We start from the raw sequence: 72,089 nt of genomic DNA, 5'->3' as shown, positions 1-72,089 counted from the left end.
TTGTACAAGTCTGAATGCTTAATGAAATTAATTGCACATGTGAATGAATGGTTACAGTATGTCTTTGCATTCAAGATTGTTTTTGTTTTTTGTTTTTCTCACCGAAATATGAGTGAACCTGTGAGATTGTACTTAGACAATGGCTCATTATCATTCATAGTAGAGAGAACAACTTCATCTGCAAATCTAAACGGTGATCAACCTGTCAATTACTGCACACCTCTCAGACTGTGTGCATATGTTTTAGGAGAGACAAACAGGAGTGTTTAAAACAGACGGAGCAGAAACATATGGAGGGAGAGCTACCATTAGTCATTATATGAACGTAAGAATGAGCTGGATGTGCTTTTATTTTTTACAAATAAGTACAATCTGAGCTTTAGAAGCATATTGAAGGTGTGCAGCTGTTTCTGTCATATGGCCATTCCAAATTTAATATATATAAACCAAAAGTAGTATTAGAATGTTGATATATGAGACATATGGTGTATGTCTCTTTATTGACAAAACACCAAGAAGACGTCTGTCTTATTGGGTGAGGAAGAGAAAATTGTCACCATCACAAATATCAGTTTTATTGTGTATCTTGAATCTTTTGGGCTCATTTTATAGCATTATGCATTTTTGAAAAACTTTTTTGGATTTCCTTTCTACTTCTACTTTTCTTCTAAGTAAAAATTGTTTCAACAACACATTATATTATATTATATTATATTATATTATATTATATTATATTATATTATATTATATTATTAGTTTCAGAAATATTTTCTTATAAATGTACAGCAACTAATGCCTTTCTTAGTGTAATTTCTAAAGTTTGATTGGATTGCATTAAAACCCACTCCCATCATTTGAAAACTAAATTTGACGTAGTTTTGTATATTTAAGAGAACATGTAGATTTGAGCCTCTGCTGTGTTGTTGTAAATGGTAGACTGTTCCCCATGAGCATTTCACATGGAAGAAATGGGAGCTAACAGAGACACCTCTCCATTCCCAGAGTCCCTTGATCCCCCTGTCCCAGTCCTGTTTAGTGTTCAGACAGAGGCCTGCAGGGTATTATGTCAGGATTACGCATTTCTGCTGTTAATCAGAGAGCTGCAGGAGGGATTCCCAATACACATATGTGCATAGGCACACACAATGTTGTTTGCATATAAAAAAAAAAAAAAACAATATGCATGACCATATGCTAACCAGATGCAGTATGCACATAGAACCAAATAATCTAAAACTTCTTTTAAACATACAGTATATAGTTCTAGAATTATATTTACTTGTTTGGAATCCTAATGTAAGACTAACAGTATTCAATATAATGTTTTGAATTAGCATATACGGTAATGTAGTATGTATCTGTCAACATCTATGTAACTTTTTTTTTCTTTTTCTTTTTCTTTTGTATTTTCACTATAGTGTAATAGTCAATGGACATAATTGCATGTAAATAGCTCATTTACATGTACATGCATGACTTCACTTCTGTTGATTAAATGAACAACAAAAAAGAGTGAACTACCACAAACACCCTAAACCCTAAACTTAATTTGATGTTCATTGTGCTATAAGGCTCAGACATTTTCTCAATTTTGTTGCTATACGTGAAGATTATATAAGATCTTTAGGTGCTAAAGAGAGTGAGGACATCATCCACAAAAACATTCTCATATCGAATGGCAAATTCCATCAACAGTAATGTTAATGATACAGCCCCCCCCCCCCCCCCCCCGTAATCTCTTATTATTCAGAATGAGAAATCGGACTTATGTTTTATTCCACTGGGATCATTAAATGCAATAAATAATTCAGGGAGTCTGCTGAGAAGTCCTTTAATTCTCTTTAATTGATTCAAATGGATCTGAAATGAGTTCAGAGACTTTTAAGAGCATGTTCCGCGTTTCAGAGAGACAGAGGTGTTTATTGTTATTATCGCCAATATATTATTTACTTTATTTTGCTAATTACTGTCATTTTGCATGATCAGGTGTGTGTGGTTTCAACGAGCTCATTGCAGTTAAATAAGTTGAGATTTTTTTTTTCTTTCTCATTGACCTGACTGCTTATTTCTACTGATAAATTTTGACAGTGTGCGATCAGTACTAGTGATGTTTTATTTGTTATAAAAACCGCACCATGTATAAAACCATAAAACCGCACAGTCACCTCACATTTTTGAAATGCAACAATCAGCGACGTATCATTTAAATGTTTAACAAATTTGTAAAAATCTGGAATTTTATGTGCTTGTGTGTGTAGAAATCTTATTGACATCACGTAATAGCTTGATTTGCCTTTTGATAAAAATATTTGTCATTCCACTCAGTTCTTTCTATGGCTTAGAGGAATAAGAAGGAATTTGAGGCACACTTAAAAGAGAGGGTGAGATTGAAAAAAAAAAGAAAAAAGAAAGTTTTAATTGAGGAATCTTGAATGCAAGAGGAATCAGAAGAGTAGGAGCCTGGAATCAAGGGCAACTCAAAGCTTTTGATCGCCGGCATCTTTTAGAGCATACGTGTTGCCAACTATGGAGGACACAAGTAGAAGAAACAGGAAGCTATTACCCAGCTTTCTATGTACTGACCTGGTGACCATGATAAAAAAAATAAATAAAATAAAATAAAAAAAAAAAATATTGTATATGCTTCAAGTTGGAGAACACACGTGTGCACGCCGCAGTTGTGCATCAGTGCCTACAGTTTTATTTTCTATTATTTATTTATATATATATATATATATATATATATATATATTTTTTTTTTTTTTTTTTTTTTTTTTTACTTCATTTTGCTTTCATCTGACAATGATTTGCTTTTAAACTACTTCATTAGGTATGCTCTGGTGTTCACTGACATACTAAAGCTTATCGTATTAAGATTAGATAAATAACTGAATAAGTAAAGCTGACTTGAATACAAAACATTTCAGAGTTCAGCTGAGCAGCTGAGCTTGTTGGCCTCAAACAGCATTCGATTATACCCTAAAATTGTTAAATACAGTTAATTTCATAGATCCGGAACGCACTGAATATGAATTTATTCCGAGCTGACATAAAATATAGACTAAAGAATTATGCAGATTTCCAAATTGCATCCCTTCCCATGCATTTTCATGAATTATGAATGATATGAAATATTTCGGCTAATTTGATAATGCCCTCAGCTCTCTTTGACGTTTTACCAAACTCACTCTGGAAAATTCCACAGATTTCAACCCAAAATCTCTATTGAAAGCACTACGGATTCCATCAGAGATTCTCGTGCAGGAAACCATGAGCTGAATGGTTGATTAGAAACAAGGTGGGGCTTGAATTAACATTTGTAGAAGGTGAACAACACTTAACTAACATTTTGTATCACCCCTTTGTACCTGAACGCGTTCATGAATATGCATCCTCATGAGCTAATTAAGATGCCTGTCTAGGATGCATTATGGGAGGGTCAGAATCTGTGATGGCAGGTGTTGATGATGACTTCCTGTTTGGACCGCTGGGACTTCCCATTGCCACATTCACTGTGGCATCAAAGCTGATTGCAAAGCAAGTCCCAGAGGAGTTAAATCTGCAGACAAGACAAATGTGACTTTATTAACAAGAAAGTTCTGCTCTTGTTTTCTGCCACGTTAGAGAGCATATGGTGGAGGCCATAGGCCAATCTTCCGTACTGAATCCATACGTGTATAGATTATATTAATTTTGTGTGATTTATTTTTATATAACAACAAAAACACATATAATGAGAAATGATGAGTAATAGTCATAAAAAAAAAAAAAAATTAAAAAAAAAAAAAACCTTCTTTGTTCATTTAATCATAATGGCAGACTTCATAAATCTTTTTTTTTTTCTCCCTCTCTCTTGAGCTGATGTTTTTAATGCCTTTGATCTACTTAAATGCTGTATTTGCTATTTTAATCATCTTTATCCCTTGTATGATGTGGCAATTAGAGTTCTCTGAAACAAAGAAAATTCACTGTAACACATAAAGGAGCAGGTGCTAAGCAGACCCAATGAAGATATTACCATGGAAATATAATTTCTGCTAATACAGTCCTTCCAGCCATACTATAACGACATAATATTTGCATAAAAGGCATTTGCATTAAAAAAATATAATAATAATCCCTTTATTATTGGTACTAAGATGATGCAATTAGAGTCTTGTTCATTCAAATACTTGCCATTCTAAAAACCTGTGTGCCGCTTTTCAATCCATGTCCATTTTTAACATCAAGCCTGTATTTAACATCTCTGGTATTCATTAAGGTAGATGTTTCAGTAATGGTCATTGAACAAATCTCCTTGATGTGCTCAAGGCATAATGTAAAATTAATTAGGAAAAAGTGTGATTATGTTTCCTGATTACTTTTTTATTATTTATTTTTATATCCTTTATTTCCATTGCATACTCTTGATTTAGATCTTGCCATAGTTTTAATTTTTCACCAGTGTCAGTTAAATTTCATCTTTCATTTCTGCTGATTGGTTAACCTGTTGACAAGGTCAGATTCCTGAGATGTAAAAAAAGGGCTGTTAATCCAATTAGCAGATATCTGGAATACAGCAGGTGTCCCAGTCCAGCATGTATTCATTCACTACCATAGACTTTATAAAAACATGGACTCAGTGTCCGTGACGTCACCCGTAGACTCCTGAAGAGGGTTTTTGAAGCTCAAAGTGTGCATAGCGGGCAGTCGCCATCTTGGCAGCGCATCACCACGCGACTCTCCCGGACAATCGAAAATGGGCAAAAAGGCGGGAGCTGGTTGCTGAAGCCACGCCCACCTAGCTCGACGGCAGTGCCAGCAGTGGCAATCCACCTGTCACTCAAGTGGCCACGCCCTTAATCATGCAGAAATGTAAGGCTTAATATAATTTAAACGGATGAGTTATAAAAAAAATCACCCCCCTCACAGTTGTTATGAAGGGCAAAATTAGCTATAAAGACCAAAATCATTTTTTGAAGCAGGCTGTAAAAGTTTTTTTTTTTTTTTTTTTCTGCTGTAAAGTTGAGTATTTTAACATGGGTCTATGGGGTTGACTCCCTTTTGCAGTCAACCTCAAGCAGCCAGTTGATGAATTATAGTTTTAGTCACTTCCTTGTTGGCTTCATGAGAGAGAGCGGGAGGTTGCCACTTGTTCACTACAAATCCTCCTTCTGTGTTGTGATTCTAAAATGAAAAAGAACAATTTTGAAGAGTAGAATCTCACACACACATAAGCGTCAGTGATTTTTTTCAGTGACTGTAACCGCATGAAGCTTCCGAGGTCAGTTTGTACTAATGAATGTGGCACCAGGGCAACACTTTGCTTGTCTGTAATCACTGAACATTTTCAAGCCTGACCTGTCGTTCTATCCTTTTAACCAACAAATAAAGAATCAAACTGATGCCTTTGTTCACATTGATTGCATTAACCCATTATCAGAATTAAGGAACACACACATGCACACACAAGTGTGGTTCAAAGAGAGATTTCTCCCCTTGAATGCGGGCCACAATTGAAGTGTTCGTTTGAGCGCCTTCTGCAAACTCATTTCGCTTGATGGATGTCGGCAGAGTTGATTCTGCCCACTTATTCATTTGAGTTAGGAGGGATGGTGGAAGGGAGGGTGCGAGGAAGTGTAGCTATAACGCAGTGGCTTGTTTCGCTAATAGCCTCCTGTAATTTAAACCCTGAACCTGACAACAGTCTTTGTTATGGATTGGACCTCAATCACTCCTGCGTACTCTCACTCCAAAGAGCTTCAGGTCCATTCATCATATTGCTTTGAGCGAGCTAGATCAGATTGTATATTCCATTAGGGTAATTTGCCAGGCGTGTACTGTTGCGTGTGTATGTATGTGTCTACGTGCTAACCTGGATTGATTCCCATCCACAGAAACCCTCTGTAACACTTCTACCAATCAGAAAACTAGTGCTCTTCATCAGCGGTCAAACTCAAGCTAAAAGGTATGTCGCCTCTCTGGCTTTGTGTGTGTGCATATATATATATATATATATATATATATATATATATATATATATATATATATATAGAGGCCGTTGGAGGCCACTGAAAGGTTTAGCAGTGTAATATACTGTATGGATTTAGAGAGGTTAAAAATTGCAGTTTTGGAGATGTGGGTTAATTTCAAATGTAATAAAAAGAATACAACTTCTGGCTGGAGGGTCTGTGTAGGATGAACTTTAGCGGAAACTGATCTGCCAGTCCAATGCACCAGGGGATAAATTAAAGTCTTCACTACCAGCCCATACTAATGCTGGAGCTCTGTCTGGAGAAGAGCCTAGTCTCATAATTAACACTGTGATTCAGAGAGCTCCAGGAACACACAGTCTTGACATATCCACCCTGAATAAATACATATATCAAATCAACCCATTTAAAAAACGACAGTCCGATGATGTTTAGGTGAGAGACGCAATGAATGAAGCTACTGGCTGAAATGGTTGTGAAACACGATAAAAGGGGGTTTTAAATTACAGATATGTGCTTTCGGTGAGGATTTTTGGCTGATGTAATTGTACGAGCTGTAGTCCATATCCTGATTTGTGAATTTACTTGAAACCGTAATAAGATATTCCACTGAGACCCAATCTCCTGCTACATTAAAAGTACAATTTTAGGTTTATTTTGGGAGATTCTCTAACACTTTTTATAGTAAAGAGCTAAAAAAAAAAAAAAAAAAATAGATATGAGAAAAATGTAGAAATAGGATCAAGATACAACACAGGGCAAATTCAAACCTGGATTTCCCAAGTGTTTACCATGCTAAAGGTCACAGTTCTGGCATGTACGTATTATGATAAAAATGACAAAGAAAAAAAGAATGACATTTACGATAATTAATAAATAAATTATATAAATGAATAATGACTCTGAAGACGGGATTATTGGATGCTGATTATTCTGATTATATCTAAATATTTTCATACATTATATGCAATTGTATTTTTGTACATTAATTTATTAATTCCTGGTGCCACAGTTCTTATGTAAACATGCTTATTCTTAACTGTATCTGTGTGGTAACCGACTCAGTCAGTCTTCATCTCTGAACAACTTTGGCGAGTCACACCAGCCCTTCTCCTCCAATTTCACAGCAGTTTTACCCCAGGATAAATAATGCCCCGTTTTCAGAGAAAAAAAGGGGTAAAACATCACATTATGATTCATCAGTCCAACGTTTTTTGATTAAAACTCCCTCAAAAAAAAAAAAAAAAAAAAAAAAAAAAACATCAAAATAACATTCCTATTTGTCTCGTTCCCTCGCCAACCCCCTGCCTCTCTTATTTATTCCATAGCTGGTGAGTGCTAACTTTTTTCTTTTCTCCCTCACTGCTTTTTCTTGGCATAATTTGATTGTGTGAAATGACCATGAAAAAACTATTACAACAGGTCCTTAGCTGTGACGAACACAAACAGGCGGCGGGGCTTGTTTACAGAAGGCCTGACGGTAATGGCTTTTTCCTGAGGTGTTGAAAAGAGACTTCGCGCAGCCAGTGGTTGGACGCAAATTTCAAAGAACACCACGGAAGCTTTCAGAGAGCTTCCCTGCCAACACACACAGAGAAGTGGCAGAAGAAGATAAGGTCGCAGATGTCTGTATCATCATTTGATTTGTGAGTGTTGAGACTTCTGAACATGAACGTTTTGCAGAGAAAAACTCTTATGTCTTATAAAGGCTCTTATGTTCACCAAGACAGAAATTGTTTATTTAAAAGTATTCGTTAAATTGCCATTGAAACACATCAACTCTTTATAATGATTTCTGAAGGATCCTGTGACATTGAAGACTAAAGTTGGCTGTTTAAAAGTAAGCTTTGCCTTCACATGAATAAATTATACACATAAATACATTCAGCTAGTATTTTGTCTTGTGGACTGTAGGCAAATATATTTTAAGGATCTTAAGTAAATGTCTTATTCAAGACAGTACAAAATAAAAAAAATAAAAATAGCATGCACTTTGTATGATCCCTCACTCTTTTTTTAATAGAATTAATAATATTTTGCAGATTCTACAAGGTGTATGTGAAGGTATACATACACAACCAGTCAAAATGTTTCTTTTTTTTTTCTTTAAAGAAGTCTCTTCTGCTCACAAAGCCTGCATTTGTTTGATCCAATGTAAATTTGATTTATTCCTGTGATTTCAAAGCTGAACTTTTAGCATCATTACTCCAGTCACGTTCTTTCATAAATCATTCTAATATTCTGTTTTGCTGCTGAGAAAACATGAATTATTATGATGATTACTATTATTATTATGGTGAAAACAGCGGAGTTGAATTATTTCAGGTTTCTTTGATGAACAGTAAGTTCAAAAGAACAGAATTTATCTGAAATAGAAATATTTTGTAATGATGTCTTTTTCATCATTTACTTGCTAAATAGTATTACATATAAATACAATGCATGCTTTTTCCTTTGGGAATGTAAAGTCCAGACTCCACAAAAGGATGTACCATTACTTATACATACTTACAGCACTGTAAACTGGCTACTCTAGAAAGTGTTCATGAAATACAAATCTGTCAAGTTCTGTAAATGTGTTCGGTTTCATTTACCTGAAAAAGTTGGCCTTGATTGGAACATGTAAAGCAAAATGCCCTGTCTGGTGTCCTTTGCCTCTACCTTTCTCCAACCCCCCCCCCCCCCCCCCCAACTCCTCCATTCCCTTTAAACAGCCAGGGTCAAGGCTTTCCTCACCCACGACATTTCTCTCCACATCTCGTGGTTTTGAACTACATCCAGCACCAGGCAAGACAACTTCATCAAAGTATCGCGGGTCCTAACGTGTCATCACGCTGATCAAAAACATACAGTTCCATTTTCACCCCTCGCAACTGAGGAGGAGAAAAAAAAAAATCTTCAAAGGACAGTCAGCTTCTTTCTAGTGTGCACGTAAGATGGTTTGTGATGCTGCCAATTTCTCTAATAATTCTCCTCTGGGGATGGAGCGAAGAAGAGAGGATGGGAAAAAACGAACGGGAGGGGGGACTAAAAGGAGAGATGTGCAGATGAATGCAACATTTCGGTGACAGTGAAAAAACAGTCCTTAATGACACCTGTTTTAATTGGTCTTGGCACTTAATAACGATCCATTTAATTTGTTGCATAGCTATCTGCTCCTCTCCCCTCGGGGTACACTAACCTCAGAATGAGAGATCAAGAGAAAGAGGAAGATACAAAGAAAGGAAGTTCTGCATTTCAGGGAGTAATTTAAAGATCCCTTAAGAAGGGGCATCATTCAGTTCAATTTAACAACATTAATTGTACGGTATCAAAGCCATTATTTCCAAATGTCATTCTTTTTCTCTTTTTTTCCCTGGCTTTCTCATTCTTCTAAATCGTATTCTATCGGGGAATGTTAATCAGACTCATGGGTATGAAGAAGGGAGTTGATCACTATGTGCAGTCAGTATTTTAGATGCTTGTCGCGGGAACATCCGCTCAGGAATCGTCCTGACATTTTCATCTGCCCTGCGGAGTAGGAAACAAACAAAAAAATAAAAAGAAGGAAGGAAGGGGGAAAAAAAGAAGAAAGAGCCTGACTGTACAGAACATTTTCTGACGAATGAATCCAGTCCATCCTCAAAGTTTAATCTTTAATGTTTTCTGTAACACTCACACTAAAATTTTGACCAGCAGAATTTTAAGATCATGAAGTGTCATATATGATATCTTTTTCCTATCGGTAAGAATCAGTTTCTCTGTCTAAGTGACAACGGTACAAAGAGCCAATCAGTGTAAGTTATATACTGTATAATTTCTGCTGTGACATTTTAGGTGTATGCCGCACATCATGCATGGCTGCTCTTCAGAGAGAAAATGATTATGGCCACCCTGAGGTCAGGAACAAAAGGAAATTGCGGTAGTGATGGACAAGCTCGGCAACATTGCATGTTATACAAATTCCCCTTTAAATAAAAGATTACCCACAGTGCTCTTCTGATTGGAAACAGGGGCATGCCGAGCTGTCAGACAACTAATGACTCAAGCCCGCAAACAATTTTCTGTACAGTCGCTGAAGCAAAAAAAAGTTTTGATAGTTTTGAATACCTTTATTTGACTTGACTTTGACTTGAAACACTTCATCCCTGTGAGGAAAATAAATTAACCACATGTTTTCCTGTGGCCTCAAACACGGCAAACATTCATTTTGGGATTTTTGGAAATCTGTCGAATGTCTGAGACATCTGGGAAGTTAGAGGCTTTAAAAAGCGAGCACAATTTGAAAGATTAGAGATTTATCAGCAAGTAGAGATCAATTTTAAAGTGTTAATATTGCCCATTTCTGCTGGTGAAATGAAACAAAGTCATCAATTCTCTGTAAATCCCTGATATCAAAGACTGATGCTGTTTGCATTGATTTGTATTTATTGTGTGCTGTTTAAGTAGCCTAGCAGTACTCCGTATCACTTGGACTAATGTAAATTACTTATGAAATGTAGTCAAAATGACATATTGCTGTGTAGCTCATTATACCCACATCAGCTTCTAATATAAGGAAGGAAAGATAACAGTGAATTTAAGCAAGCTTATGGGACAGTGTGTGCTTTTAGAGAAAATATTACTTTTTATATGTGGGCATTCTTGAGTCAATGTGAGAACACAGAGCTTATTTTATTCTTATCTTTATTCTGTCTGCCTCTCTGAATGACTGATCCCTCCTTCCTGTATATTCTATGTGTTTTTACCTTTAAATGTTTGGGTCAGGGGTTGCCAGTTGTGGCATTTATGCACACAGCAATTATGTAGTTTGCTCTGATTTTGTGTTCTATGCAGTAAAAACAGTAATATTGAGAAATATTATTATAATTTTAAACAACTGTTTTCTATTTTAATATATTTAAAAGTTAAATTGATTTGTTTGAAGGCAAAGCTGAATTTTCAGGAGCCGTTACGCCAGTCTTCAGTGTCACCTGATCCTTCAGGAATTGTTCTTTGATGAATAGAATATTCAAAAGAACAGCATTCATATGAAATTTAAATTATATGTAACTATATAATCAATTTAATATAATTTATAAAACATACTGGCCCCAAACTTCAGAACGGTGGTCTTAATGTGAATTGTGTGCAGAGACCATAACAAATATGTGTACTAACAATAACCAGATATATACAGCATGGAACTTTTATTTATTTATTTTATTTTTACATTTCTAGGTCAAAATGGATACAAAACTTGTATACTCTATAACTTTTGGTGGTGATAAATTAATAAACATGTGGTGTCAACTTTGGCCACTGGGGACATATTTTTCTTATGCTCATAAGAAGCCCTGCAAACTCAGTGTAAACAAACTTCTGCACTAAGCTAACTGTCAAATACTTAGCATGATGCATTTAATTATTTAGGGGTTATTTGACTATTACTGTCTATCATGATGTGGATATAGATGCTACAACAATAATTATATTCCAATAATTCTGCAGCATGAAAAGCCACTCAAAACCTCATCAAACACCCAGAAGTCAAAAAGCAAAGAAGAAATTTTTTGTAATGCTGTGTAAATAACGTAAGCACACTACCTCCAAAATTTTCATCCATCATAAAAAAAAAAAAAAAAAAATAATAATAAATAAAAAAATAGATCAGGTAAAATTTTCTGCGATTTCGCATCTGTAGCATGCATTTTGACAGGAAAGGATGACAAATGCAAAAAAAAAAAAAAAAAAAAAAATCATGCAAAAATGTCCGACTCAGTGTGCAAGGACCTTAAGTGATAAAAATACATTTTACTATTACCAGAATAATATTATGTCTGTTCAATCACTGTTTAATAAGAGTTGCTAATAAATACTAAAACTAAAAGCATGCTGGAGTTTACTCTATATGCTTGACAAAAGTGCTTTGTATTAACTTATCAGCTTATGTTATGTGGATAGGTTATGGTTGGAAAATTTGCATTTTAGATATGAGTAATTTATGCTGTAAAACAAAACATGAATGTCTCTTGAAGTAATGTCATCCACATACCTTATTTTACTTATAAATTCCTTTTACTATTTTTAAAAACCATTCCAAATTCATGAGCGAGATCATGGCTAATTGTCTTCCGGGTTTCAAAATTAACAGCTTTGTAGCCTCAGAAAAGCACTTCAGAAATACGTTTTCACCTTGCCCTTCAGGGCTTTATATTGTGTATGAGTTTTGACTCTGACTTAGAGAATATTTCTATATCTTGATTTAGTGTAATATATAGTTTAACATGAATACGAAGACAATTATAACGGAATCACAGGATGCATTTAAGTCGGAAAGTTTGTGTAATTGTTTTCTCCTTTCTCCTTATACTTTGCCTAGTCTTTGCTTACCGCATGTCTGCTTCTCTGAGAAAGACTTTTTTTTTTTTTTTTTAAATTTGAAACTCTAAGGAGACTTTCTGTAATGTCCCAGCATATGAAACAATCAAACAGATGATAATAGCCTTAATAAGGGGTTGAGAGAGCAGGAGATGCATAGGCCGGCCTCTTTCTTCCGGGCTCCATGGCGTAAGATTGTTCTCGTCCCTTTGGGATGGGGTTTAATTGTTTACGATCTACGTTCTACACTCATAACATCTCATTTGGGACGTTTCTCATGACTGGTGAAATTAAAACATAATAAACCCTTTAAGAGCATCCGTATATTTTATTTACACTTAATGAATTGCTTTGATTTGGTGTTTTCAGAGGAGAGAGTCTCTGATTAAATTTTGCATTAATGAATAAAGTTTGCTATTGACTTTGCCTGGTCTCCAAGGCTTGAGACAGCAGCCGCAGCTGAAATATAATTGATTTCCTCTGTGTTTTTGTTTTATTCTTTTGTTTAGTTACCTTTCCCTTCAATGAGGAGAATTGCTGATAGTCTTTAATATTACCCCACCCACTTTGATGTGGAAAGCACAGAAAAAAAAGACATGCAGAGAGAGAGAGAGAGAGAGAGAGAGAGAGAGAGAGAGAGAGAGAGAGAGAGAGAGGGTAAAACCCACAAGTGCTTAATGTGACAATACATTGAAGGAACATTTCCTCTTTCAAAGTCTGTTTTCAGGCGAAGAGGAGGATGCCCCCAGGTGTAATGCTATATAAGTCCCATGCTTCCAGAAAACAGATTTTTACTGTCAAACTGTCATGGGTATTGCGAGATGGTATGACCTACTTGCACCCCACTAATACAGGGATCAAAACAGTCTTCAGGGTAGAGACCCATATTTCTGATCTCAAAGCTGCTACCATCCATTGTAAACTGCGAATACATGTGTGTGTGTGTGTGTGTGTGTTTGCAAGTGCGCGTGTCTTCACATGAGAAATGAATCAAAGACGGCATCCTTAATGTCCTCACGAGCTGTCATGATTTATGTCATAACTTCACTGTCTGATGAACTAGTGTAATTAGAGCGATGACTGATGAGGGAGTTTGACGATGGTGGCTCAGTGGCTACATATCTGGCCTATTAGCTAAAAGGTTGCGGGTTCAATTTCAAGTAGGAGTGATTTAGAAACTGGAAAGTTATATGCTTAAAGGGACAATAAGTAACTTTTTAGGTATTTTATTATCTAAAATCAATATTTTTATTCATAAATATGCCCTCAATGGAGTGCAAATACCTATGCCAATGTTTAAACTAATCCTCGTAAATGAAGAATTTATTATCTTTATATACATGGGACGGGTAGGTCGACGGAGGCTTCCATGTAGTTCCGCCATCTTGCAAAACTATAATAGCAGAGAGGGACAAAAAGTACTAAGCCAACGCGTTTCCACAACGCGTTTTCGGTCAGAGCCAGAAACGCAGGTGCAGAGCAGTGAGAGGCGCTTGAAACTGCACTGGCAAGTTTAAAAGTCTGGATTGCATTCTTATTATGGACCATACATATGCCGCGCCACAGGAGAAGAAAACATCATCGCCAAAACAGTCAAAAATAGAACGTAAAAGGAAACGTGACCGTAGATTACAGAAAACAAGAGTTAATGTCGGGGAAGCTTTTTCTAGGTGGAAAGAGCTAATGCTGGATAAAGATTTCAAAAGAGACGCTGAAGTGGCCTGTTTTCTTCTCGACAGGTAAGTCAGTGTTTGATGATGACATCTAACAATGCACATAATTCAGAAAATATAACGAATAAAGAAGACATAACTACTAATTACAATATTTCATGTTTTCCACAGTCAGTAATTCATACTGTAACATTCGTTTGTTAGTTGTCATGTTGCAGTTTGTTTGAAATAACACACCTGTTCACCTGAAGGAAAACTCGACGAAGTGCTATTAGAAGACATCCCGTCAAAGCTTTTTGGTACATATCGCCTACCGTAGATGCAACGCGCATTTGAAAAAGCGAGGCGCTGGAGAGCAAAATTAGTTTGAATGCAAAATACAATTTCACCACTAGATGGGAGTAATTCCTACTTACAGTCCCTTTAAAATATCTTCCTATCAACTTTGTGCCTTTGGGCAAGGTACTTAATCTCAGTTTGCACCTGTGGGTCTGTGCCTGAGAATTTTGCAACATACTTACCTTTGGATCTCCAAAAAGGGGATTACAGAAATTAAAATGTACCTAGATAGACTTAACTAAAATTCTTGTCTCAGAACATTGTAGAAACGTACTGTACCATATTCAGTACTGAAAACAAAATCAGACAGGTTTGTAGCTGATACTAGGGAACTTTTTTAGTATTGTGAGCACTTCTCCTGTCTATATTGTTGCCAATATCTTTATAAGCACTTAATATTTCAATTGTTATTGTCCAAAAAAAAAGTTTAAATTACAATATGTAATGTATAATATTTACTTTAATATAATATACATACACACATACATGTATATATGACAGTTTGTCCCAATGTACATCCTGTTCCAGTTCCATAGTTCATCCTTCCAGTTTAAAGGTCCCATGACATGAAGATGTCACTTTATGAGGTTTATTGACATTAATATGAGTTCCCCTAGCTTGTCTATGGTCCCCCAGTGGCTAGACATTCCAAAAGGTGTAAACCAAGCCCTGGGTGTTCCTGCTCTGCCTTTGAGAAAATGAGAGCTCAAACGGACCGATCTGGAATCTTCCCCTTAAGTCGTCATATGGGGAAAGGTTACCGCCCCATTCTCTGCTTTGCCCACCCAGAGAATTTGGAGAAAATGCACTCAGTTTATTTTTTACATTTAATTCAGTCGCAATGTCAGAACAGGCATTACAAACAAACTTTTACAATTTGGATTCGACAGCACCGCCACAAACAGTGAGTAACAGTGTTCATTAATGCCTGATCTGTGATGAGTGATTTCTGATGTGTAGCTATTCAAGTTCACACATACTTTCTTTCTAAATCGTTTAATACTGTTTATGCATCAGCGAATCAAGCCAGTGACTAAACTATCAACTTCACATTGTTTCTCTTCGTAGCATAGTATGAAACAAATCTGCTATTTAAACTGTGATTTAACTACAGAGAGCGATTCGGAGCTGTTAATCACACATCACGAGTATATCTGCACACTTGGCCAAGCTTCCGTTATAATGAATGACGCTGTTATGCTGCACAACCAAGCTCTTACCGTACTCATGTCGATATTGTGTTTGCTGTTAGTTGTGGTGAAAACATTTTTTTAGAGAAAACGCATTGCAATGACGAGATCACTGTATTCACACGATAAACAGACTCTTGTCTGCTCAATGCTCATCAAGGCAGCCTTTCATGTGATAGAAAAGTTTAAAAAAATAATGCTATAATCAACACTTCCACAATTTGTTAATCTCGACAGCAGTAATAGTAAAAAAAAAAAAAATGTAATTAGTTCAGCATGTAATTAGCATTTCAAATGCAAAGATGCCAGCCAATCACAGTCTCACAGCAGACATGCCCCTTTAAACCTGGCATACACTGTGCGATTTCTGTGCGATTTCGGCAATGTACCACCTCATACTGCACGAGTAGATCGCATGCCATGTAAAGCCAAAGATCAAGATTTTTATGCGCTCACTGTACGGTCCGATCGACGAGTTGCGATTTGACTGCTCACACATGGGGAATCTACCAGGGGGGCAGGGTTTCATATTTTATTGAAGCAGCCCTGGGCGCAGCCGTTGGCTAGCGGACCCTCACCTGCTGTTAGCATTCTATTGACTCCCACTCATTTTGGCGTCGTTTTGACAGCGAATAACTTTACTTCTGAGGTGTTTAAAGACTCCATTTGTCCATTAATTATTTCTAAAGAAACACAAAAATGTATAAAAGGCTCCATTACCTTTTATCTTACGTTATGGTCCCGTAGAAGGAGTTTTTGTAAAAAATAGGCTAACAATTGCGTCATATCCAGCGACTGTCTGTCGCACAGTAGATAAATTACCGTATGGACAGGAGGAGAAGCTCGCAGGCAATCTTTAACTGTCTATGAGGCTATAGGGGGGGCGTGGAGGAATAGAGTCAAGGGAGATAATTAATCAGCATACTTCCAAAATTTGCTCCTGTTCGCCTTCTCTGCAAGATTCGGTGGGTAATTCAGATTTCTCTTGGCACAGAGATTAGAAGACTTACAGGTTGCTCACGTGACATCTACGTCATCAAGCTCAGTTTGAGTCTGCGCAGTACGCCCGACCCCAGGAAGTGCGTGCTTCTAATTGACTTAATTTTTCTCCATTGAATCCAATGGGGTCACTGTGTCCATTTCTTTTACTATCTATGGATTCTATAGAACCCCCCCCAAAAAGACGTGTCCAATATGGTTTATCCATTTTGCAACGCAGACTGGAGGTAACCAGGCGTTTTCTTCCCTCTTTTATTTTTCTTTTCTTTGCCATATGCCCACAAGTTTTCCCTCCCTCACTTCAGTCCCCACTACACGCTGTGTCACCATGGTTTCATTTATGGTTTCGCGCATGCGCAGTGAGGGATGCGCGGAAAATCGGTTCATAGCCTTCTCCCGATTGGGAGAGGTTAATCGCCTCTCGTTTCCCCTTGTACACTGCACAAACACTGCATGACAAACAACGCACGAAAATGCTGAAAATCGGCCCGGCCCGAAAAAGAGTTGAACGAGTCAGAATTCGGCTCAAAATTGGATGAAAATCACACAGTGTATGTCTGGCCTTAAACAGAGCATTCAAGCCAGAGGGCTAAAATCATACTAACAATATACCGTAAGTACACCTCAGGAAACATTACATTTTTTTTTTTTTTTTATTAATAAATATCCACATCATGGGACCTTTAAATGTTTCTTCATGCATGTAGCATATGCATATGCCATTTCGAGTGTGTGCGATTAGACATCTAACTTGGTTACTGAGAAACAACCCATGTGACAACTTGACCCTCTCTGTGCTATATAGCGATGTAAGCTTTATGTTGTTTTCTCTTATGTAGGTTTTCTATCTAGAGTTTGAACTCTTGAAATTGAAGGTTTGCCTTTGTCCTGTCTCAGTTGGTGTGCTTTTACACATGGTACACTAGGAAACTGCTTTTGTCATCTTTTCATACAGACTCAAGTGTGGTTATTTTATGAGTTCAGAAAATGTTTTTCACACTAATCTAACAAACCCAACCTCAGGGTCAGTGAAGTCCAGGTTTGTGGCTGGTTGAGCGGCAGGGGCCTTATGCGTACTATGACTCTTGACAAAAGTCTTTATTATCTTCCCTGTGCTCACAATTCCCTTAGAGAAGTGGACAAGGCGCCCTTGAGCGTTTGCGCTAACGCCTCCGCCAATTCCCCGCCCCTTCCTGAGGGAGAAATCCATAGACGATTAACGGGAATCTGTTTGCAAACACAGAATGCTCTGAAGATGGAGTTGCCACTAAGAACCACAACTGTGGCCTGGCTTAATCTGAATTCCAGGAAAGCTTCAAGGAGGAATATATCACAGACACAAAAAGAAGAAGAAGAAAAAGAATAAGAAGAAGAGAGAGAGAGAAAAAAAAGAAACGTAAACTCAGCTAGGTTCTAAACTCTCTTTCATACACAATAAATTATTCATGAATCTATGAACTGGAGTCAAAGTCAATGATAAATGTGTTGGAGTCGATCATCCACACTTCATTAAGTTCCCACCTTCCCTATAAGACTGCTAGAGTGGAGGAGAGGGAAAGAGAGAGAAAGATACACATAGATAGATTAAACTCAAGAGTCTTTACAGAGAAGTGCTTCAGATAATTTTTCAATGAAGCAGTGACATACAACAAAAAAAAAAAATAAATAAATAAATAAATAAATAAATATATATATATATATATATATATATATATATATATATATATATATATATATATATATATATATATATATATATATATATATATATATATACATCATGTTTGTATCATGTGGCCTTGCTGTGAGAAATGTAGGAGCTGATAAAGCTATTATTAGATATAAGTCCCATGAGACTTCAAAGACTCTTGAAGTGACCTGTAATCAAGGTCCACTCAAAACAAACATAAGCTGTTTTTGTGCATTTGTTTGTTTTTCTTTGGTTATTTCAGCCGGTGCTTTGAAGATGGAGTGTTTACTGTGGCTTGACCCTCTTTCCTAGTTCATCCAAAGCAGATTAAAGAAAAGGAAGAAGAAGACTTTGATGTTTCTCCTAAAACATTATTATTATTATTATTATTATTATTATTATTATTATTATTATTATTATTATTGGGCAAGGTAGCACTGAGCAACATATAGGTGGTGTGCAAGCTGCAGTGCTGGTCCATCCACACAGTCATGACTTAACCTGTTGCAGCTTGTAAAGCACAAGTGACTTTGAGGGAAACACCATGGGTCAATGACAGGATAACGTTTTGTTGTTGTTGTTGTTTTATTTGTGAATGCACCTTTTTTTTTATCATGAGCATGTTTTTATTTTCTGTATTACCATTTGTTTTTGATGGATGTCATGAAGTAAAAAAAAAAAAAAAAAGTGTCATTTTTTTATTTATTTTTTTAATAATGTGTGACTCCCCCAAGAGGATTAATATTATTAATTGTATTTAATAATAATAATAATAATAATAATAATAATAATAATAATAATAATAATAATAATAATAATAATATCTATAATTATACAGTCAAACCAAAAATTATAAAGACACAATTTTTTGTTTATTTCTTATGTATGTATTTTTTTTATTTTTATTTTTTTATTTTTTTTTACTTATTGGTGTATGATACTATAGTTAATGTAAGTGAGGATAGCAAAATATAATATACAGTGACCTGTTATTTAAAAAAAGTGGACTACCAGTAAAATTTATAAACAAATTAGGACCAAAAAGACACTTTAAACTGACCATGTGTTGCTGAATTGTATTATTATTATTATTATTATTATTTTTTTTTTTTTCGTAATTGCTAATGCAAACTTTTTACACCTTAGGCCCTGTCCACACGAACACGTTTTTTACAGTCCGATTGTACTGTTGGTTTTATTTTTTTTATTTATTTAATTATTATTTTTTAGCTTGTGCCTGCCATCTCTGCCTACTGAAAACTTTTTCAGGCTTCTGATTGGCCAACATGGCTTTAAGGTTGAGATTACATTGCCCCCTCTTGGTTTGCCATGTTCTTAACAGTGCTTCATAGCATGCCTTTGTGTTTTCACATGGACACATTTTTTTTTTTTTTTTTTTTTTAATGGAAGGAAAAACTCGTGTACATGTGAAAATGGCCACAGACTGAACAAAATTAAGCATTTCTTGGTAATTGGTTGACCAAAATCGGTATTATCTAATTGTGTACTTAAATTTAACAGATGACAGCTGGCAGCTATTCAACCTAATTCATTTGTGAGACAGTCTAACAGAAGGATGGCATTATCAAGATAAATTTGTTCTGACACAGTTTATCTCTTGCTATATTTTATTAACACTTTTTAAACCACAGCGAATAAACTGTGATAATTTGAGAAATTAAGTTGTTAAAATAATTTGAGGTTTGACTGTATATGTAGCTTTTACTTGATAGTTATCTTTCATTTCACTAAATAGAATCTTTTTATGAAAAGGCTTTTTTTTTTAATTGTATTTTTTTAAACCACATAAAACAATATGTCTGTGAAGGTAAACAGCTGGTGTGTTAGATCTGTGTATTAAGTTACAGCAGCGTATTATACAGTACCCACTGTTGTCAACGCTATTAATATGACCCAAACAAAAGAAAAACAGAAAATCACTCATTGCTCTTAATTGAATAATTTCTGTAGCTCTAACAAAAATATTTTTCTCTTTTTAATGTTGTTTTAAATGCTGTAGAGTAACGATAAACATGGCTGATTGTGTGTGACTGGGTGTCTTTTAATACTGTACTGTCCGTCAACAGGCATGGAGTGGGCTTGTAAAATGTGACATCACATTGTATCGATTGTGCAAATGGCTTGTTCTAAGACACTGCTTATGATTTATGGGGATAAAAAAAAAAAAAAAAAAATGTGGATGTATTTTATTATTATGGGGTGGTAGTCTACACATAATTCCAACATATTTATGTTCAAACAACATGTAAAAGTGAATTTTGCATAGTAGAATATTTGCCCTTTAAAAAGTTTTTACTTTACTATAGATATTTTCATGTCCCTAAACAGATCCTTTATTATTATTATTATTATTATTATTATTATTATTATTATTATTATTATTATTTTATTATTCAGCATTAATACAAATAGTATGCAGTAAATAGTATGAACTTGGGACCTGAAAAAAAAAAAAAAAAAAAAAAAAACTTTATTGTGGTCTCTCATTGACCTATATATTGATTTCTTTTCTTTCTTTTTTTTTTTTTTTTTTTTGTATAAAATAAGCTTCACTGTACGTTTGAAGATGTGAGGACATAAAGAACATTATGAACAAAATAACACGGGTGAATTTATAAATATGGAGGAAAGACAGTCATGGATAATTCATGTGCTGGAGTGAGTGGTGGAACTCATATCCGGACTTGTTGCGATTGTGAAGTTTATTTCCTTTCACGCACGGGGATGTTTTAATAATGGGCTCGGTGAGAGCCTCGTTGCCTGGCAACCGCCTGCTGTCAACATGCAGGCCGTGTTACCGTGGGAACAAGATGACTGGTGGGAAGAGTGGGACATAAAGGTGCGTTCCAGCAAACAGTGATCAGCTGACATCTGGGGTCAACATCATGAGATCCAACAGGTTAGAAACTTCTGCACTTGCACACAAACACTCTTTTAGAATGTCTCTGCTGTGCTAATGACTTGTGTGTGTGTGTTTCAGATTATCCATGCATGCGTGTATGTGTGTGTGTTCGCACATGTAGGCCTCTTACCTTGCCTTTTTCATACCCACATGCTTCCATTGTCTGGGTCGTGGTTGGCTGGAGTATTTTTAAGTGCTGTTGTGAACTGAATGGGAGAGGTGAGGGAAGCTGGGGTTAATTATTTGCTGCATATTAATGGACAGCAGTGGCGTTCAGTATGGAGAGCCAGCCTCCTTCACACCGCCTCCAAAAATGTGACATTTCCAAAGAGCACAGAGTGAGAAATGTTTTTATTTTATTATTTTTATTTCCGCAGTTTTTTTTTTTTTTTTTCATGCAGAGCCAATACGCTACATCAAACGCTACTGAGTACCCGGTTTATGGCCAGTTTTTTTCTGCAAATGTCGGCTTTCTACATTTTTCACTTGCAAATTGGATAACTTGAGGTCTGATTAACAAACTGTTCCTGTTAAAGACTTCTGGACTTCACTGCTGTTAGGAATAAATCAACTACTCATCACTGCAGGGCTAAAGACATTTCCAATCACATTAGGGCGCATTATTTTCTTCGTTCTCTAATGTGTATTACCATTTTTTTGTTGTTGTTATTGTAATAGTTTACTCCTGCAGGAGTGTATTATTTTTAATCTCAATTTAGCAAATTCTTATAAATGCATTTACTTGCTGCACTCATTGTTATTAAAGCCAACAGTTCAGCCAATTGTTATTCAGCCAAAAAATACAATTCTGTTATTACTTACTCACTCTCATATCTTTCTGAATGTGTATGACCTTTCTTTCTCCCGTGGAACACAAAATGATGTGTTGTCCATGCAAATACAATGAATGGGGACTGAAGCTTTCAAGTTTCTTTATAAAAGGACCTCATAAAAACTGCTCTAAGTGACTTTTCAATAGCTTTGTGTAAGAAGCAGTTCATGTAAGAAAAGTTTATTCACTCAAAATCTAGACTTTTGTCCTTACTCCCCTTCATCCGTTCATGCACTCAGAAGATGTCCGATTTGTGAATAAATCATTATTTTAAATTTGGTTGAACTGGGTCACAAAATCAGTTTGAATGGTTATCTCATGAGTTCAGATTCGGATCTTTGGTTTAACTCACTCATGACTTAGTCTGAATAGTAAAAGATTCAAACTTCTTTAGTATCCCACTTCAAAAAAAAAAAAAAAAAAAAAAAAAAATAATAACATGACATGATGATGAATAAATAATGGTAGCTTTTTGGGGGAAATTATGTTATTTCTTAAAATATATAATTTACCCATCCACTTGGTCAGTGAAGTATATTGGCCTTTAACAGGAAACTTTGGTTGAGATCCCCAATGATTCTTCATGTTCATTAAGTCCATTTATTTTTTTAATTCATGGTCAAGGTCAGTTTCCCTATTTTACTCTATTATTTCTCACCTGAAGTTCTCCATAATGTATATAAATGGCCAAAAGGTTTGATTAAATTCCATCATTTTGCACACATTTCCATTCAAATTGTTTTAATGCAAATGTTGGAGAGAGAGAGAGAATTGGAATGAATGTGTGCTGCGATTAAAACATGCTTGTGTCATAGTTTAAACGTACAAATATATCTAATACTTTCTGTATAATTATGCATGCAGAAAACAGAGACTAGAATTCGCTTAGCCTAATGAAAGTATTTATCAGTGTAAATTATAAATGTCTCGCTGATGAATGTTGTCACTCACACAGACTGCTAATGGAATATGTTGTGATGCATTATACTAATGCTGTACCATACAGTAGCAAAATAACACTTATTTGAGAACTATGAAGTGCATTTCTTTCTTTTTTAAAAGACACGTATGGACCACTTTTATAGGGCTTTTCTATTGTTCTTCTTAACTTTAATTAAAATGGACAAAAGTGCCCAGAACAATTTTTAAAAAATCCACCTTTTGTGTTTCTCAGAGGAAGGAAAGTCATACACATTGAGAGTGACATGAGGGTCATTCAGCATTCATATACAAGAGTCTTATATTCAGGAATTAAACAGCATGATTTTTTTTTTTTTCTAGTACTTGACTTTCTTCTCCTTTTCATTCCTCTCTACCACTCAGCCAGATGCCCAGTCCATTGTGCTGCAAATCAGTTGCTCTTTTTTGTTCACTCTTCTCTTATTTCTTTCTTCTCCACATTCCCTCTGACCTCCTGTTGTAGAAGCAGGCGATTTTTCCCTCTTCAGAGCTTTAAGGCAAGAAAGACAGAATGCTAGGGACAACAGTGCATGCAGGACACACACAATCACCCTCCGTGTGCGCTCTTTCCCTCCCTTGCTGCATCTTTGCGTTTGCCATTGTGCATCATGAATAAAAGATAAATGATTATGACTGAGGGAGTGTTGTTTCTCTGTTGACCCCTGTCTAGCCTTCTTTTGCCGTTCCACTTTGGACACAGTGAGATCGTGCTGGTTTTAAAGTGCAACTGACATGAATATGATTTTGCTCTTTTTTATTATTATTATTGTTGGAATATATTTGTCTGTATAAAAGTTTAACTTTCTTATAAAATATGAACAAGCTGAAAAAAGTGGTTTCTATACCTACAGTATTAATAGTAATATTTAAAACAATATTATCAATTGAATATATAACACATATAATAAAATGTGTATATGAAAAATATATATATATATATGTTTCATTTGTTATTAAATCATGGGTTTATACAGTTTATAACTTATTCTTTCTTGAGTGAAGCCTGATCTGCCTTCATTTGAACTTAGATTCTCCGAACTGATCCATGAAATCTATGAGCCGGCAAATACGAGTTAATGATGTGATGGCCATGTTGTGAAGTCCAATTGGAGCTGATGTGTAATTTGGATGAAATATGTGTGCTGTGACCTCTGAATGCAGCACTGCTGTGCCAAAACAGAGATTCTGTGTATGCTGATGGCTCCCCCAAGATGCTTATTTACCCTATAAAATAACCTGTTTACAGAAATAGCACAATAATCAAGTTTACACGCTAGTTGTTTTCTACCATAGCTGAACACATTGATTCGGCTGCTGGAACTCAAACAACTATTCATTTATTTATTATTTTACTTAGTGTTATGCTGTGTTTAGTCAAGTGTTCTTTGCAGGATTATCACTCACTTGGTAAAAAATTTTATCCAAAGGCTCTTTCCACCATTTGAGAAACAGTGCACTTTAACTAAAAAAATAATAAAATAAAAGTGCATGGGTTTGTGCGCACGTCATGCTGTTCTGAGGTGTATGCTGTGTTGCCACAAATTGTTGGAATTTTCAGTAACGATTGATGGTACTTTTAAATTACAACTGTCTCACATACCAATTATCAAAGCTATATATATAAGCGGCTGAAAACCTGAGAGCATTAAAAACAGCACTAAAATGCAACATAAACATCTGAAGACGGAGCTTTGTGGCTCACAGTATAGTTTGTGAGGGTAAAGAGTAAATTAATGTTTAGCTGATATATGCATTTTAAATTCACAGTATTCCTCTCTCTTCATTCATTCATTCTAAAAGTATATTATAACTATTGGATGCCCTCATTTAGATAGTAAATGTGTGTGTGCGTGTGTGTGTGTGTGTGTGTGTACTGTATGTACGTTTATGTTACATTGTGGGGACCAAATGTCCCCACAAGTACAGTAAAATCTGCCATCTTTGACATTGTGGGGAGCGGCCTGCAGTCAACACACCTAAATTAAACACACCCGAAGTAGCTAATCAAGGTCTTAGTAGGAATACTTAAAACTTCCAGGCAGGTGTTTTGAGGCAAGTTAGAGCTAAACTCTGCAGGACACCGGCCCTCCAGGACCAAGTTTGGTGACCCCTGGGTTAGGGGACAGAAAATATAATTTGGTCAGTATAAAATCAATAGAAGTCTATAGAAAATCCCCAAAATTCACAGAAACAAATGTGTGTGTGTGTGTGTGTGTGCTTGCACAGTTGTGTAAAATATTATAAACTGCTTTTTGGGTGCAGAAGATAAGAATTCAACAGTATGTGGCACAATTCCTTTCCCAAAATGCCTTAAAGCATCATTATTCCTTTCAGAGGAGCCAGTATTGTGTTGATAGATTCCCACATCAGTGAAACAGTGTAAAAGCAGCAGTGTAGTTAGACTGTGAGAAATTAAAGAACAAAAAAAAAATGGAGCATTCCTAGTTCTAAACTTCATTTTATCTTCACCGCTCACGACGAGCATTTGTTTTTGTTTTTTTTTTGATAAAGAAAGCCTTCTGACTCATATTTTTGAGCGAAGTATGAGAAAAACAAATAAGCAATCAAACAAACACCCACAGCATCTGCAGGCACACCTCCACCCGTTCCACCTGTGCTAACGTACACATGTGGCCCATCACACGTGTCTGATGGCAGCGCAGCCGTGATTGATTCTTGATGGGCGGTACAGCGTGGCTGCTGTTTTTAAATCCCGATCAGATTTGCTTACGCTGCCATTTTTGTAGCCCACAGCCAACAGCTGACACTGCAGGTACCTCCCCTGCCTGTTTGTGTGTCTCTGAATGTGTGCGCAAAAGCCGCCGCAAATGCTCTAAGTGCTCCCGTTTAATAACAGACGGTGATAATTTAAGATGCATCGGTGGAGAACAGAGCACAAATCACAGCAGTGACGGCTCCATGGAGACAAAATGGAAGGAAGGGCAGTAGAGAGATAAATCACAGCAGGAGGGAGGGGAAAAAAGAAGAGGAGAAGCGGATAGGGATGAAAACAAGGCCTCCCTGCCGCGGTGTGTTTATATGTGTGTGCGCGTGTTTGTGCGATCAGTGATGAACAGACTGTGATGTCTCCAGTGAACGCTAGGCATGGCACATGCTCCCTCCTGTACAGTGTTTACAATGATCATTACTGCTTCACTGCCATCGTAATGATGACCACAGAGACTAGTCTGGCTCTCCCTTTGAGACGTCTCTCTCTGTCTGTCAATGACCCACTCATACAGAACCTAGCGGCCTGCTGGTGCTTGGACCGGGGAGGTCTGCAATACCTGGAATAAGCTTACTGTTAGCATTCCTGTTGATCCCAATAGTAGTCTGTCTCTCTCTCTCTCTCTCTCTCTCTCTGTGTGTGTGTGTGATTTTATTTATTTTTTGTCCTGGAGGTGATATAGAAGTTCAAGCACGTGCCCCAACACACTGCAAAAGTTTATTTCATTCCTGTAAATCTTAAAACACAATGCAATGCTTAATTCAACATACGAATAAAACACTGGTGAAAAATCAATGCGGAAAATGCCAAAGTACATTGAGCCCTACTTTATGGACTTGTCTTAGCGTGCATAGGTTCCATGGAAGGAAACTGTGCTAATGCTATTTGCATTGAGTAAACGATTATTAGACGAACGTGAGTTGAAGGACTGTTGAGTAATAATGTACGTGCGCTTACTTACTCTTACTGCCGGAATGAGTACTGGTAAATCATATCAGTTGTAGCTGTTTGATCAGAAGTTGGTGAGGTAAATAGCCAAACTGCTCCATTCTGCTGACAGCCGCCATTTGTTTGGCGGACACTATCTTGTTTATGGGCCTCCACGAGGAGGAAAGAGATAAGGGAATTTTAGAATTCATTAATGCGAGGCGTTACTCTTTGCGTCAGCATCTCTTTCACATGTAGAATGAAAAAAAAAACTTGCTTTAATTAAAATAATGAACAACAGCACTGCCTTCAGAGGAAGCTGAGGAGAGTGAAACAGAACTTAAGTCCAACTTCATTTCTCAAAAGGAGCATTCGGGACATCAGGAGTGTGCGCTTTGAAGCCATTCCCACCCAGAAATGACTTTCCTGATGAAGTACAGGGGGAGGCTGGGAACAGATGAAATTCATATTTGAAGAAGTGTGGCAGTCAGGTGGAGATACCATGCAGATCAGTGAGGCATAGGGAGTTGATTTTAATGGAGCCGCTCTCTCACTCCGCCTTGGAGGTGGCTTTCCGTCGCTCATAAATCATGCTGACCCACTCCTCCGCTCCGTGCGTTTTCTCTCCTTGTCGTAATTTATGGCCCAACGGTCAAATTGCTACAAAAAAGTCATTCAATTTATAACTTTTAACCTCTGGACTGAAAACGAGAATTGACGGTGAGGCAATTAAAGTGCAAGCAGTTTTTCAACACACAAATACGCACACGGAGGGATGGCTTTTATCGTCAGCGAGGTGCTTGCCTTAGTGACATTATCATATCGATTGTCACACACTGATGCCACGGTTTGCTAATATTAGATTAAGTCCCATGTTGCCAGTCGCTCCATTAATGGGGCAATAACTAGCATTTCCCATAATAAATTGATGAAAGATTAATAATAATGAACATTACTTACGGGGCAGTCATTACTAAAAGTCTCATGCTGATTTGCCCTTATCGACTCGGAAGGCTCCGAAAGCAATTTTTTTTTTAAATAGTGTTTAGCTCCTAAATTGAAGTTAATATCCTGTACCTCTTTCATGAGCCAATGTGACCGGCTGACAGCCAATAAAACAGAAAGCATTGCGGCAGACAAGAAAAACAGAAAGCTACTTTTTATGTGGCCCTCTACAGTCTCTGATCTGAGTTGGCATACTACTAACAGGACCGGATCTTTCCTGTCAGACACCAGCGGTATGGATGAGTGAGTGAGTGACTGATTGATTGACTGAAAGAGATTCCTTCAGAGAGAGAGAGAAAAAAAAAGGCTAAGGTGAGAAGAAAGGGGAAAGCACCTGAGGTGAGGAAAAGTGAGATCAGAGATGAGGCAAGAGGAGAAAATAGCAGTGCAGATAGAAGAAGAGGTAGATGGAAAGGAAGGGTCAAGAGAAGAGAGCAGCTCAGAATAACTTCTGCTCTTGGCTCTAGTTTGTGTGTGGTAAGTTTGGATAGTAGCCATGTTTTTGGTGGGCGGGATAAGACAGTGTCCCATTCACGCAGCGATAAGACCGAGAGCTAATAGAAGCCTCTGCTCATTAAAGTACTGTAATTTGAAACTAAATATAGGAGATAACAGACTGTATTATAACCTTGTTTAGACATGACTTTGAGGGACTTTGCAGGTGAAACAACCAGTGCTGCCGGCCACCAGCATATGTTGTGTTTGGGATGCTGCTGTCTTGCTTTACCATACTTTCTGGGTCTTTTCAACAAAATGTGAGTGGAGCATACTTTTGGAGCATTGTGTAAGGATGCATGATATTACAATTATGTTTTATACTACATTAAAATAATTATTTATTATGAATTATTTTGTTATGGTTGATATTGTTATTATTTATTTTTATAAATTGAAAATAAATAAATCAATTTAAATGCTGCAATTTAGGCATCACAATATAAAAGTTTTATAGTTTTTATATATTTTAATTTTAATTTAGTCCTGTGATGAAACCTGTGATTAGAACCTGTTTTTTGTTTTAGCAGATTTTATGTGTAGGGAGTTCAAAAGAACAACATCTATTTAAAAGAGAATAAATTAATTTATTAAAACAATAATAATAAAAATAACAACATCAGTTAATAATAATAATAAAAAAAAAACTTTTTAAAGATAGTGTACATTATTACAAATAAATATTCATTAAGAAATTTGAATTCATTTTAAATAATACAGACAGTAATAGTAAATAGTAATAACACTGTTAATGTTAAAAAAAATAAAATAAATAAATAACTTGAAGCTTTAGATGATGGCAGCGATAATATTAGTGTAAAAACAGGAAGCATACAAAAAAATCACATACGGTAACAATGCATAATATTGTGCATCCCTATGTTGTCTCTTCAGAAATGCTCCATCGCACAACATATTTAACACATAATGCAACTGACCATGTGATAACAAAACAATCATAGTACTAACTAGAAGTCTATTAGTCAGAATAAAGAAAAAAACATAAATTTTTAACAAATGAAAATCCATGACAGATGAATATGAGTGTGGGAATGATGTGGAATTTAAAGAGATGGGAGAGTTCCTTTCACCTATTGTAATCTCAAGTGGCTAATACTCTTTTTTTTGTATTCTCTCTGCTCTGTAGATGTGTGTTAAAAATGTCAAATGGTCATATTATCAAACAGATGCATCAACTAATGTAAATCTGTCCGGGTTTCAATTCATATTAAAAGGGTGATTTGCCCAGCTGGACATCTCTTATATGTAGTCTTACCTAAAGTGTGATGTTAAAACGTACAGCATATTGATCGGTCCGCAGACTCTGAGAGGTGACAGTGAATAGTGTTCATCATCCAGCATTGCTTGCTCAGCCAGATGGCTGCGGTGACATGCAGAACACACATCACACACAGGCTCATCACCCGCTCTCTCATTTTCACACACACTTTCTTGCTCACGCCCACACACCAACTCCTTGTGCACTTTATGCATACTCCGATGCACTTTCTCAATATGCCAGTTGTCAGTGCAAGTTACTGTGGCAGCATTTTGCCAGCTGCTTACCCATCCGTTGTAGCTTTTATAATTTTTCTCTTCTTGGTTCTCAGTCCGAGGTCACATGTGTCAGAAACTTCCCCATTAATCTTAATTCTGTCAGGTTTAATGCTCTGTAATACCTCTCTTCTTTCATGTCCGTCTTTTTCGTTGTTGCTGGAGGGTTGGGTAAAATTCTGAATTTAAAAATGGTTTGCCTTTTAGTTCATGGGTTAAAATTTGAACTGAAATCACATGGAATTAAAATGACTGAATTGCAATTCAGATGAATTAAACATGGTCACACAACAAAGGAATTTAATTTGTTATGCAACAAATCAAAAATAATTATATCTGCAAGGTGCACTCAATAATGTTTTGTACAAATTACACTGATATGGTAATGGACTGTGACCTAGCAGCAATGATTAATTTATTTCATGATCAAAAGTGTCTGATAATAGGGCTACTGAGATGAAGCAAATTGTCTCAGATGGTCATGTGATCCTTACAGTTTTGACCCTTCGAGGCATTCTGTTCCATGTGAATCGCATCATATGAGAGTTTTATCTATATTAAACAGATATCACAAAAGTGTCATTCACTTCTTTATCTGATGCTTTTTAATGAAAAAAAAAATGGCTGTGAGCAACTTTAATTCTAACTAATCATTCCTATTTATACCTTGATCTGTAGAATTGAACAATTGATGCAAGTCAAAAAAAAAATAAATATATATATATATATATTTTGTATTTAATTTAGAAAATAAAACAAACAAGCAAACACAAAAAATAGTTTTTTTTTTTCTCTCAGAATTGTGACTTTAAGTGATAGTTCACACAAATAGCAAAATTATGTACTTAAAAACTGACCCTCATGTTGTTCCAAACCCGTAAGACCTTTGGAACACAGTTTAAGATATTTAAGATTTAGTCCGAGAGCTCTCAGTCCCTCCATTGAAGCTATGCGTACGGTCTACTGTCCATGTCCAGAAAGGTAAGATAAACATCATCAAAGTAGTGCATGTGACATCAGAGGGTCAGTTAGAATTTTTTGAAGCATCGAAAATACATTTTGGTCCAAAAATAGCAAAAACTACCACTTTGTTCAGCATTGTCTTCTCTTCCGTGTCTGTTGTGAGAGAGAGTTCAAAACAAACCAGTTTGTGATATCCGGTTCGCAAACGAATAATTCGATGTTATCGGAATTTTTTTGAACCAGTTCACCAAATCGAACTGAATATTTTTAAATGGTTCACGTATCCAATACGCATTAATCCACAAATGACTAAAGCTGTTAACTTTTTTAATGTGGCTGACACTTCCTCTGAGTTAAAATAAACCAATATCCTGGAGTTATTCATTTACTAAAACAGTACATTGACTGAACTGGTGTTGAAGAGAGAACTGAAGATGAACACTGAGCCGAGGCAGATAATGAACAATAGACTGACTCGTTCATGAGTCAAGAACCGGTTGCATCGGTTTTCGGATCACCAGTAGTTCTTTCAGACAGTTCGATTCAATAAACCGGGTTTAAGAAAATGGTTCACCAGTTCTTTTGCGCCGGCGTAATGGCATCATTGGCGATGATTGCCCTTGATTCAAGCCTTCGGTTTACCCACGCTCATAACACTAGCACAGAATCAGTTCAGAATCAATCACCAAAAGTATCAATCACTGCTCATTCCTGACAGGCTGCTTGTATGGGCAGGGAGTTTTTGCCCAGAACTGAACCATACCTCCAAACCAAACTGTATGCTAAGTGTCATTTTGACGATAGTGTTCCTGACAGCAATCCAATTCATTTTTTCAGGTTTATATGTAAAAAGGCTTGTGTTAGTTCCTGTGTTGCTGTGCTTGCCTATAGTTTAGCATGTTGTTGTTTTCTATGTGGAGCGCTTCCTAGCGATCTGGCACCCCAAGATTCAAAAATATTATTAAATATTTATGAAACTGCATTCATGTTGAACCCACATTTCAAGCAGTGCAATCAAACACTGGGACCTGGAAGAACATTCAGATAGAATACTCAACATGATCCTCACCCCAAAACCAGTCGTCTCAGGAGGGTGACCTACTTTTATGCTCTCTTAGTTTTAATAGGGCCTCACAAGCTGTCACCCCGCTTTTTCATCGCAAAGAGTCACGTTATAATAAAACTTCCGAGCAGAATTTTGTTTGTCTCACTGATCTCACAGACACCCTCTGATCTGTAAAAAAGTTATCTATCAGCGAAGCAGAGTTATATTTGTGTTATGTCAGATGTTCAGCGTTGTTCTGTCTCGCATAATTTGACTGCAGTTAGACAAACAAGAGTTGCAGCAGCTCTGGACTCCTGAATGCCTATTTGAAACGGTTCTTGCTGTAAATTGACACATTCTCTGTGGTAGACGGTTGTTCGGAGAGCACCATGACACCAGTCGTAATGAGAATACATGGTATCCGGTTGCTGCGGCTCTCGCACTCCAAAAGTTGAATTGGTTTTGAGCCTTTGGAAGGTCACATTGCAATGCTGTCCCACTTTACTGACACAATTAAACATTGTTAGGATGGCTGCTCTAAAAAACGCACACACGCACACGAGTCACTTCTTATATTTCCTTCTGCTTCTTTTCATTTCTATCAGATTGGCTGAAAAGCTTTACAAAGCCATTAGGAAGGAAATGGCCCTGAAGAGCGCCGACGTCCACCTTTCCAATAGTTTATCTCAGGAAATAGAAAGATGTGGGCTTTTTTGCCCTCTGTAAATTGTTATTAAAAATAATAATCTGTCAATTGAAATGTTACATTTGACAGACACTTTTATTGTAGGTTTTTTTGGGTTATAAGAAAACAATGTAGTTTTGTTATCTCCGGCATCCAGCTTGGTGTTGGAGTCAAGTAGTGTTTAAACACTTAATTAATTCATTTTGATTAGCTGATATATATATATATATATATATATATATATAGGCGCACACACACATATATATATTAATCTTTTTTTGAAGGCAGTGGTTGGGTCGTTTAAGTGGTTATAAAGAATGTATCAATGGCTAAACTAAACACACAATGGTTAGCATCCATGCAGAGCAGGCAAACTTTAGATAAACAGTTATTTGCTGTCTATTAGAGGACAGAGAGAGATGGTGAAGGAATGATTGCAAAAGATAAAGAGACTAGTTTGTCCTCTATTTTGTGAGTAATTAATGTCTTCACTTTACCAAACCATTTTGCCAGATATCTACATGGGGACCTTACACAAAGTTGTTGAAGGGGGATGACTTCTTCAGATAAGAGTGATATTGAATTATCTGTGACTGAGATTACCATCAAGGGCTTCAGAGTTAATCAGCATATCGATTTTGATGGCGTTTAGTATGCTAATCAGGGTGAGGTGTGCCACTCCCTCTCTTTACAGGCGCACAGAGGCCAGGCAGAGAGGAATGGAGAAAATACATTATCTATTGCAGTACATTGCACAGTACTTTCTCTGACCTTTACAAGGTTGTGAAACAACGGCCTGACTTAACAAATATAGATGACTTCATTAAAGAGCTTAAAGAGAACATTTCCACACACGTCTTGGGCATGTAATTGATGGCTTGTGTGAGTGTGTCTGAATCTGCCTTGGTTTATATTAATGTTGCAACTATGGGTACTTTTATGCACTTCAGTGGGTTGACTTTTATTAAAACTAACAGATTTTTTTTCTTTTTTTCTTCATATGAAGGTTAAATTTAGAAGTGTTATTTATTTATTTTTTCAATTAATTTACTGTAACTCATTCATTTATTGCTGCTACTTTATTTAATGTTTAGATATGTATGTGTTTTTTTTTTTTTACCATATTCCCTGAACTTTTTTTTTTTCTGTCCATTGGTCATGTCATAACATTGCAATTTCTGTATTACTTTATCTATCTATCTATCTATCTATCTATCTATCTATCTATCTATCTATCTATCTATCTATCTATCTATCTATCTATCTATCTATCTTATCTATCTATTTTTGATTTCAGTCTTAGTTATTGATTTATTTATTTCTATATTTTTGGCTCATTTTATCTGCAAATAAAATGCACCTGATAATTCTGTACACCGTGCACAGTTTATCACTTTCAGCCTTCATGGACAATTATATTTCACTTATAAAGGATTACATACAAAATGAATAGCAGTTATTAAGACTGATGTGGTTTGGAATCAGAAAATCAACATGCCTAATAATTACATTACAATAAATAAATAAAATATATATATATATATATACATACGTGTGTGTGTGTGTGTGTACATTTTTTAAAATTACTATTATTATTTTATTATTATTATTATTATTATTATTTGCAGGTTTCTATCTTATAAAGGGTTAAAAGTGTCCACATTTGAAAAATTAAACAATTTGCATTATGATGTCAAAGCCACAAGGTGTTGCTTATGAATGCATTCTCACACACATACAAATTCGCACACACACATGCACAAACACTAGAGTCTAATTTGTCCGCGAGTCTGCTCAATATAGATAACGGAGCTTCTAGCGGCTGAAAATGAATTTGTCTTCCTTCACACCGGTATCACCATCCATGTCCACTAATTTGCTCATACATTCCTTCAATAAACACATCTCATCCAGTGTCTCCAACAACTCTAAATCTTTATTACATATATATGTAGCTAAGTAGAAAATGCCCTTATTTGCAGAAACAAATATAAAGACCATTAGCTACAGAAACAAGCTTTATGAATACATTTACCAGAGTAAAATTCGAATGAGAATAGATCACATTTCCTACGTGACACAGTCCCTACGTGCGCTGACGTTTGAGGATTTCACAGCTAAAGCTTGTACGCACAAAAGCCGTGTACTGGAAGATGGATTGCAATGTTCAAAGATGCCTACGGAAGGGGTCATATGACAAAGGATTTGCTCTCTTTGAGCTAATAAGCGCAAGAAAGTAGAGAAATAAAAGCAAATGACTTTGAGGATTTAAAGGAAGGAGGGACGTCCTTAATCACAAACGCTTCCCCTCCCCGTGCCACTGTGGGTCTTTCTTCTTCCTCCTCAGCCTCTTGCTTTCTTCCTCATCCCTCTCTTAATTCCTCTCCTCCTGTGTTCCAGAGAGGGAGAGAGGATCTCCCAGGGGGTTAGCACATCTGCTTTGATCAGGGTGTCAGCATGAGTGTTTCTCGTCGGCGCGTGTGTGTGCTAAATAAATCATTTACACTATGAGTACCCCGCTAGCTTTCAGGCCTCTCTAAAGACTTACATCATGCAGTGCCACAAGGACATTTTCTGAATCCCGCATCTGCGGGATTGACAATGGTTCGGATGGCCCCCTGTGGCGTTCCTGCTTGCTCCCTGTCATTAAACACTTCCTCTCTGGAGGAACAACGCACGAATTAACAAATCTGATGTCATATCTATAAACATTGGGGAATGTAAGTTGTCTTTGATACAGAGCGTGTGTGTATCCAAGGATCTTGCCATATTAGGGCCGTCTGGATGTGTTATCGTGAGACGTGTAACTGACAGACAAGTCAGCAACATGGTGCAACACCTTGTACTCCTGTGCAAACAGACTTTTGGCTTCTGAAATAGCTGTAAATGGACTTTACAGATTGGCTCCAAAACCAATGTTGCTCAGATCCCTATAGCAGTGGTTTGTTCAGAAAATGGATGTTTTTATTCAATTTTATTTATTTATTTATTCATTCATTTGTTAGCTCTTTTTAGACCGCATTTGAGCAGTTTGACTCACTACCGATCCTTATTCTAATTCAGTGCTTAATAGCCTAAGAAATACACTGAAATCCTTCACAAAATCAGCTCATCACACCTTGTTGTCTTGCTTATGGCATTCAGTGCTTGTTGTTTCAATGCTGTTGGCTTAATATAAACATCAGTGGGTGTAGGCTGTCTCACAGTATACTTGTATCACTTTCTGGTTCCAAAATTCCACTGATGTAAATGGTTCAGGTGAAAATAGACTTCTGTTGTTTCTAATGCCAGTTTTAGATCAGTTCTGTTTTATGTACACAACCATTTAAAAAAAAAAAAAAAAAAAAAAAAAAAAATATATATATATATATATATATATATATATATATATATATATATATATATATATATATATATATATATATATATGTGTGTGTGTGTGTGTGTGTGTGTGTGTGTGTGTGTGTGTGTGTGTGTGTGTGTGCGTGCGTGTGTGTGCGTGTGTATGTGTGAGTACACACATACACGTTTAAGTAGTTAATGAGAATTCTTAAATTCATCACATATACTTTGAGATAAAAGTAAGTTAAAATACTTTTTATGATTTCTATTTCTATCAATTATAAAGGGTCTGTTCAAGGCGATTCAATCGATCGTTTTTCAGTGCATGTCAAAAATTCTCTAGTTGGAGAGGCCATGTTCAGCCCATGAAAAGATCCACTTTTCAAACAAAAAAAATTAACTGTCAGATTGTCAAAGAAAAAAGATGCAGAATTTCTGTCGTACTAATAATTTGATATGATTAAGAAATAGATTTGTTGCCAAGGATGTACAAAATGGTCACCCACTGTCTGTTCTAATCACATTGGAGATTAATTTATGCTCCAAGATGTACAGCACGCTGTACTAGAAACTAAATAATACAAAATCTTTTCTTACTTTTCTTATCTTGTTTCCAGCCAAAATATTGAAAAAGTTTTGAATCAGGAAGGATTTTCTAGACAAGTAAAATGATTCTTGTTTAAAAAAAAAAGAAAAAAAAAAAAAACTAAATTAAGTGAGATTTACAGCTAAGTAATCTCCCAATGGGGTAAACAAAATAATTTTGTTTTCTGTTTGAAATAAGATTGTTTACTCCATTGGCAGATTATTTAGCTTGTTCTAAGCAAAAACTTAATTTAATGTTCTTTAAAAAAAATAATAATAATAATCACTACTTGTCCAGAAAATCATTTTTGATTTAAAATGTTTTAGATATTTAAGATCAAAACAAGACAACAAATCTAAGTAAGAAAATCGTAATAATAAAAATAATAATTATTATATATTTGTTTGCAGTACTAAGAGATTATGAAATGCCAAAAGTGCTTAATTTAACAGAAAATTGTTGGCAAATTTGCTCCAGTGCTTACTTTAGATAAGTATGCTATTGAAAGCTGACAAAAAAAAAAAAAAAAAAAAAAAAAAAAATGGGTCAGGCATTTTAGTTGCCTTTTTAGATGATTTTTATTAAAAACAAACAAGCATTTCTCCTTTTTATACACACTCACACACACACACACACACACACACACACACACACACACACGCACACACACACACACACACGTTTGTTTTTGTGAAAAGTGGGCACATCCCATAGGCGTAATGGTTTTTATATTGTTCAAACTGTATATTCTATGGCTGTACACCAACCCTACACCTAACCCTAACCCTAACACTCACAGGAAACTTTGTGCATTTTTACTTTCTCAAAATAATAATAATAATAATAATAATAATAATAATAATAATAATAATAATAATAATAATAATAATAATTATTATTATTATTATTATTATTATTATTATTATTATTATTATATCCAATTTAGATGCATATAACTTATTTCTTGCTAATCTTTTAATAACTAAATAACTCTCTCTCTAACACTTAACTAATTCCACTGATTGTCATTTCCTATAATTACTAATTATCATAATTAAACAAATTTGAAACATACTTTGTTTTTCCATACTTTTGAATGCATTAGGGGGTGTCATGGCTAATTAAGTAAATTAGTCTGCTAAAGAAACATCTTCTCTCTAACTAAATTTAATTTTTATTTTTTGGCAGAAAACAGTATACCATTGAAGTATGAATCTGTGTTAATGGAGAATGTGAGGCAGATATGACTTCTTCTTCTTCTTCTTCTTCTTCTTCTTTCTGTTTGTCTTTCACCACAACAACCCAGTAACAAAAATGCCCTTGCATCTTCCGCTTGGTCTATTGCCAATTCTCTAAGGAAAATGCAAAACACATAATTAGTAGCCGAAACAGCATACACTTGAATGTGAAATGTGTGCGCACATGTCCATCTCATAGTAAATTTTTAGCTTTTACCATAGTTCATTGAATATTTATGTCTATGATGGGACATCTCCAAATTGCTGCTAGGTAGATGCTAATGATTTTCTTTGCCTGTCATGACGATTTTGAAAACGTATTATGGCCAAATGTAAAATTTACACATTGGGAATTAATAAAGGGAACATTTAGTGTCTATAAACAATAAAACACTTTTAAAGGAACAGTAAGAATAAGTATAGCCAAAAATGAAAATGTACTGTTGAGCTGTTCAGACTGATAATTTCTCTTCGGTGTATAATATATCTCAGTTTATACTGTCAGGAGCCACTGGGATTGATTTTGTGTTTTCTGTATCTGCTTTTTTGACTGTGAAAGTCTCTTGTATTTTTTGAGTTTTGAAAGAGATCAATTGTAGCAGCATATGTTGTGTCTCGGTAAACTATGGAAGCTGTATGTGATTTTTCCTTACAGTTTCTTTTTTAATTTCCGTTGTTTATCCTCTCGCTGCCTTTTTCTGGCATACAATACATATTGTTAACAAAGGTAATTAGTCTGATATTTATCTGATTTGTAATTATGTTTCGGCTCATCATAATTCATCATCGTGTCAGAATGTAGCAGAACAATTATAAGAAATTATGAAGTCCTATAGAGTGCAAATGACATAATCACATGCAAATAATAATAATAATAATAACAATAACAATAATAATAACAATAAACACACACAAGTGTCCATAATGTCTTCTTCCAAGAATGCAATTTAAACCCGCACACAAGAATAAGTGATCATGTGTGTGTGGATGGATTTCTGTTTACTCATAAAAGAACCCCTGCCAAATGTCTGTCAGAGGATGTTCTGTTCCTGTCACTGGTTCACACCTGGCTTTGTCAGCACAGGTGTGTGTGTGTGTGTGTGTGTATGCGTGTCTATGGGTTAGGACTATTTTGCTCCTTTTTTCTCATTTAGCAGTGTCATTCACTGATCAAAACAGAGACTATAGTCTTTGATCACTTAATCAAGCAGTACAGAAGCACCAAACTAGATCTTTGTACTGTAGATCATTTAAATATCATACAAAAAAATGCAAATAAATAAAAGCTTTTTATGACTGTACAGAGAGGGAAAGGGACAGGTCAGTACACTTTATGTTAACGTTTTCATCGTGTCGTTGTAAGAACATCCTCACCGTGTGCCCATAATGTTGAAGGAACATCATCCTCCAGGTTTTATTTTGAGCAAACTTCTCTTCCCTGGCGTTTTAAATTTTACATGTTCATATTTAATTTAGGTTAGGCTAGTATCAGTTATTAAAATATATAGTGATGAATGGAAAACTTAAAGATAAAGATACATATACACTTTAAATATCAGATTTTCCCATTGTGTAATTTGTAATCAAACACTGTCATTCACAACCATTGTTTCATTTGTAAATTGTTATATGTTTTTTGTTTTTGTTAGTTTTTTTGTTTTTAATTAATATTTTAAGTAAAGTGATAATTGTCATTCTCACCCAATGTTTCAGTTGAGAAAAAAAAAAAAATGAAGTGTTTATGAATGATTTAAAGTGTAAAAGCTTTATTAGCATGGTTGTGGGCATTCAGAATAATACCAAAACATATATTCTATTTTATTAAGTACATAAATGGATGATAAAAAAAAAGTTTAAGAGATAAAAAAAAAAAAAAAAAACATTGAACATAATATTAAATATAAACAATTGTTAAATATATAATATAATATAATATAATATAATATAATATAATATAATATAATATAATATAATATAATATAATATACAGTGAAATATTAATTACATTAGAGCATAAAAAATTATATATATATAAAAAAAAAACTACTAATAAAACATAACGTCGCTGTCCGATGAAAACCACGTATGTCCATTTTGCCGATTTTGAGATTTTTTGACGGATTGAATGTCCAGGTTCATTTCCGTATACAGTATGCTTCACATATCTAAATGGCCAATGAAAAGTTGTGAAATCATGTCATCTGATTTTCACGTATATCCATTTGGTGTCAAAGCTGTCAATCACGCCGCGTATCTCCCGCCCTGTGGAAGCATCTCGCCGGTCTCGTAAAGTTTCATCGAAGCTCAGCACTGGATAGCCGAATAACACCGTGAGGTAAAGTAAATAAACATAGCCTGGTGAGACAATGACTTTCCTTCATCGAGGTAAACGTTTCCCCCCTGACGCCAGACGTACGTCTAGGAGTGACAAAATTACGGTAGGACTGTGCAAACAAAGTATCTGTCTAGCATTACCATGTCAGTGTTAGGGGTGTGACGGTTAGTATATAACCGTGAGTTGAACACCGTCATTAGAACTTTATAACCGCCAAAACCGTGTCACTAAAATATTTTTTACAAACATTTTTTATCAAAAATTATTTTCATTTTTTAGATAGGATCATCAGATGCGCAATATATCGGGAGACATGGTTTTTACCACTTAATGAAGTTTTGTAAATCGTCAGACATGATATTTACCACTTCATTAAATTTTGCTTTGTAGAAAACCTTTCTTAAAAACGAATTTCGTTTTGAACAAATTTTATCTTAATTTTAATAGATGTTTCATCAACCAATTGCATGTATTTTAATAAATAAAAAGCAAATATAGCAGACAATGATAACCGTGACATGGAAGCACTGTGAACTAGAGCGCATCTCATTGTAAATGAAATTCAGCGTAGGCCTATGCCTCATACTCTAGCATTAAATGTTTTTGCTGCATCCTTTCCAGAACAGACAATTGCTTTTTTTTTTTTTTTGCGGCTCGCATCAGCAAAGCATAGACCGCAAAACAATCAGCGGATGGCGGGCGGGTGCGGCTTTGAAATTTGCTAAAAAAAACTTTGGCTCGGATGATGAGTTTTGTGACAGATCTCCTTAATAAACGGAGGTCTGAAATCTCTGCCCCTTTACCGATCAGAGCGCGCGCTGAAACGGAGTTAACCCGCTATCTCCAAGATCAACCAATTGACTCTACGGCAGATCCACTAGCATGGTGGCGAGACAATATGAAACAAAATGAAACACGCTATGCCCCCCCCCCCCCCCCCCCCCGACGGTTATGTTATGAACCGTCACATTTGACTCACGTCATAACTGTCATCACCAATTCTGAAACCGGCACACCCCTAGTCAGTGTATTGATTCATTGTCACTTCATAGTTTGCAAGAGACATTTAATAAATTTATAATTAATATTAAATAAACTAAGCGTATTTAATAAACTAAGACGTAGGCTATTTAATAAACTGAGCGTATTCATCTGTCAATATGAAACGTGACTTGGCCATTCTAATTAATGATCGGAAGAACGCGTATCGACCACCATTACTGTAAAATATGCACGTATGTCCATTTAAACTCAATTTTGGTCAAATGTGGATTATATCATTACACTGGCAAGAATATGGTTACATGTAAAGATGCCGTACCAAGTATGACAACGCTACATTCAACTGCTTTTGAAATACAGTGTTTTTTTCACTTCCTGAAAAGTAACCGTTTTGGACATACGTGAGTTTCATCGGGCAGCGACGATAAGTAACACAATTTTGTAGATCTCTCATTCATCTGAAGTTGAGTGTGTCCAGGTTTATCTTTAGAAGAAGCCCTGAGGAAAGATGATAGTCTCCGGGGCCTGTAAAGACCAGAGGGGCTTCAGACAGAAGCTCAGGGTGGTGCTGGAAGGCAATATTCAGAAAGTAGCGCTTTCTCTCTCTCTCATCTCAGGAAAAGGGCATCGAACCTAGCTACACTTCGAGGACAAAATATGCTAAAAAATGTCCCCAAAGTTTAGTTAAATCTAATAAAACCTTTATTCAGGGTTCTTCTCAAAAGTGATGCATTATATGGTAAATGATCATTTGTATTTACCTATTTGTTTTTACTTTTATGTTGTTGCATTGTATTGCAACTTAATCATTATAACTGCCTTGCTTAAAGGAACAGTTCATCCAAAAATGAATTTTCTGTCATTTACTCATTCTCACTTCATTCCAAAAAGCTGCAAAAATGTGTTCCTGGATGCATTCTTCTGAAAGAGTATGAAGATTAGGAGCAGATTAAAGTTTAACTGAAAATCTTTCCATCTGATATAGCTCTTATCTCATTCATGTTAATGTTAATACTAAAGTAATTTTTTTTTTTTTTTTTTTTTTTTTTTTGTCCTTTTTGCGTGTGTTTGTGTATAGAAAAGGGCAGTGTGAAATATTGCAGAAATGTGTTCCAATACAATATATGCCAATTTGAAAGGCTTGATAATCATACAGTACATGAAGAGAACACAAATCATCTGTCATAATGAAACCCAAAAATAAAAGACAAACCACCAGTGGATGCTGATTGATTGGTTTATATTATAGTGTTATCAAGCATTCCGCGCACATACAAACACACACAAACATGTTTGATCATTCCTAACACGGCTCTAATGCTCCCTCTGCTTCTCGGGAAGTAAAAAGAAAGCAAATCAAAACAGACTCTTCATATTTGTTTATTGAAAGAGTGAGTGAATGAGTTTGATTAAAATCATTAAAGCATGGCACACTGTTAGGGCTGGAAATGAAAGTGTGATTACCTCCGCCATGCGTGGCTGACTGTGAAAGAAGAGGCATTCACCCTGCCTCTGCTCCCTATTTACTAAAGAATAATGATGTGCTTATAAGTTCCCCGAACTGCCAATTTGTTGTTTCTTTAACAAAACATATTGAAAGTTATCCTGCAAGTCCTGCTTATGTGTGGTCACAGCAGACGTGAAGAAATAAATAGCTAAATCAAATGATGGGCGATGCATAATGCTCCAGATAGACAGAGGTGAAATAAAGAAATGTCAGCGCTAACAGAGGACATGTGAACGAGTAGGGACATTGACCACTGGCTCATTATCTCTGGGCCAAGTGGCAGAAGAGAGCAGACAACTGGCCATATGATGTGGATTTTCAGCTTCGGTATGGACACTTTTCTCTCGCACAACATTAGCAACGTTACCTTAAACAATGAGGCATTATGTGGAAAATAAGAACAGAAAATGATATACAGGTGCAGAGAGCCAAGGACTTCAGCAAGGTCAGGATCAAATGATATGTAATTATGTTTTACATCCAGTGTTCAGTGATTTCTCTAGATGCTCTTAAACACAAGTGTCCTTGCTTACCAGACTGGCTTGATAACCACTTACGGGTGTCTCCGAGACACATTCGGAAATATAAACTGTCAGTAATGTATTCAGCTGCCATTCTCTGGAAGGGGAAAACATAGTTCTGAGTTTTAGGCGTTTTGTTTTTCTTCCATCAGCCTGATGAAAACACAACTACAGTGTGTCACCATAATTATGTCAGTGCGGAATAAATGCTAACACTTCCACTGCAAAATTGTATCCACTAATACAGACAGTATGTTCTGGAGATTTGCTATTCTTTCTTGTTAACTGTGATTTATATGCTATCTTCACCCCTTTTCCACCCCCTACAGAGTGTCAACACATCGTTTCAGTGTAATCGTGTTTAATACCTCTTGTATAACTAATCATTCCTCCACCATATTCACAGTTTCATCCGGCTCCTGTAGGGTCAGGAGCAGGGCCAACTTTAGGAAAAGGCATTGCATTTGTCAGTGCTTTTATAAAACATCTTTCTGTCCTTTGCCCTTTAGTATATGGATGGCAGAGTGCAAAATACAGAGATCAGAGATGCTTTAACCTGTTAAATGTCACCCCGTCCCGTATACGGGACGCCTACGTTGACTATACTATATTACAATCAAATTGAATCTAATCTTGACAAACTATATATCGTTGGAAAGGTCTAAGACTCCCAAATATATATATTATACCAATATTGTTTGTTAAAAATTATGTAGGAAAAGTAATAGATGAATTTATGACAAGAGTGCACCCTCAGAAATCTACATTACAAAAGGAGTTTTGACCTTTGTTTAAAAAAAAAAGACTTCCTCGTTGCCTTTTTCTCTATCACATTTTAGAAATCATCAGAAGTTATATATCACTTGAAAACATAAAATCTCAAAATTCATCCTTTAAAACCCATTTTAAAATCAGACATTGCATTACAATGTAAATGGCACATCAAAATCATGTTACAAAATGTTTTCAGTCATGAAATATAAAAATTTAGGTTTGTATCATGCACATTCAAGTCTATCTTCAAAAACGTGAGTGACAGTTATCAGGTTAAATTTTCAGCAATACATTTTAAAGGGATAGTTCACACAAGCGCACCTAAAAAAGGAAATGATGTTATCATTACAAGTTTGTTCTCTCATTGTTTATGCATATGTACTTTTTGGAATATTTGAGTAGTTTAAAAAATATGGATGTTTTGCAACATTTAAAACATGAAGTATGCAATTAATGGCAATCCCAAATCCTATATATAATATTCCTAAACATATGTAAATTTGCAAAGTTTTTTAATCGTAAATTAATTGTGTTGTAGATGCTTTCAATACATTAATATTTTAGGGTTTATGTAAATATAAATACATTTATGTGTGGTAGAACCACTTTCTACATAAACAGGGTCTAGTGCTCTGTTTGGTCTAAAATAATTATTTTTGGGGGGGCTGAACTGTTCCTTTTATGCCCCAGTTTACGCTCTTATATTATCTAAATCGTTGTCACTTATGGACACTGCATTAACATCCATACAAATCAAGAAAACAAACTAGTGTGCAAGCAGCACTTTTAAAGTCACTCACTTTCTGCGTCTTAATCCTCCTGTACTCGGAGAACTGAATGAGCTGTACTTTCACTTTGTGTGATTGTGTGGCTAATTGAAGCACAACACATAATATAATAGATAATCACAGAGATAATGTGCACCAAACGTGTAAGTGTGTGAGCGAGTCAGTGTGTTTTACTTCTTTCTGGTGATTAATCACTCCTTGCATCATCATGCGTGAAGCAGAAAGTACACGGGCGTGAATGATGCTAACGTTCTCCTTGGTTGCGTCAAAATACATTATCCGTTCATGCCCGCACTGGCATATACTCAATTTCAAGTCAAGCTAATCATAACGTTTTTTTGGCATTTTAACTGAATGTTACAACCCAAGATGTATCTGGCCAGGCTGCTGTATTAGATCTTACTACATCTAACAAGCATGATTGCCTTTCATGTTTGGCAGCGTCCATAACCGCAAGGTTGACGTCCAGGACAACACAGCGTAGCATTTGCACTGGCACAGCTCATTACCTTGTTTCATTAACACAGACTCCCACGTCCATGTGGTTGTTGGCAGAGAGATTTGAGAGCGCGGTGTGTTTGACTACTCTGATTATGCTGTCTAACAGTATGTTGCATTATGTTACGCACTAGCTAGGAAGGCAGCAGCTTCTCTAAATCAATTTACATGTCTTTTTTTTTTTTTGCTTTGTTCTAAGTGCCTTCTTTCTGATGCCTGCTTCACATAAGCATGCTTTAAGTATATGTAGCACTGGCTTCAGTTAGCAGCAGCGCTAACTCCATTAGATGGCAGTGTAGCTTGTCTTTAGCAGGAGGCACAGGTGATCGCCTTGAGATATCTCAGTATGCGTGCCTTAAATTTACCATCAACACATACGCTGTGCAGATATACAGTGTCACCTTTGAAATATCATTTCCAAAACATCCCGTAAGTGTTAGGGTTCTCTATTGCCATGGCAACAAATCCTTTGAAGAGCAAGTCAAAAGAGGCTGTGCCAGTGATGGGTAGCACTGCTTGAGCGTGAGCAGAGGAGATGTCAATGCGTCTGAGCTGTGATATTTGTCATTGTTACATAGAGAGGACTGTGCAGAATTTTGATGAGGAAAAGCCATTAGCGGGTCACAAGCAATTTTCTGTTGCGACTAATATTTTATACGTGATTGGATCGAAAATGATGAGGCATTGTTGTGAATTCGAACGCTGTACTTCTATGTGGCGCCTAAAGTTGTTCTAACTATAAGCACTTGGGGTGAGATTGTCGCTAATTTCAACAGCGGTATGTAGGCGGACCGCGTTGTGGCTAAAATAACTATTCTCTGCGATGAACCTGAAGGTTTTCCCATGACATTTTAATATAGAGAAAACATCTCCGACAGAATCAGACTGTTCTGCTTTGAAGTTTCCTGGCAGAAACAATATTTCTCAAGTCATAACGCTTTGTGCTTCTATGCGCTTTCTGTCAGGATGAGCGGTGCTTATAATACATGTCAGAGGATCGAGGTGGTAATTAGATACAGATTGTTTGTCAATTTGCCACAAAGACAGGATAAGTCGCCTCCTCTACCCTCCAGGCTTAACGGAGAACAGGAAACATGGCACAGACAGAGAAGAAAAAGAGCTAGAATCTGTGGCAGCACAGTGAGACATAGCGAAAGCTTCCTTTCGTCTCCCCACTGCTTTTTTTTGTCTTTCTAGCTGATCAATCCTAGCCTCAGAGCACCAGACAGATGCTCTAAATCTATTATTTAGAAAGATGGGGAATTTCAACATCTGAAGAGACCTCAAATGAGTACATTTACACTCACTGACACACGCACGCTCACAAATAGCCTGTTGGTGCAAAAGTGCCACTTTAGGGATATCCATTGAGTCTGTCAAGACATATTTGGCTAAAATAAGACAACATGAGACTTTTTTAGTACCTGCTTTCCTCCACAGTCAGCACAAGTCATGTTTCATTGGAATATGCGATGCATGGCTTTCTTTTTAAATCACAGATTCTGCAATCATTTTGTGTGAATGGCTTTCTAGAAAAACCTAATGGGCCCTGTCTGCATTTTTTTCCCAAACAGGATGCGTTCTAATAATGTAATCCTCGCAAACAGAACATCATTTCCCTTCATAAAATGCACATTTACGTGTTTAAGTCTTCACGCAGGGCATTATTGCTTATGGTGCTGAGTCAAAATAGTAGCAGTCATTGCTTTGTTATCATGCATTGTAAGAGTGAGAACAGAGCTGTTGATCTTCAGTATGGAGTCATCATGACATTTTCATAGCCAGGCTGAGCATCAGTCACCAGAGGCTGACAGCACAGTGAGTATCAGTTAAGATGACAAGTGTTAGGTGTGATACTGAGTATTGTATTGGGTATGACGATAAACTGGCTTATTTAAAAGATAATGATATGATTTTGGTTTTATTGATCTGTGCTACCATGTTTTCGTTCCAAATTTATGGTTATGCATCATTATTTGGAAACACAGCAGCATAGCTAGATATCCATTTTGGGTTTAGAGAGAAAATACTAAATTTATAGTAGTGCATGTGAAGTTGTATGTACATGCAGGAAGAAGACAAATGGCAGATGGCGTGAATCTTTAAAAAATTCTAAAAAAAAAAATAATAATAATAATATTAAAGAGCTCCAGGTGGCTGGAGATAAAAAAAAAAAAAAAAAAAAAAAAAAAAACAAATTAAGGAAAAAGGTACAAAACACTTTCTAAGTGGGAATTGTTAGTTCAAATATCAGGGGGTTCTGTAGATGCTTCAACCATCCAAACCATTCATAGACACCATTTGATCACATTGAATGAGCTACAGAATTCAGTTGGAGCAGCAGTCAATAGTCAATAATACAGTATGAAGAACATAACACTGACCTGTATGGGAGGGGTGAAGAAGCTGTTTGCCAAAAAGCATGCCAGTGACCCAGCTCCGATTTTATGGTCAAATGTGACTAAGAAAAGCCAAAATTCAAAGCAATGTGTGTGGTTTGAATCTAGCACTGCTACAGAGAGAATGAGAGAATCAGTAAAGGGCAGGGGATCTACTCTTGTGTCTGTTTGATGATGTGCTCACTCAGAGAGAGTCAGTCCATTGACTTTCAGTCATGATGATACACTGGTTGTCCTTATTTCTTGCAAATTTCGAAAATCCTCACAGGAGGTGTTACAATAATGCTAGAAGTGTTTGTTATAGGAATTTAGTGAACTTGGTGGGTTTGTTTTAAAAGCAACTTTGCTTTTCTGACTATGTTCTAAAAGAGGTGTCCTTTTTGGTTTCCCCAATTAAGTATTTCTGAGTTTTCAGAAGTTGTTTAGGGATTTTGAACTTGAAATGCCATCCACCCACCCACCACTAACCCAGCCTCATTTACCCCAATGGACAGCCTAATTAGCCCCCTACCGGTATTGTACAAATAAATAAAGAAATAATAAATGCCTCACAATGAACTCATTCAGCGAATAACAGAGCAATGTGCTGTCAGGTATTGTATTAGTATAATGCTGTTTGGTTACAGTGGCTTATGTTAACATTTCCATGGTCGCCGGTGCTCTTTGTGTGGGTGACGATATTGAACATTTTTGTTTTCATTTTTGTTTATTCTCAATTTGTCTTCTGCAGAGAATGTGGGGTGGTGCTTTTCACGAGAATGTGTTGCGTGGAAATTCAATCCAAGCTAAAGCTTCTTTGGGCTTCTCCCTCGCCGTGTGCCCTTTGTGAAGCAGGATTTGGTGCAAATGTACCACTCCTGATCTGTTCCATACTCAACGTCAGCCCGTAACGGGGCAGCCACTGACAACTGCCTGGAGATTAGCTAGCACACCAGCTTAAACCCACAGACTTGCTCAAATGAGCCTCATTTTAAAACAGTCCTATGGATTTTCTTGAAGACTGGCAGATTATTTGGAAGAATCCCGTTAAAAGGATCTGTGTTAGAATGTTCCATGCCATACCTCTGTCAGTCACCCTGGGCATTTGCAATTCCTGTCATATCTGCAAAAGATGTGGCTTTGCTGGTCACACGTTGGAAGGAAGTGTCTGAAATGCATAAAATAACACCAAATTATTGAGTGGTCAAAGCAGCTTTAAACTATTTTTAGCCTCATACATGGTCTGAATGTGTTTCACATTTACTGTAAGTGGGTGATGTACAGTATATGGGTATCCATTCAATTATGGACACTTATGTCACAAGGGATGATTTTTAATATTTTTTTCAAAGATTTTCATAGATTTTTTAGCATTCTGTTTGTGTTTATTTTTGCTTAGCTTTAAATGCATTTTATGCATAGATTTATAAATCTTGCGTGTAAATATTGTTTGTACATTTACTTTCACTCTTAGACATTAATAGTGAAAAAAAAAAAAATATATATATATATATATATATATATATATATATATATATATATATATATATATATATATATATATATATATATATATATATATATATATATATATATATAAATAACATTCAGAAGGTCAAAAGTTTCAAGGGTGTTTCTTTATTGAAAGTTCCCATAGTTGAAGAAAGAGCCATATTCTGTCTGTTCTTCCCATGAAGTCATCCACCATTCTCTCCACAGCCCCATGATCCTTTGAGGCAGCAGTTATATGACAGTGTAAAGAAAACATGAGCATGTGCTCATGCATGCCTGTCCTTTACTAAATCCTGAAGGTCGACATGACTGCATCTTTCCTCCAGCAGGAGCTTATTGACTATTGATGTCTGCATGTGCTGATCCTCTGCCAAGCACCCAATGCGAGTGAGGAGGGGAAAAAAAATGAAACTGCTGGATTGTTTGCCCTGTATGAATATCATGTCATTAGATTGATAACAGCGAGAATGGTAGGGAATGAGGCTAGTGGTCTGGGTCCATCTCTGACAAATGTCCCGTAAAGAGGATTAGCAGCAGCTACATTTGCATTGACACTAGCGTGCTCGGTTGAAACCGAGAGTCATGCAGAGAAGCTTGAAGAGAGGTATTGACACAAAATATTAAAAGCTGGGTCAATGGAAAAACACTAACTGGATTATTCAAATCCTACATGGTGGCATTTCTCTCAGGAAATGTGCATAATCAAAGCATTCATATGTCCTTTACCTTCCTCTCATTTGCAGTTGTCCTCAATAAATGCTCAGATGATAGTTGAAAGAGAAGACAGTCCATCTGAATAACGTTGTGGCAGTATTGCAGCCCTAGAGTCACAATCTGCCAATATTGGATGAGAGCTGAAATGTCATATGCGGCTGAAGTCATGACGAAATATCAAAATCTGTTGAGGTATTTACGGAGAATGCCAAAGTGGCTGCTACCCTCCGCTGCGCCTTCCCGAAAACAAGAGAACAAACAGCTTCAAGGCTGGCACAATGAGCGATGGAAAGAAGGGGGGAAAAAAATCTTCATAATGCCTCACCTTTATGAAAAAAAATGAAATATCAGCAGGGTTCCACTACAAGGCCGACCGCTGCTTTTGCCATGAATCACTTGAGCGAGAGCGAAATGTCAGCTGAGTGGCCTTTTGCGGGAGGCTGGAGCTGGCCTTGAGAAGCCCCCCTTGTGGCCTTTCAGAGAGCCCTGTGAATTGACTGGGATCTGGAGGGGGGCACTGGGGGGAACCGGGCCATGCCAGCACCATGGTGGGCTTTTCAAATAGTCCTCTGGTATCATCTCCCGGCCCACTACTTTTTCCACTGCAAAGTAGTGTAGTCTAACTTCAGTGGCTCACTCCTACGCAAACGAGATGTGTGTGTGTGTGTGTGTGTGTGTGTGATAGAGAGAATGGGAATTATTGTTTGTATTCGAACACAACTGGGTGATTTGAATACCGAAACATGCTGTCTAAATGTTATCAAACACAAATATTTATCCATATTTAAAATGCCGACAGAGAGTGCTCGTGTTTACAGCAGCGCGATTGGACGAGGCCAGAAAAGTCACGACAAGCCCTCCGGGCCAGTGGGCTCACAAATACAAATCAATTCCATTGAGTTTTTGTGTTTTGATCCGCACTAATAGAACTGCTCCGACACACCATGTCCCAGGCTGGTGTTTGGCTAGGAAAGACCAACGAAAGGGTCACATTAGCATAAAAATTTGAGCAAGAGAATGTTAATCGCAGATTGACAGGAAACAAGCCGGACACTTTCCCGACATCTGTCATGCGTGTCCGTTATTCTAGGTGCTCCTGACACAATTTGCAGATGGCTCAAGAAGCGGTTGGTAAGAGTTGAGTTTGGTTTGAGGCCCAATTTGGCTCAAGAATTGGGAGCTGCTAAACTGTGACATTCGAGTCTCAACCCTTCGGCTGTCCACACATTGCCCGAGAGGATAAAAGTGCAGAGCATATAACAGCGGTGATGATTTCAGCAATCCGGTGTATGACACTGTGAATTATGTCCAGCAGCCACCTGTCCTATCCTCCCTGCATGCCTCCCTCCTGTAATACAGCGCTAGCGGGGCCGGGGTCATACCTAAGCTTCCCTCGGTTTGTACCAGCGTCAGCGATTCCCTTTATAGACTGCTCACACAATATGCTGCACAGCACTTTCTGTCTTTCCTTCTCTTTCTCTCTGCCCCCCCTCAAACAAGCCTAGACGAGCACCCGTGTTCCCTGAGTGGAACCCAGCTGGGGGTTTTTAATTAGAGGTTGTGATTTTTGTAACGGATGTCTTTTTCATCTGCATGGGGACCCCACGTGTGCTATTCACTCATGTAAGCTGATGCTGCTGACATAACTTATGGCCATTACTCTGTGCCTACTAATCAAAACACGCTTCGGAAGCGTAAACACGCTTTAAACGGCTACTTTTGATATTTTCCTCGGAAAGCAAGGCTGCAGTGAATGCCTCTTTGTCAGTTCAGGTTTTTTCCCCATCAATTTTATGGCGCGCCAAGGGAGCCGTGACAGACACAGGAAAAACTTCATTAATCAAACACTTTTCTATGCAAACAGCATTTGTCAGTGTAAAACAAAGGCTTTTGATACCAAAAAGGAAGAAGAAAACCCATTAACGTTAAACAAGGTGTTTAGAGATTTTGTATTTATTTATTTAATTTTGTTCCCCTGCTTGACCAATTTCCCACCTCTGTGAGGACAAGATCCCGGTGTAATATATGCCCAGTTTTTGTAAATTATATTTAAGGCTTGAGAAATGTACTGAACTGCAACTCGAAGAACTTTGAGTTTGATGCACTGAAATTTAATGAAATTAAGTATTCTTTAACATTTTTCACAAAAAAAATAAAATAAAAATAAACTATTTATTAATTTTTATAACCTAACTGTAATAAAAATATTATTTAAATTAACTTTATATATTTACTTATTGTACAGTTTATAAATTAACTTTTTGACTTTCAAAAAAAAGTTTTACATTTTAAGGCTTAAAGGCTTTTTAAATGTAATTTTTATTTTATAATTATTTTCTTTTTAAACAAGGCTTTGGCTTTCACCATCATTTTTACATAAATACAAAAACAGTATTATAGTGCAGAGTATAACACTAATAATAATAAGTTCTAACTTACATTATTATTATTATTATTATTATTATTATTATTATTACTACTGTTATTATTATTATTATTATTAGTGGTAGTAGTAGTAGTAGTAGTAGTATTAATAATAATAATAATAATAATAATAATAATAATAATAATAATAATAATAATAATAATAATAATAATAATAATAGAGCTCTAGTTATGACTTTGAATATAACTTTTTTCATAAGAAGGGGTTTATTTTTGCTTGTGGAAATAGCATCAGAAACAACAGCATGACGATTTACACATCACACATCTGCAGAAAAAAACAAAAAACAAAAACCTTATTTCACTTAAATACTTAAACACTACATATGTAGTTGTAAGTTTAAGTATATATATTTATGTGCAAAACTTCACTCTGTATATAGTTGTCATATAGTCTGAGTGTATGGAACAAAGCTGAAGTTTTGGTTAATATTACCTGAAATGTTCAGGTAGTCTTACAGTTTTTCTCAGTCACTTTGGTACATTTCTCAGATCAGAATTGAAATTCTCAAAACTACCTGTTCAATTCTCACATCATTATGTCACTTGTGCACATCAAAAAAGCAGTTTCTCATTTCTTTGAACAAGTTGCAAATGCTTTGGTACATCCATGCAAATGATTATGTACAATTCTCTGTTGTTTCCTACATTATCAGTTGCTTATGTCATGTTGAGCAAAATGTATTATATTGGGTCTCTGTTGAATAGTCTCACCCCCCACAACACTTAGGCACAAGCTCATAGCATAAGTCTTTGCATGCAAAATGGTTGAACAAGGTATCATAATATGTCAAGCATATTTCTATACTTTCTATATTTCCATTAGACTTTTTTCTAAATCTGTCCTGATTTATCTTTGTGTGCTATTCAGTGCTGTCTTTTCATTTCTGTATCTCAATGACATGTTCTGTCAATAAAATATAGTACAAACAGTAAGAGTGTAAATTTGAATCTTTTCAATTCTCTTGCAATTACACTCACACATACACTAAGATGTAACTTACAATTGACAATAATTGTCATCAAAACTTTAGCCATAGTTTCCATCAGAACATCCCTCCAGAGTAAACTGTTATATTGACAACATGACTAAACAACTTGACTGTCTTATCCGCACACAATGACACGAGGACTTGTCATTCTGATGGCACTGACATGTTCATTGACACAGATATTTACTTTTGAGAGATGAACTAAGGATTTTGAGTAAGAGAGTAGCTTTTGCAGGTCATCCATGGTGTTTTGCTATTTGTACAAATTGTTTTGAGAAATGCTCTCACTGTTTTGCAAATTGTGAGTTTGATTCGAGAAATGTACCAAAGCGACAGAGAAAAACTGTAAAGTATAGTTTTCACTCCTGTAAGTCACTGAAACCTGTGGCTATATTCAAAACAGAGTTAAGCACTAAAAGGTAAACTAATCTACATTGTGTAAATGTTCATATATTTCCTTTTTTGAATAACCACAATTACTTTTTTAACCATTTAACTGATCATTGGGGGTCATTGGTTAAAGGTTTAATTGCATGCATCCATAACTGTAATTTACTGTAAAAGCATTTCTCAACTCGGTTCTGAATAGTGCACACCCCTGGACACTGGGGAGCATTTATGAAACCTGTTTGCAGCACTTGTTTTTGCAATTCCATTTGATGACACTAGTGGTGTGGGCATTACACACTTCAGCTTTAACTGTTCATACCGTTGGTGTTCTACAATACATCTAGCAGGTTCACGAATGCCACCATTTCTGCTGAGCTCAGCACTTTGCAGAGAGCATGCTAGCTCCCTCTTTGTATTCAGGCAGCATCTCCCAAAGAGACAAATCTTAAGAACGGTCACTTACCATTCTGACAGCTCGTTGCCAGGCATGACGCCAGCCTCCGTGCAGAGCTGTAAAATCATGAGTCAGCATTTCCAGAACGAGTGCCAGTGTTCATCTGTAATGTCCAACAAGCCAAAAATGCCTGTAGTTTAGTGATAATAACAACAGAAGGTGAATAAAACCATTAAGTAGGCCAAAACCAGGACAATGACCTATGTAAGCACCCATATTGAGTGCAAAGAACACACACAATTTCCATCCTACTAGGTATATTTCTGCTTAGAAACAGGGTCAGCTAGGAATGGAATGGCAGGTAGTGTTTAATAAATTGAGTGGCATTATCAGGCCAAGCAAATAACTTTTTTAACTCAAGGACAAACACTCTGCTCTACGTAAGAGCTTAGCATTCTATGGCTCTCTTGAGCAAGGTCTCATTCCAGAATGAAACGATGTATGGCATTGTTACTATTAAGAGCTGATTAAGACTTTAAACATGGTACAATGTATTTTATACAACCGCCCTGTTGCTTTAAGCCACACGGCTGACACAATACATTTTTCACAGATAGGACTGAGGAGAAAGAGACAACAAGGGCGTGTTTTGACTAAAATCCTCCAAGCTGAATAATCATCATGTTGGAGTTATGTCCTGGAAGACAATGCTGTAGATTCAAATCTTAGTCCTAATAGACGGCAGTGGTTAATTTACTACTCGCTCGGTCAATTCTTTTCATATTGTGCAGACCTCCAGCAACTCAGTTCATTAACTTTAGCCCTCAAAGCCAGGCTCTTAAGCATTTTAATTAAAAAAGTGAAAATCTATAACAACAGATTAAGAGCCCTGAGGCTCAAAGAATACAGTTAAAATCCAGCTGAGGTCTTGGTCCAGCTTTTTCAAAAAATAGGGTGCCAGGTTCTTTTGCTGGAGTCCAAATTAATTTGAAAACTAGAAACCTTAGTATTAGAAGGCTAATCTCTCTCTCTGATAAGGTTTGACTCTTTTAAGATTGTTATTAGAACATTTGTATTTTAAAGAATAAAATACAGTAAAATAGAATTGAGGATTTAAATAAGTCTTAATAGATGAATTTATTTATTTAAATAGTACTTTATTTATTTAATACTTGCATACTTTTCCTTCTGTTGTAATCTGGCTTATTCGCAAACATTATAATGCACACAGAAGTACTTGAAAGTTATCTACATAATTATTCACAGACCCATAATTTATTTGCATGTGCTTAAAGGGGTCAAGTTTTGGCTGGCTAGCATTGTCCAGTTAGCCCGGGATAGTGGATGATGTAACTACACCATCTGGCAGCAAAAAAGCATGTTTTTTTTTTATTTTTTTTTTTTTTTTTATTAATGACCATTTAAAATGATCTGTCTAGGTACATTTTTATTTTATTTTTTGCAAGCAAGATGGTATGGTAGTAGCTGTTTTGGCAATTATTGCAGACAACCTTGATTTGACAACAGGTTAGATGTTTAACTTAAAAATACTCTAAAATCTCTAAATAAGTAACAAAAAAAGAAGGTTAGGTATGTGTTACACATACACAAGCACGCACAAAATCAGAGCGGTATCATAAGTGTTTAAAGATCATCTTGTCCCAGCTGTTTCCAAAATCACCCCAAGGTCATCAACAACCTATCAGTACAACCCTTAAAACCCTGGACATAGCAGTCACTCATTGTCAGCTCTAACCCTGAGTCTCTCACTTACAGAACAGCTCCCTGAAGTTTGATATGATGGGATCAGGCAGGGGTCTGCGGGAGCCAGTGTGCGCTGATGGATGAGAGTTTGAAGGCTAGCCAGATGATAGATCTGGACTGGAACATGTCCGCCGAGTTACTGCTGGAACTGACAGCTCAACACAATGGTGATGTCTATAAAGATCTGTATGTCCAAATTCATGTATGGCAGGGAGATGTAGTAGGGCCATGGAACAGAAATATGGACTGGTTAGTAGAGGTTTGGGGAATGCTATAATTTGAAATCCCTGAATTTATGAATAAGTAATATATAGCAAAGTTTAATTTAAGCTATATAACTTTCTTCCCCCTCGATGATGATCATTCCATGTTAAAGCTTCAAAATGCAGAGCAGTTTAATCAGTAAGATTGTGTTAAATATTAATATTCCGCAAATGCACATTCATGTAGGGGCGTCTTGCGGGGCTCTGGACACATATAATGTGGATAACTTTTATCCTTTGAGACGGCCTGAATTGTCCAAGACTGGACTGATTAGAACAGCAGAGCAGAATAATTAATTTCTCAATAAGAATGTTTCCAAAAATGCCAAATTATCCCAGCATTATGAATGGAACTATTTTTTATTAATTTTTTTTCTCAGCACATGTAGTTTGCTGTAGGTCTGTGTGGGCTCCTGTGATCAGGATGGCATTTTTCAAAGCAGACCTCAAAAACAAGGAGCATGATGGGAAGCGACTGAGCGTTAAGAGGGAGCGCCAGGGGCGACACGTTAGCAAAGAGGGCCACAAAACTCTGTATTCCAGTTGCCAAGGCAACCAGCCGAATGTTCTGCGTGTATACAAAAAGGCAAGCCGGTTTGACTGCAAGGCAAGAGCACAACTCTAACACTCAGTTATGCAGAGCAGCGTATGGATGATTATTTAGAGACAAAAAAAACAAAAAAAAACAAAGAGCTTGAAATTGCTCTGCTGCTCTAATTTTGAATTTCAGGGAACATAAACTTCAGAGTCATTTTAGGAAAGCTAATTGTGATGAAGCAAGAAGCTGAGGGGCTTTGCCTAAAATAGAGGCTGCACGTAGTGCAATTAGCTAAAATGAGTCACATTTATTTAATTAAAAATCTATATATTTTTAGTAATACTTCTACATGCATTAAAAAATAATTAAAGCAACAATTAATTTCACCTTAACTCAAATTGAGAGCAATTTTCTATTTTAATAACTATCTCGATTATTTTTTTTTTTCATAATAATGTAGAGCACAGTCAGATTGTAAAAATATAATTTTGAGGTGATTTTAGGAATAAATTATGAATAGGGTTAGGTTTAGGGGTAGGGAAGTCTATATTTTTGGACAATAATGTTGGTCCAGGAACATGTCTTACTTTGGCAAAATCATGGCGACCGAACCCCTACCTTTGATAAGAAAATTTCACAGGTCATAAATCCCTGTAGAATATCACTCATTTTCCCCCCAAGATACCAAAATGTAGTTTTAATGTTTGTGGGGTAATTAGGTTAAACTAGGGGAGAATGGCGTTATTTTGCCTTAGGTGGATGGTTAATGTGTATAGAATTATATTTCAGACTAAATCATGAGGCTTCAAATCTAATCTGGAGCTAGGCCTGATTTGCATAATGTTCTCTTTTTAAATATGTATATTAATAAGCAGATGAGGACATGGGAAGTGGAGTACATTAGCATGCTTTTAAAGGAGCTTGTGTGATCTGTGATGTGGCCAGGGCACAGCCTCTGCAATGCATTCAAATAGAGGTCCTGGGCCCTTAATGAGCCTGGGCCAAAGGGAGACTGACGTGATTAAGAACTGAATTCCAAATGGCAATATTTTCATTGTGGTTTTAGTTTAGAAATTCTCTCTCTCTCTCTCTCTCTCTCTCTCTCTCTGTGCGCATGTGCTGACTGAGTGAGTGGGCGGAGCTTTGAGTGTGAGCTGGGTGTTTGGTGTGTGTCAGGTAATCTTTTTTCTATCTTTCTATTTCTTTATGTTATTGTATCATTTTTCGGGGTGATTAAAATTTAGTTTTTGTTTTTATCATTTATTTGGGAGGGTAAGGAGGTATAAAGAATACTCTAGGGCGTCTGCTCCCGGTTTTGTACTGGGAGCATGGCTGGCCCAGGTAGCGGAAGGTTTGATTTTTTGACGCGCCGTCATGGTGTAAAAATAGACTCAGCGGTTAGTATAGAAGACTGTAGCCTGGCTGTTGGAGAAGTGATTGGGCCTGAGAACATTCTGTCTGCTTCTCGCATGAACAGCGCTATTGTTGTGTTTGTGAAGACAATTGATTTAGCGAATCAGTTGGTAGAAATTGGAGTAGAGCTCAATGGTATTTTTACCCAAGTGCTCCCTCTTTCTACTCCTTCAAAAAAAGTGACTCTTTCTAATGTGCCGCCTTTTATTTCAAACGAAATTTTGACCAGAATGCTTTCTCGTTATGGTAAATTGGTTTCTCCTATAAAAATGATTCCAATTGGGTGCAAGTCACCACTTTTGAAGCATATTGTGTCATTTAGGCGTTATGTCTATATGGTCCTCCAAGACAATTTGGACGAATTAGATTTGTCTCTAAATTTTCGTCATGATGATTTTAACTATGTAATTTTCGCCACAACAAATACTATGAAATGTTTCGGCTGCGGTGGCACAGATCATCTCATCCGTGCGTGTCCAGTCAGATTGAATAAGACTCCACCAGTCGATAGTGTTGAGCAAAATAGCGTTGTGCGTGATGAGGAAATGCAGAATGGTTCCGCTGTTTTGACTACTGATGCTGAGGTGCCTGGAACAAGTATGGCTCAGAAACCAGTAGCAGACGTTGAAAAAGTACCAGAGTTTGGACTGATAGACAAGACTACTGCAGGGGAGAGTGCAGGTGCCGCTGATGCGGAGGAAGATGAAGTATCCGCGCCAGTGGCGAGGGATCTTCCAGCGGGGCAGGCGAATGAGTCACAAAACAGCGACGGCTCGGCCGCTGCAGTTGAGCAACTTTTAGCCAGTATAGAGGAGGATCGCTGTTCTGTGATTGATTCAGAAGATTGTACATTTAAAACGCCTCAAAAGAGAAGACTTAAACAATGTCATGATGTTGGCAAACAAGCGAAAAAAATGGATGATTGTGATTTGAGTCAGACTGATACAGAAAGTGAAAGCGATTTTTCTGAATGTAGTGTTTCATGCAGTTTGCCTCAGAGTGGATTTTCCAGCCGATCGTATAAGGTAGAAGATATAAAGTCTTTTCTCAAAGTGACAAAAAATGCGAGAAAAGTTCGGGTTGATGAATATTTCCCAGATGTAATGCAGTTTATTGAGAAAGCAAAGACTTTTAAGAGTGATGGAGGTTTTACTAATCAGGAAGTGTATCGTCTGAAAAAAATTCTTGCAAAACTTAATTCGCAACCTGGACTCATTGTTAGTAATGAAAATGCGTAAATATCATCTTTCTCTGTGTGTTGTTTTTTGGTTGTTCCTGCTATGGTTCTTTCTCTATATATTTATGGGAGAATTTTGTGTTTCTTCTCTAAATATAAATGGGGCAAGAGATATAAGAAAAAGATTTCAATTATTTGAGATAATAAAACAAAAGAAAATTGATGTTTTGTTTGCTCAAGAAACGCATACTGACGTATTAAATTCTTCTGATTGGGCAAGAGAATTTGATGGTTTATCTGTATTAAGTCATTTGACCACAACCAGTGGTGGAGTTGCCATTTTATTCTCCAAGAACTTTATTCCCTGTTCTTATCAGGTAGATGAAATTATAAAAGGTAGACTTTTAAAAGTTATAGCTTCCTTTGAAAATCGTTCTTTTGTTTTTATTTGTGTGTATGTCCCAAATAATGCATTGGAAAGAATGATTTTTTTAGAGACACTGAGTGATGTTTTATGTCATTGCAATTCTGAGGATTTATTATTTCTAGGAGGGGATTTTAATTGCACAGAGCACATTTTAGATAGAAATCATGTTGAACCGCATATGCTTTCACGAAAGCGGCTCATTCAGTTATTGAAATCACATGAGATTGTTGATGTTTGGAGAAATTTTCATGGTAATCAGAGGCAATACACATGGACTCATGCTTACGATAATTTAATTTCTTTAGCAAGGTTGGATAGGTTTTATGGTTTCAAACACCAGCTTAATTTTTTCAGAAGCTGTTCAATTGTTCCAGTAAGCTTTTCTGATCATAGCTTGATACAGTGTGTTGTGTCTTTGAGCTCCATTAAGCCAAAAAGTGCTTACTGGCACTTTAATAATAATTTATTATGTGACAATCATTTTAAAGATATTTTTAAAGAATTCTGGATTTCTTTTAGAACTACAAAATCTTCTTTCAAGTCCTTACAGCAGTGGTGGGACATTGCAAAAGTTCAGATTAAGCAGTTGTGCCAACAATATACTTGCAATTTCACGAGAGACATAACCAGTTCAATGAAAATATTAGAGAATGAATTAATGGAACTTCAGGGGGGTGTTGATACAGGAAATTTGACTCATTTTGAAATTTTTAATAAAAAGAAAAATTCTTTAGCTGAACTTCTAGACACAGTAACACAAGGAGCTCTGGTCAGATCACGTTTCCAAAACGTAGAATTGATGGATGCACCCTCAAAATTTTTCTTTAATTTGGAGAAAAAAAATGGACAGAGAAGGTTTATTCATGCCTTACGCTCTGAAACTGGAGTCTTGCTGTCAGATCCTTCTGATATTCGAAGAAGAGCAATTTGTTTTTATAAAGAACTGTACAAAAGTGAACTCACACATGAACAAACTGATGGTAATGACTTTCTTAATAATTTACCTCAGCTATCCGAAGAAGCTAATGCTGGGCTCAGTAAAGCTTTAAGTTTGGAGGAGTTGGAAAGAGCTCTCCAAAGTATGGAGTGTGGCAAAGCACCTGGAGTAGATGGACTACCAGTCGACTTCTACAAGTCCTTCTGGTCGGAGGTGGGTCCAGATTTGTTGGAGGTGCTTGGGGAAAGCTTAGCCAATGGGCGGCTACCCATAAGTTGCCGTAGAGCGGTTCTCACTCTGTTACCAAAGAAGGGAGATTTAAATGATATTAAAAACTGGAGACCCGTGAGTTTGCTGTGCAGTGATTATAAATTGCTCTCAAAAGTTTTGGCTAATAGATTGGGTGATGTTTTGGAACAAGTTATCCATCCTGACCAGACATATTGTGTGTCTGGTAGACGAATTTCGGATAACATTTCTTTTATTAGAGATGTTTTGGATTTAGGTAGGAGTCTCAATTTAGATTTTGGAGTAGTGTCAATAGATCAAGAAAAGGCTTTCGACCGAGTTGAGCATAATTATTTATGGAATGTTTTAGCAGCTTTTGGTTTTAAACCTGAATTTGTTTCTATGATAAAGGTTTTGTACTGTGAAGTTGAAAGTATATTGAAAGTTAATGGTGACTTATGCGCTCCTTTTAAAGTTTTTAGAGGTGTTAGACAAGGGTGTGCCTTGTCTGGTATGCTATATGCTTTGTCAATAGAGCCTCTTTTAAACAAGTTAAGGACAGATTTGCATGGAGTGTATATTTCAAATTGTTTAAATGTACTTAAATTATCAGCATATGCTGATGATGTTGTTATTTTAATTAATTGTCAGAAAGATGTCGATTTGTTGATCAAAATATTAAAAGATTTTAAAAAGTGTTCTTCTGCAAAGGTAAATTGGTTAAAAAGTGAAGCGATACTGGTTGGGAGATGGTTAAGGGGAGAACCAAACCTCCCAGATGGTTTAACCTGGACTAAGGAAGGGTTTAAATACCTTGGAGTGTTTTTAGGAAGTGAAATAATGGTACAAAAAAACTTTGAAGGAGTTGTTGAAAAAATAAAAGGTCGCCTCAACAAATGGAAATATTTGCTTCCAAAAATGTCATATAGAGGACGCACATTGATTATTAATAACTTGGTGGCATCTTCTCTCTGGCATCGCTTAATTTGTGTTGATCCTCCACCTGATCTTTTGTTAAAAATTCAGTCAATTTTAATAGATTTTTTTTGGGATAAGCTGCACTGGGTTACAAAAGCTGTTTTGTATTTGCCAAAAGAAGAAGGAGGGCATGGACTCATACATTTACAGAGCAGAACAGCAGCTTTCAGACTCCAGTTTGCACAGAGACTTTTAACTGGACCAGTGGACTCAAGCTGGAAATCCATAGCTTTTGCAGTTCTTCAGAAGTTTGAAGGATTAGGCCTGGACAAAGCTTTGTTCTGGTTTAATCATAAAAAGATGAACTTGTCCAAGTTACCCATTTTTTATCGTAATTTTTTTAAAGTTTGGTCATTGTTTATTGTGCAAAGACTGAGTAATACAGATTCCTTGCACTGGTTGTTACAAGAACCCTTGATTCATGGTTCTCGTTTGGACATATCAAGTAAAGGACCTTTCCCAGCACTTGAAGGAATTTTACTCCGTTCTGGTGTGATAACCCTTGGACATCTAGTACAGCTCGCAGGAACAAACTTTAAGAATGTTGATTTGGTAGGTGAACATCTGGGCATTCGATCCACACGTGTGGTGACTAAACTCCTTGAAAAGTGGAGATCTGCTCTTACAACAGAAGAATGTAAACTGCTGGAGGACTACTCTGAGGGACTGATTATTCCGGATCGCAGGGATCCGTTTCCTAATTTGCTGCTATCACCTAATTTAGAAGAATGCAAAGGTGTTTTTTTGTATTCTGAAAATGTGTCATTAATGGGTTCAGAGCCGGCCTCTGGAAAAGCCTTGTATAAAAGTTGTATCAAGTCTTTGAATAAAAGGTTTTTAGATAATAAAGTAGATACACCCTGGCGTACCATCCTACAGATGGGAGAAGGCACAAAACCAGAATGGAGAGCTCTGTACAAGTCACCATTAACTAAGAAAATTGGCGATTTACAGTGGAGAATATTACATGGGGCAGTCGCAGTTAATGCTTTTATTTCAGTTTTAAACCCTGGTGTTAGTCATGGTTGTCCTTTTTGTTTGATGAGAGAGACTGTGTTCCATGCATTTATGCAATGTTTAAGACTGAAGTCATTGTTTATTGTTTTACAGAATTTATTTGTTTGTTTTGGTGAATCCTTTTCTGTTAGAGTTTTTATTTGTGGTTTCAAGTATGTTAGGAGACACCGTTTTCGGTGTCAACTTCTGAATTTTTTGTTAGGCCAAGCTAAAATGGCTATATATAATACTAGGAAAAATAAGATTGAACGAGACACAAGTTATAATTTAGAGGCAGTGTTTTTTAATTCAGTGAAATCTAGAATTTTAATTGATTTTCAATATTTTAAAACTATGAATGACCTTGTTTCTTTTGATCAGATTTGGTGCAATAAGGGCGCTTTGTGTGAAATTATTGATGATAATCTTCATTTTTCATCCCTCTTAAGATAATTGTGTCTTGTCTGTTCTGATTTTATTTTTACAGTGTGTTGAATGACTGGACAATGTTTTTGTAATAAATGGATTTTGAATCTCTAAAAAAAAAAAAAAAAATCTCTCTCTCTCTCTCTCTCTCTCTCTCTCTCTCTCTCTCTCTCTCTCTCTCTCTCTCTCTCTCTCTCTCTCTCTATATATATATATATATATATATATATATATATATATATATATATATATATATATATATATACGCATACACCATACAAAGTCCATACAATAAAAGTGCTTTTTTATTTCCCTCATTATTTCCAAAATATTTAAGCAGCTTCATTTAGGTGCCTTCCTGACCCTTATGTAGCCGTAACCCTGCTTGAATACCATTGACTTTTCAGATAAATTATATTTGATTGCTATCTTTGTCCTCTAAGAAGGTCAGTTAATTTGAGTCTAGTTCAATCATCATCTGGCTGAAATTAAGTTGTATGACTTCAGGCCAATAATAATTCGTATTCAAAAACATATTGTACCAGTGGCTGTTTGAGTCAGGGTGAACATTCAGGTTTATTGTATTCTAGCTCTAGTACAGAACAAAATGTTTTAGATCAATCAGCCATTTTCCCAAGAATAGCCAGCTGGGTTGTTGTTTTTGTTTTGTTTGTTTTTTTGTTTTTTTTGGACCAAAGGTCAGTGAATTCTAGTATAGTTCAGTCATCGTCTAAAATTAATTTGCACAACCTCAGGCCAATGATAATTCACATTCAGAAACATACCGATGACTGTTTGAGTCAGGGTTGGCATCCAGGTGTTTTGTATTTTAGGTCTGTGGTACAGAACAAAATATCTGCCCACCTATAAATCAATGAGCCATTTCCCAAGAATACTCAGCTAAATATTACTTGCTTTTTGTTAGTAAGGACATAAAGCTAGAAGGTTAAAAGTAATTTTTGCCCAAAGATCTCAATATTTCTCTTTTGTACATCACTTTCTGTGCATAAAGGTACTATATAAGTGTATGTGTGTATGTATCTCTCTCTCTCTCTCTCTCTCTATATATATATATGGAGAAAAAAACCATTAACAGTATGTCTTAGGCATTAACTGAAGTTTAATCTTTTCTGGGAAATAATTGATTTGGAAAGACCTTGGCATGTTATCTTCATCTCAAGGAGTCCAAGAGGAATGGCAATACAGTGATGGGGAACGGCAAGACCAGACTGACTCTATCCTGTGCCATCACCAAAAGAGACACGCCAGGGAATAAAATCTGCCAATAGGAAGCTGCCATTGCACACATTCTACTGATTATCAGCGTGTGCCAAGATAAAAAAGTTAAAAATGCTCAAAGTAAGAAACTCTCTCTCTTTCTTATTTGTTTCTCAGAGGAATCAGAGAAATCTACCTTTTGACTTAAGAACATATGTTGCCCTTTCACAGCCTTAGACCGTGGAACTCTTTAATTTATTAACATGGTGACTATTTTATTAGCAGCACATGAGAAAATAATAAATTACATTTTGGTTTGGCACTTTGCTGATAAAATATAAACTTTGTATAAGTGTGTGAAAACTTAATGTGTTGATTTGTATGCCATCTAAATTGCTCTGGGACATATTTGCTTGAACATATGTACACATACAGAGTCCTGTCCAGGCCTCCAGAAGGCTTTCTACCCACACTGGTCATCTGTAGCCTGCCATATAAAAATTCCCACAGGCTGCTTCCTGTAACAGGGCAAACGCTGCAACTTGCCTGAAAAGACTGGCTCCGAAACCAACATGGCCGACCCTCAGGAGAATATACCCACAGGGCTACCCTGGAGCCAAAATGGCTGCATCCCATGGGCAGCGAACCCACATGGCTGCCCTTAAAGCCAATATGGCCAAAATTCCAGGATGTGCAGCATCTTTGTCACAGAAGACTCGAAATGGCCAAATATTAATGGCGACCTCCCAAAGGGTTGCACTAGAGCCAAAACAGCTGACTACCACAAGGCTGCGAGCAGGCCACCTTTTTCAAAACACAACTAGCCAAATGGCCAGATGTTGATGAATCAAAAATTATTTAGTCATGACAGCGTGCCTGAATGATTTCACCTCTTGAGTCATATAACAGCGTATCCAAATCATCTCCCACTTTGCCAACTATGATCTGTTACTTGGACTGAAATTTAGAGACAATTAACTCACCAAGGACAGTCATGCAAGGCGAAGTCCATAAAATCATCAATCGCTAATCTCTCAAGCTTGTAGCTCAGGAGAAAATTATGCATCAATTTAAAGCATAATTAAAATATAAAATTGCTAGATTGAAAACTGTAATTTGCAAAGACACCACGGACGAGCTTTTCAACGAGAAATTCATGCATTCTGACATTAAATTTGATGGCGAAGTTCAATTCTAGACTACAGTGCGATCAGAATTATACTTTTCACAGAAATCATGCCTCTCAGTTGGCTAGATAATATGGCTCAGTGGTTAGGCAGAATGAGTGTGCTGATGTCTTTGGTAATTGTGGAGGATTAGAAATGCATTGAGTTTGAAATGACATTAGTTGTGCTAATTAAATTCTGGATGATTGTGCTGCACTTCCACCAGGATCTATGTGTGCTAAGAGAGGGGAAGAGAGAGAGAAGGGTTTGTGTGTGTGTGTGTTTAGGTCTTATCTCCTTCGACAATGCAACATCCATTCAGCCCGTGGAAGAAATTACTGCCTGCAGCAGGTAGGGAGAGAATATGTCACCAGCAAAATCAAAAAGAGTGAAACAGAGGTAGAAAAGAAAGTAGTAAGAAAAGAACGCAAAGGCAGTGGAATGTAGAGCTTTTTTTCATTTGTAGTCAGGCAGTCGACTGATTATCTTAATTATAATTTGTTGAAGTTGAGAGGTCACATATTATTAATTAACATAGAATTTAAGTGGCCAAATTATAAATCTGAGGGTTAAAAAAAAAGAGAATAAATACTGTAGATTTTATTATATATATATATATATATATATATATATATATATATATATATATATATATATATATATATATATATATATATTAACTATCCAATTATCTCAAACTGCTTAAATGGTTTTGGTTCAGACTGAGATAAGCTGTGGCAGGAGGTTTATTTAGCTGTACACTTACTGCTAACCAGAAAGTCAGTCTAAATAAAGTAGACAATTATAGAAACTCTGTTTTATACTCTGTTTTTAAACTCTGTGGGTTTTTAACCCACTGTTTTCTGTCATGGCTCATATGGCCGCTACCATATTGTTCTTTGCACTTGTTGAGCATGGTTGATTATTGCATTTTATTTTACAGTAAAAGCACAAAATAAAGCATTTAGAAAGTATTTAGAGCACAATTAGGAAGTCTGACACTGGTCCTTTACAGTACACTGCTTTAAAGTTACTTTTGTGATTACTGCTCAAATGTGTCACAAATGTTAAAGAACATTAACAATATCTGATTTGTGAAGAAATTAGTCTTTTTAGTGAATTGATTGAACTGGTTCACAAAACTTGTATAAATGGTTTGTTCATTAAAGGTACAGGTTGTAGAACCTGCCACTAGATTGCACACTACCCAAACAATAACAATTGCGTGGTTTGATGATGCTAAGAAGGAGCATGGAATGATGGTATTTGTTGTCTTCTACCCAACCCGCTGACGGCCATTAATCAGACGGAAAGATAAATCATGGATTTAAAGGTACAAGTTGACTATGGATCAGATGCGTCATTGTGCGGGTCTAGAGACGCCATGCCCCGCATTTGGCGTGTATGCCCCATAATACTAATCTTGTTGATCATTATAATAGCATACTTTTTCTGTAAAGATACGAATCAAAACAACTTACTGTACCTGTCGAGTAAAACACAAGCGAGATCGGCATCTCTTTCTAGTTGAAGTTTGTCGCGAAGCTCTCTCCGTCTAGAAAATGCAAAACCATATTGTTCCTTGCTCTTTCTCTCTATTTGTCCCAAAGTTTTTTGGACGCTTACATTTATGGCAGCTGTCCTGTGGCAGACAGTAAACAGTAATTATGTTCCATAAATAAGTAACACAATCCACCATAAAATGTGCAAGAAGAAGTAAATAATGAACTGCTTGAAGCAAGCTAGTGGTTTGCTGGATGTTAGACACTACTTCCGCATTTGTCCACAACACTGTTGTCATGTGGTTTCTACGTCAGACAAGGTGGTAACAAAGGGTAACTAACGTCATTGACAGGCGACTGCACTGCAGGGAATTGGGAATGGGAGTTTTCTCATGATTTACAAGTAGTTGAAAACATTAGAGATATTGTTAGTAATCAGCTGGACAAAATATATAACACTAGCCCAGTGTATTTTGGATATTTTACTGCAAATATCTTACAAATTGTAGTTTTAACTGGACTGAATTGATCCAAGTTATTCTTGAGTCAACAACTCACTTACTGAGAGCAGAGAACTGAACTGAAAACTGCCTTTAACGAATCATTTGGAATTACCCAATAATTTTACTGATGGGGGTGAAATTACATGCTGTAAAATAAATACATAAATAAAACAATAGGATTTGCTTTAAAACAATGTCCATGTAAAATGTCAGAAATAATTACAAAAGAAACAAGTAAAATAAACATGATTTTTCAAAAGAATAAATACTGACATTTTATTTTCTTATAAAACATGCTACAGTAATGTTTTAATTACAGTTTTGAGAAATCTGAATCATCCAATTGTTTATAGTACATGCAAATGATAATTAGGTTCTCAGCAATGAGTTAAATCATGAATCAAATACATTTCTTTGATCATGATCACTGAATCTCAGTAATGATTCATACTTCCAATAACATTATTAATCCGCACATCGTCCCCCTTATAGACTCCCTGAGCACATAAATTAGAAGCATTATGCATATTTGTTTGGATCTTTGCTTTAGAAATAGGATGGAGCTAAATTCTCAGTTGTCATCCTGCATTAACAGACTATGGTTAATCTCCAGAGAGATTGCCCAAACTTCATAACCTCAGTTTCAACACCTAATGAGATGTCTTTAAAATATATGGGGGAAATAATAAACATATTTGTGTTTAATGTGGGCATTTAAGTGTGCAACTTGTGTGTGCGTGTGTGTGTGTGTGTGAGAGAGAGAGAGAGAGAGAGAGAGAGAGAGAGAGAGAGAGAGAGAGAGAGAGAGAGAGAGAGAGAGAGAGAGAGAGAGAGAGAGAGAGAGAGAGAGAGACTGTATTTATGGCTGGTATAAACAGATGTGTATTTTTAGCTACCTCAGCAATGGCTAGTCCAGATGGGAACAGAATCTGTAAAAGAGTCCAATTCATCAGACAAGCATTTAGTGTGCTTTAATTTATCAGAGAATGAGAGACAAAGAAACAGACATAAAAACCTTCTTGTGGGTTTGAAATTAATTTTACATTTCTGTTATCTAAAAATACACGCAAAAACACTTTCTGTAATGGAACTCAGCTTAATTGTATTTATGTGATTCGATCTGAACTGCCCAATTTCCTTTGCATAAATCTCACAGATTACCGTCAGATGAAACATTGTACTGCAATGTGAACTGACAACTGGCATAATGACTCTAGAATGAACTGTGCATGTGTGATGTGCACCCAGTGTGTGTGGGTGTGTTGGAGGGTAAATAACAAAAAGGGTGCTGCAACATGCTTGATGTGATCAGATATTTGAGGATGAAAAACATGGAAATTTATGTAATGATCTGAGTTTTAATAATTGCCTTAAGTGCTCTGCGATAACCAATTTAAATACTGTCTCCCTCTCCCCTCCTGTCCTCATCGTGAAGTGATTTCTGAAGCAATGTGACACAAATGCATACTGATATGATTCCATTTTAAAGTACGCTGTTTATAGGAAGTAATTGTGAAATTGATGTAAATATCCAAAAAGGGGAGAGAGTGTTACGCTCTGAAAGCAAGTAAGTAGGCTGAATTTGGGTCAGAGTGTTGATTTGTATTAAATCTTCTCAATATGGATTCCCTTATCCAAGCTCCAGAGATTCACTGAGAGCAGTCACAGTAATTGTGCATTGGTCCTGGAGCTGGAAATTGGTTATATATTGATGTGATATTGCGCTGGGGATAGGAAGAAGGGCACAGGAAGTCCAAACAAATAAATGGGTTGGGGAGGAAAACGGAAATCTGGATTATCTCTATTTGAGAATCAAGCCAGAAGGGTGGAAGCTCGGCCCTATTATGGATATAGCAAAAGGACTGATAGCCACAGCATACAGAAACACACAATCGCCAATAAACAAACCCTTTTCCCTCACTTCCATATGAAGTCTTTCTTTTTGCCCCCTTGATTTAGCATTTTGTTTTTCTTAGCACATTATAATGAAATAATATATGTCATTATTATCAGAAAAATAAATGGTATGCTATGCTAATTAATGCAGAGTTTTACATTATGTGTTGAATACTTATGGCTTAGGGGTCATGTGCAAAAGTTTTACAGCTCTTAATGCTTTTTAAATTAAATATGTAGATACAGAGCTTTGGCTATTTTTATGTGCATGTTTTTATACTCAACGTACTGAATATCTTCATTACATTTCAGTGTTTTCACTTGCATAAAGTCTGCGCCTTGTACAGTCTTGAACGCCTGACTTTTTTTTACTCCATTTCAGAGACCTTCCATGCATTCACCAACTGTTCGTCAATATTTCCTTAATTAGAAGCCAAAATGAGGAGGTTGTGGGGAAGTATGCAGAGATTTAATATCTCCGTATTAATGTGTAAATTTCATGAGGGCTTCTTGAATTTGTTCTCTGTACTCTTTTACATTTTAAAATAAATATTATATCTTTTTTTCAGGTTTTCTTTGAGACAGCTTTTTAGAGATTGATCCTGTCAAGTTGGGTATACTTTTCAGATGGACGATTAAAATCTTTACACCTTATTAAGAAAGCCATTTAATTCCCCACAAGCAATGAGCTCAAGTTAACACTCAGCCAGTGGCAAGTTCTACAACAAATCTGTGAACCTCATGGACATATATATATATATATATATACATTTGATTACAGATGACTTGTTTGTTAGCAGAGCTCTCATATTTAATTTAACCACTAAAGTTGCACACCTCAACCAAATGTACCGGTATTGTCTCATTAATACGCACAAATTCCTCTGTGGTAAATCTTGGCAGGGGTTTAATGGAAGTCCTTGGCTAGTGAGACCAAGGTTAGCACCACGTCTCTTGAGGATAATTAGCATTGGCTCATTACAGGCGGACGGAGCAGCCAGAGGCCCCCGAAGCCCCCTTCACGCCGAAGAAAACGCGCTCCCGCTCAGCGCCAGCAGCCTCGCAGTCAGACTCCTTGCATCAGATCATATATGACATGCACGCGCTCTGCAATCACATGGTACCAGCTCACTGAGGAGCGAGAGGACTGCAGGGTGAAGTCTGACTGTAATCAAGAAGCAGGCTTGAGTGAAAGCTGGATTGAAGACAAAGGCCCTGTGGAGTCGATGATTTCACTGCGGGTTTAGACAATGTAGGAGTAGCCTTCAGATAGAGGTAGGCGATGAGTGGAAGAGTTTGAAGAGGGTTATTTATTTTTTTATTTTTTTTATTTTTTGGCTTGGAGTTTTTGAGTTCAGAGTACAAGGGAATATTGTAGACTGGGAAAGGTTGGCACATATTTCTGAAAAGAAGGGGAGGAAAAGAAGACTTCTGAATCCAAATATTCTTCCTATACACACACACACACATTTGTTTTTGTGAAAAGTGGGCACATCCCATAGGCGTAATGGTTTTTATACTGTACAAACTGTATATTCTATTGGCCTTCACCAACCCTACCCCTAAACCTAACCCTCACAGGAAACTTTGTGCATTTTTACTTCCTCAAAAAAATTAAATAATAAAAAAATAATAATAATTCTGTATGATTTATAAGCGTTTTGAAAAATGGGGACATGGGTTATAAGTCACCCTCTCCTTGTAATACCTGTGTCATACCCATGTCATTATTCAGAGTTGTGTCCTGATATGTCACAAAAACAAGAGCACACACACACAAACACACACACATACACAGAGAGAGAAAGACTTAGGGTCTCAGGGTCTTGCTTAATTACTGGACTTCATTAGAGGAGTTGGCAGCATGGTGTGTGTGACTGGGCAGCTGGCCAGTGCTGAAAAAATGAGACTAGGTCTCACTTTTTGATCCCTCAAGATAGCAGAAAGAAAGCTCCTTTCCAAAGCCAAATGTGTATGTGAGATGGTTTGTTTGGCTTTGAACTGTTGCGATTGGATGTGATCATTTTAAGAGTGTAACAGTGTGTATTTGTGTTTTTGTGCAGAACAGCAGGTGTTTGATTTGCTCAGCTCAGCTTAGACCCCTCCACTGTCCAGCCGAGAAAAAAGAAACGATGAGCAAGCCATACCCAACTAATTTTACTTGCTCACACCTGTTAGCTACAGGCATTAATAGCCAGTAGATAATATCCTTTGATTTTTTAAATATTGTTTTATTTATTTTTATATTTTTCCGAATTCCTCCTGTGTTTTCTTTTTGATTTATTTTGATTCATTTTCTGTAATTTAGATTCTGTAATCCATACTTTCAGAGATTTTTGAGTAAAGAGTAAAGCACTGTTTGTGTTTAGAAACCATCTATTGCAACATTTTTTAATATTCTTTTACAGTAGATTAATTTTGCCCGAAAAATAAAAATATTTTTTTTTAGATTTGTAGATCCCATTATATTGTCTTTGTATAATTCTAACAATTTATATCAGACAGCTGATAACTGTTTTTTGTTTTGTTTTTTTAACTAGAACATAAATCTCATTGAAAATACATTTATTTAACTAGACATGCGTGTATGTCACTGTGTTAAATAGACATATATGGACCAATAATATCTCACTATGACATATGCAATGCAACAGAAACTAAGCGGCCGTCACAGTGCATAGTTTAATGTTCATCACTGAATGAATATTTAGTCACGTCAAGTCAACTTTATTTATATAGTGCTTTATACAGTAGCTTCACCATAATCAACATGAAAATAGCAGGATGCAGACTTCATCAAATATGAGAAATTCAAACTCTGCTATAAAGACAAGTTATTATTCGGGTAAGTTCAGTGTTGATTAAGTCCATTTCAAAAACTGTATGAAGATAATCACTTACGTTCAGAAGAAAAAAACAACA

At 36.4% G+C, this 72,089-nt stretch overlaps 1 long non-coding RNA gene across 1 annotated transcript; it reads right to left on the bottom strand.

Annotated features, from left to right (window-relative positions):
- Window positions 1–37,205: 37,205 nt before the first annotated feature.
- On the bottom strand, window positions 37,206–49,633 carry LOC127971070 (uncharacterized). Its single transcript, XR_008156740.1, has 3 exons — window positions 49,527–49,633; window positions 48,372–48,456; window positions 37,206–37,599 (listed from the first exon to the last, which is right to left on the bottom strand). It is a non-coding gene; the product is annotated as an uncharacterized LOC127971070 (long non-coding RNA).
- Window positions 49,634–72,089: the final 22,456 nt, after the last annotated feature.

This window comes from Carassius gibelio, chromosome B14, assembly GCF_023724105.1.
Source record: "Carassius gibelio isolate Cgi1373 ecotype wild population from Czech Republic chromosome B14, carGib1.2-hapl.c, whole genome shotgun sequence".
Lineage (NCBI taxonomy): Eukaryota > Metazoa > Chordata > Actinopteri > Cypriniformes > Cyprinidae > Carassius > Carassius gibelio.
The sequence above is the reverse complement of the archived record's forward strand: the minus strand, read 5'-3'. Positions and strand labels throughout refer to the sequence as shown.